Genomic DNA, 72,089 nt, shown 5'->3' on the forward strand with positions numbered 1-72,089 from the left:
CTTAACGTTTACTTTTTTTTTTTTATTCCACACAGAATTTCATAATCAAATAGTAAAATCAATTATGAAAGAAATGTTTACAGAGGTTTGACTCTAGAGAGAAGAAAAACATATCATTTGATTTGAAACTTTGTTCACTATTGAAGTTTTTAGCCTTTTCAAAGTATGTCATGAAATCAGAGATGAATCCGACTAAACACGATCAAAAAAATCTAATTTTTCACTTCTATATTATATTAGATGAATATAAATCACAAATATTTTATTAAATTATTGTGTCCGTATATTAGACGTATTTTAGATAGGACATTTATCCTACACTTATTTGATATATGTATTTTTCTATATCTAACTATATTTTAATAAAAAAATAAAAAATATTTTTTCAAACATATTTGAATATTTTCAAATATCATTATTTATCGACATTAATTTTTATTTGTATTCTTGAAATAAATTAAAAATAATTATATATTATTATTTTGTTACAACAAAAGTTATATTAAATATTTTATATAATTAAAAATATTAAAATATTTCTAAAAATAATTTATACTTTAATATAAATAAAAATATCAATATATTATTATAATTTATCTAAAAATATTATATATTTTATAAATATATTATCCTTATATGTTATATCTTAAAAAAAATAAAATTAGTATGTCCATATGTTAAGTATTATATCATATCTTGTATCTATGTGAGACTGTGAGTGTCTGTATTTCTTAGTTAGATAATATTCGATTAATATCCAATTTAGATTATAAAAAAATGCTACTTCTAGAGAAGAATGTTCTGTCCACGTTACCATCTATCCAAACACATTAGAATATAGCTTTATATGTCTCTAAGTCAGTCTAACTACCTCTAAATCTTTTTTTTACTTTACTCTATATAGTTCTTCCTTGTTTCTTTGAACATTACTGTTGAGAGAAAAAAAAAATGTTAGAATCTGTGGTGGAGTTCATAACTGAAGCAGCTTCAAGCACTTGTTTCATCTTCTGTTTCTGCAATTTGATCTTCATACTCATTATCCTTGTGGACTTGAAGCCAAGCCTCATAAGTTTTGATCAACAAAAAATTGATCAACTCCATCATCATATTCATCATCACCCCATCAACACAGGTACACAAGGAACAACAACTTCCAAGTTTCTACTCAGCAAAAACAAACCAACTCAACAAGATGAACCTGAAAATGCAGAAGAGAAGAAAACAGAATCTGAAGGTAATAATGATGATGGTTTTGGTAATATGGAAGAGGAAGAAGAGGTTGAAGGGAAGGATGATGAGCTGAGGAGAAAGGTGGAAGAGTTTATAGAGAGAGTTAACAAAGGTTGGAAAGCTGAATATTTTAGCACATAAATAATAATAATAATGTTTATTTGTTGTGGGAAATTTTCATTATTAATTAGGCCTAATTAAGGTTGGAGTATCATGAGAAATCTTATAGTATTACACTATTACTTACTAGTTTGTTCTTTAGTTTTTTTAAACATTTTTAATTAGAATGCTTATGTTATTTTATTTTATTGTATCATTATTAAAGGAAATTAAGATTTTAGAGGAAATTAAGTTGTTTAGGAGTGCCTTGAAGGTTTCTGTTGAACAAAAAATGAAGCCAATCGTGATGAAAATATTATGACTACATTTTATTTATGTGTTTGTTTTTAATGAAGAACTTGACTACTTGTCTACTTCAGATTCAGCACAGAAAAGGTAGCAAAAAAGAAAGGGAAAAAAAAACATATAAATAGCATATATGTTGTGGAGATTCAATTGTTATATATAAGTTTTAGCTTTCTTTTCTGGTTTCTCATAAAGATTGAGTAGTAGTTCCAAGACATTATTTAACTTTTTTCTTCAAACTTTATGAGTAGTCTAGAAAGGTTGTTGCATACTAATTGAAATGGTTAATTAATTTTACTATTTTTTTTTTAAAAAAGTTAAGCATCTTAAATTTACATCCATACTTAATATATTATATATACATACAATATAATTTATTAATTTACATCCATTCTTAAATTTATTAATATAGAAGAAAAGTGTTAGAATTATAGGACAGTTTTGCTCCTATAATAAATTCCTAAAAGAACAAATGATATCAGTATTTCACATGCACTTGTCCTGGTTGGAAATTGGCACCCAAGTTGTTACATATAATATATAATCCCTCTATTTTGTTTGCTGTTTTGAGGTTATCTGACAAGGAAAATCTGAATGAATGTGGTGGTCCAATGAAAAATTGATATTTTCAGATTTGTGTATGACTATCCATTTTTGTTAAATCAAAGGAAGAGATTTCTGGATACTAAAATACTGTGAAACTGCTGCATAACTACATAGGATAAGACCAAAAAACAAAAATCAAAATAAATAAGAAAAAAAAAAGGAAATTTTGATGTCCTTGCCAGAATAAAAATACATTTTGATACTCCATAAGGATAAATAATGTACACAAGACGGAATATACTCTGCTGATTGTTGCATGTCTAAAATAAGAAAAAATAAAAACAAAAATAAAAGATGAGGATATATATATGTATGTGTGTGTGTTAGTTGGAGTGCTAACGTTAAGCAAAATCTCAATCAGGTATAGTGGTTGGTAATTTGGTAAGTGAAAACTTGCAATGTCTGCATCATCATTCATCAGTCCCTCTTGCATTTTTTTTCTCATTGACAAAAGAGTAAAATGACAATTAAATTATCAAAAATTTTGATTTTAGACTAATTAGCCCTATAAAAAAAAAAAAAGTATTAATTAGGTCTTCCACGTTAGTAAATAATGGACATATATGTCTTTTTATCAATGAATAGTGCAAATCGAAATGAAATTACCTATGTATTTCCTTATCTATAGTGGTGGACCATATAAACATGAAAACGATATAATTTTAGACAGTGGAACATTTATTATCTTTCATTTATTATCTTTTGAGTTACTGTTCTCTATTTATTACGAATTCTACCAAAATAGGTAAAGTTTCACACCAAAAATTATGTATATAACGATATTTCATAAATAAACCTGTCACAGTGGTTAATAATACATATAAACACCACCATTAAACTTTACGTGATGAATTGATAGAAGAACATCACAGTGTCCACTGTTTGCTATTATAAAGGACCAAATTAATACTTTATTTTTTTTTTCAAGAACTAATTAATCCAATGTCAAAATATTTAAGAACCTAATTGTCACTTTATTCTCAATAAAATTATCATATCTTCCTTCTCCTTTCACTTTAGTACTTCATTCTCTGAAAAAAAGAAACAATAAATAAAAAATAAAATAAAACATTAAGAAACTTCCAAAAGAAAGTTAAGCCTAAAAGGCTGATAAGCCATTTTCTTCTTTCACAACAAATAGTATTGTGAAGTTACAAGAGTTCTGAAACACACATCCAATCACATCTTTTAACATCTAATTGCTACAAACAATGAGGCAAGTAAACATCAGAGATACATTATCAGGAGAGCACATACACATGACAAAAACCCTAATAAAACAGTTTCCTAACTGAACAACCTAGTAATCAAAAGAGTAAACTTTTTGAGTCAAAACCATTTGTGACACTCATCTGACTCATCGAGGTTCTGTATTTGCAAGTTAAATTGTCAGCGTCAGTCAAGCATGAGTGAGTTTGATTCTGCAGAATGCTAACCAATCCGCACTGAGCGATATGTTTTAGCATGGGACCTCCGCATTCGGATGGCTTGGGTTAGACTCCTTTTCGGGCAAAGGTTCTATATTGTCAGCAGATGAGTTCCGAGAGTCTGGAGCATTGTTAAAGGAAACAATGTTCTCTCCATGTCCATGAAATGCAGTAGGTGTCATAATAGGCTTCACTCCACCAAAACTGACTCGTATTTCCTCGTTAGAGACAACGGGAGTAACGTGTGATGGGGTGATGGTTGATATATGTTCCACCCTAGGCTTCTTTGATTTATGCTCGAGCTGGTGACCAGGAAGAAAACTGCCCACAACAACCTGATGCAGAAGATTAGTGAGAGAAAGTGTCAAGTTGCTCCTAATAAATTCAACAGTTCCAAACTAGTCAATTTTTTACGAATTTATTATGCCAAGTAGCATAATATTATCTCATTCTTTAAGTTATGAAACATCAGATTAGCAAGTACATAAAGATCTTGAATGAACATCCTTTTCGCAGCATGAGGTTTACCTGAACAGGGCCTGCAGCTATCAGCAAACCAGCGAGTCCTCCTCCCATTACTCGACCATCTGGACCTGCTAAAGAGACACTCATCCCGCCAGATCTGCTTCTTGTAACTCCATTCTCAGTAGGCATAAAGGAACCGGACAAGGAAAGAATCTCAAATCGCCCCTTTAAAAGAATCAAATAAGTGTGAGCTTATTTACACATGACACCAACTGTCAAGCTACAGACTTAAGGGTAAAGAAGGAAGATGACTGAGGCGCCAATTAACAATGCATCGAATCTCTGATTTAAAAAATTGGAGAATATATCACTCTCTATGTACTTCTTCAAAATTATTCAGATGGAAATTATGAATATATGGAAACAGGGAAGAAAGGTCAAACCTAGGATATGAGGAAAAGAAACTTAGTCATAAATCATAATCCCGTCTACTATTTTCGTTTATGTGATACAAGTTTAATATAGCATCCAATTGGTAATGTCCAAAATCTATGAGGGTACATGCTTTTTGGCCACATACCCAGCAACATACCCAGTATGGGTGCGTACTGGATACGGGAACGCTTTTGGGCACTATTAGGTGTGCACCTCACAAAATACCATTTTTGTTTTACACAAAAAGATGTTTTGGATAGAGGCATAGAGCTGGGTATGGTTCTTTTTTCTATTTAGTTCAAAATTACATAATTTTGAGTAAATTTTATCTATTTTTTAATTATTTTTATTCCAAAACTAGTTAGATATGCATTTTAAGACATCAAGTTGACTATTTAGACTATTTAAATATTTATTTTTTAATTTAAGATTAATTATTTAGATTATTTTAACGTTAAATTTGACATAAAAACATACTTTATTAGTTGAAAATCACTATTTACTGACATACTCGTACTCTTTTTTTAGAACTTTCGTATCATGTACAGGATACAAGTACCGTACCCGTATTCATGAAACTTAGGCTAAAATTGATGTAAATGATACCATCCGCTACCACACAAAGTACTGGAAGAGAAGCTGAATTACAAAAAAAAAAAAAAAAAAAAGAAAAGAAAAGATATTTCCACAGGCCCGACATAAAATCCAACATATTTCTCCACAAGAAAGCATCGATTGCAAATTATTTTAAAATTCAAAGAATGTACAGTATATCAGTATATGCATACATTTATCATTTATTCTCAATAACACTTACCATTCCTTTCTTTGTAAAGACGGTAAAAATTAAGCACATATATGAAGCTTTGAATTTTGGAGTGCATTTGAAAACTCATGAAGGATATCTAACAAGTAAAAGATACAACAGCAGACATACATGGCTGAATATTATTCATAACCAAATTCATTACCAGTACCTCTTCTGTGATTGATTAAATGTTATTTAAACATCTTTTCATTGTTTAAGACAACACAAACACATTTTCTTTTGGTGCTGATGATTGATGAAACAGGATTGCACTAACCTCATATGTTAAAGTACCCCCAGAAGATGTTGGTTGTCGAAGTGTAACATTTGAAATCGTGCCATTTGCAGAGAGAACACATATACCTCGTGATCCTTGTTGAGAAAAAGACATAATTTTCATAGTAACATCCTGAGACAGGCCATAGCAACATCACCAAAAAAAAAAAAAAAAGAAAAAAACACTACATGCAAACAATTATAACATAACCACCAAGCATCAGGGTTGCCCAAACAAAATCATAATTTGTTCCACTTATTTTTCTTTCAACAGTCCAGCCAATCCAGTAAGTTATCATCTCTATAATTAATGTTAACGAAAAAAATAATGTGATCAAAGGGAGCATCCAGGTAAAAGACAAGAGCAAGATAATCTTTCTAATTGAAAACTTTCTCTATAAAATTTGTGGCATTCAGGTTTCAAAGAAAATGAATGGCTGTGTTCTGTATATGGCATTCATGCACAAATCAATAAGAGTGAAACGATAAATTAACTAGTAACTGCCCTTCAGTATATAGAATTCAAGGGAGTTGAATAGAATACCTCGCCAGCATTTACAGTAAGTACATGTGGTGTAAAATTGGCACCAACTGAGTATTGGATTCCCTCACCTACAAAATGGCATATATGGTAAGATGACAGAGTCTGTAGAGAAACTTGTTATCTAATCTAATTCAAATAATAATAATCCTAATTTTGCTTGTATTATTAACTTTGCTTCACTAATCAAGTAAAAAAAAAAGAACCTAATCTACTATGTGGTACTTAGGGCATTCTAAACGTATGCTTAGCAACAATGTAGTAGATATCATAGCTATACACAAGCTACTATAGATGTACTCATGCTTTCGCTAAAATTTGTTAAATATTCAACTTTTCTATACTTAATGGCACTATGTACCTCCTTAAGAATGTACAAAGACAAAGAAGAAAACCTCATAAACATAATTAATGAACCGAGATTGACTACAAGTTCAGGTACAGCATTGTCACAGTCAATATAGGAATTGCTAACATGGGAGACAAAGAAGGCACAAAACCGCAGGTAGAAAGGGAAGAGAATAAGGGTCTATTTTGCTTCTTTCACTATTTTTATTTTCTATATTTTTCAGTTTTAGAATTTCATGAAGTAAACAAAGAAAATAGTGAAACCAAGAAAACCTTGTTCCCCAATTTCATCTTCTATTCTTACTATTTTCTTCACCAAAAGTGATTTGAAATATCGGATATGACGGCGCCATAACGGTATGGCGTGGCGGAATTTGGCCTCACCGCCATACAGAGGCTTTTCACGACAGGTGAAAAGGCGGCCGCAATTGCGGTGGCGCCAAGGCGGAACGCCATGAAAATGGCGTTAATGGCAGGTTTTTTCGGACTTTTAAAAAAATGTGAGGGCAGTTGGGTAAATTAGGAAACCCTAAGTGATACATGTAACGCTAATCAGCCTCTGTTATTCAAAAACTTCTCTTCCTCTCTTATTCACGTAAAAAACGTCTCTCCATCTCTGTTCTCTCTTCTCTGTGCTTCCCGTTGCCGCCGATCTTCGCCACTGCCCGTCGCCGTTCACCGCCACCACGTCGTTGCCGCTGGTTGTCACCGCCCGTCGCCCCTGGTTGTCGCCGCCGCTCATCACCACAGTTCCCTCTTTTTCTGGTTCGTAGTTACATACATTCTTTTTTTTTCCGTTCAGTTCACTGTCTCCTTCTCTTCCCTCATAAACCTCTCTTTCTCCAATTTTTTTTCCATTCAGTTCAGTTCACTATGTCAACTTCCAGACCAGCCCTTGATTCTAATGATACTGAATCAGATGATGATGAGGGGGCAGAGGGACACGATAATAATCGTGTTAATTTGGATGAAGTTGATGAGAGCTAGAATTTAGATGGTTTATTTCATCATTTGTTAGTTTAAAGACATGATGAGACAATGACTTTGGTCTTTCTTTTAAGTTTTTAGTTTTTATGTTCTATGTCTTATGTTTATTTGCTAAATTTGCTATTATATTTGCTGCATTAATTGGATGTCTTATAACTAGAAAAATGATTATATAGATTATATTTTATAGTTTATTATATTTGCAATTTTTCTGCATGTTTTTGTACATATATATGCATTTTTTTAGGTAATCCACCATTTCTCGCAACGCCATCCACCATTATTTTATGGTGGATTTTTGGCTCACAGCCATGAGCCGCCATCCGCAATAAAAAACTATGCACCAAACATAGGAATTGTAAATAGAAATCATTGAGACCCTAATGGATTAAGAAATTATTTCTTCCCCTTCATTTTGATATTTAAGATCCTCCAAAATTGAAGATACCTTAAATCCTAGCTCTAATTTATAAAGCCTCCCCAACCTATAGGTAATAGTTATGCAAGAAGCCTCACCCTCTCCTCCATCCAAACATGCCTTGTGTTCTTCCATGCACTTAACAAGATATTTCACTACATTAAATTGATATACAAATAAAACATTATCATTCTAAAGCCACTTTTAACATCCTGCAAGTATACACTCAATTGATTGAAAACTTTCCTGACTAAAATTCCAATAATGCAACCCATTTTTTTTTACTCATGCCAATTCAATTGACTAGAAGCATACTAAGTCACATAGGTTATGTACTATACTCAATCAGTTGAACATGCAGTAGTTTATTTAGGTCTAATTGTTTGCATGGCTAGGTTATGACATGTTTTTTCGTCCATGATAAAGGAAAATAAAGAGTACCATATGCTATCTGAAACAACAACAAAAAAATTTTCACTTTTCAACCACAAAAACAAAATATCCTCATCCATCTCACCACTTATATTTGTAGTTTCTAGATCTGAAAAGGAATCTAAGGGTCCACTCCTATCCCCCACCCTACCACCCAAGATAAACTCTATTATTACTGAAAATCAATTCCAAGAAACAAACTAGCAACTATTAACTACTAAAAACACAGATCACAAAAGGTAACTCCCAAACTCCAAACGATTACCTCCAAACTAATTAGATCTCAAAGGGTTGAAAACAAATTATGATATTCCTCAAAAAATGAGGTAAATGACAAGAGCCACTTCAGGTAAGAAAAATGCACTCATTTATTACTTTCATATACTCAATTCTCAACCACTACAAATGTAACAGTATAAAAGCCAAACTAAAAATTAAAGAACACAATAAGTAACCAATCTTAAGACATAAAAGATCCTTTAAACTCAAAGGTCAAAATTCAAAACAAGATCAAACTAAGTAAGAGCTATATATAATTTTACCTGGTCCTGGTCCTGGACTTTCAAAGTCAAACTTATATGATGACTTCTTGATGGACTCAACAGGCTTCCCTCTACCCCTTTTCCAGGCTGAGAACTCTCCCGTCAACGGAATTGATGCCGATATCGGCATCGGCGACAGCGCCCCTGCTGCTGCCACCGCCGTTGGCTTCCCATCCGGTCCATACTTCCTAGGCCTTCCTCTCTTCTTCTTCCCATCGGTCCCCGTTGCTGGCACCGGCGTGGAGGCACCGGAAAAATCTAAGGTCTCAACTCTGGGCGCCACGTGGAAGCTCTCTGGGGCACTAGCATCACCTACCACTGCATGCCCAGCACCAAAATTCTCTTTTTCTTCCATTTTTATGCTAATCAAAGGAAAACTAAGACACCCCAAAAGCTTAAAAACTTGCTTAAACCCTCAACATTGAAGATTCAAGCGTTTTCAAGCTCAAAACATATAAAAAATCAGGAAAAATAATTGTTCTTTAAGGGAAAGAAATGTCAAACTTCGGTAACAGTAATAGATTCGAATGCGAGGAAAAATTTACAATCTGAAGGGAAACTTCAGAAACGTAATCTTTTGTTGAAAAGGTGATGACCCAGAAGAGAAATTGGAGGCGCTTGAGCTTGGGGTTCCGAGAAAATCGCGATGATGTGAGCTCAAATCCTCACCATTGCAGAGAAAATCGAAAGCTTCGAGATTAACAGAATTTTATGAAAAAAAATTGTACAATTACAGAGAAAAATACAGACTCTGGCGCACAAATTCTCCAGAGTTGATACACGAATTTTAGGGTTTTGCAGGAAAAGGTGGAGTAAATAAATAAAGTAGAAAGGGGAAAAATTGGAAAAATTAAATAAATGTTTAAAATAAAGTAATTAAATATTGTAAATTTAATTATTAATTAATATTTTAATTGTTAAATTCAAAGTATAGATTTTGGTTAAGAAATTGTTTCACGTCCGTCTTGGAAATTTAATAAAGTTGATTTAATAAATGGCTGTGAATGCGGATGCTTAATTTGAATAGCATTAAAAAAATATGTAATATTTTTGAAAAGGAAAGAAAATGCCTTTTTTATATAAAACTAGCATTTATTTAATTAAAGGTATTTCTTTAAAGAAAAATTTCAAAGCTGTAAAGCTAGGGTTGGAGCCACTGCATTACCTCAACTACTGACAATTTCTTTGTCTTTTCAGTTTCAAAAGTTGACCAAGCAACTCAAATGGATGAATTTATACACAAATAATAATGTAGTAATTTGGAATACCCTCTTTGGTTTTGTGATTCTAATGTATTTGCCACTGTAAGCGCTGAAGCGCATGCTCTCTCCTCTCTTTTGCTTTTTTAATTTCCTCCCTCATTCTCTTGATACATGTTCTATCCTTTTTCACTTTATCTTCCTCATTCACAGCTTCTGTTGACCAAAAGCTCCAAACCTACTTTTTCCAATTTATAAGAATAATAATTAATAATTAATAATCAATATAATTAAAAATGGGCGCAATTCATGCTTACCAGAAAATTTGTTGAGACTCGGTAAGCCATGATGCCTGCCCCTATATTTAGGTGCTCTATTCTCCCTTTATGTAAAGTAACTGATATTATGGTAAAAATCAGCTACTTGCTCCAAATTTTGTATTATTTGGTGAGCTGAATTGTACACATCATATATACAATCTTGATTTGGAAAAGAAAATTATAAACAAAGACATGGTCAAAGCTCGAAACAGTGTCCCGCATGTTCTTGCTTTCATAATCCATTTAAGAATGCAAAATCCAAACACTATTTTCCATATATTATCAGAAGACGATGATTAAAAAAAATTCAGATGAGACTGCATAATCTCATATTAGTTGGTTTCACAACCTAGTTCTACGTCCACATCTTGTATACACACAATCAGGAAGCCAATTACAATTGACTCATGATTAATGATTTTAGAATAGATGATGAAACAAGACAACCAAAGAATCATTGTACAACAAAACCAAGACGTCTTTCTTCAAAGGAATATTCAATGTCACGGACCAATTCACCACCTCCAAAAGCAGGAGCTGGAGTCATGACCATCTTCATTGGAACTGAAACAGTGGAAGGTGTAGAAGGGACGGGAATTGGCATTGCCTTTGGTGTTCTATTCTCATCATCCACCACAATAGCAGCTGTCTTTGAGGGAGTAGAGAATGGCATATTGTTAAGTGAAATTGTTTTCTGCAACTTCTCACTCTGTATATTCAATTCATCCTTGGCATTTGCCATATTCGTATTTGATGATACTTTCGAAGTGATAGGCGAAAAAGGCAGTCGAGCAAGAGGTGGTGGTTCTATGTCATGAGTGCTCCCGGCACCAAATGAATACTTTTTTACAGGAACACCAGCAATATCTAGTCCTCTTCTAGCTACATAAACATGGGGAGAACAAAGAATATTAAAATAATAGTTCTAAATGCATATGTTTGTTCAACTTATGGAAGACAAAAACACCAACATGAAAGTTACATGTGTTGACTTGTCTTCTATGTTAATTAAAATAATGCACAAACCATTATTTGGTTCCACAAACAGTCTTAACTCTTACCAGGATAAAGGAAAACAGTAGAATTTAAAGAAATACCTGATGATAAACATGAAACACCATCATCCAAGTAATTCTGCTCAACTTGGCGTGCTTTATCAGTCTTTCTTGCAACACGAGAATTAGCTTTTGAATCAGGTTTTGGAGTTTGAATCATTGCTCCTCCGAGGGAAACTCTTCGACTAGCTGCCCCACCAGTTGACATCCTAGGTCCCTTCTTTACACTCTGGGGCTTCGAAGGGCTCGGTTTTGACCCATATAGTGCCTCCTGTTCCGCTATCATTTGTCCCTGAAGTTTCTTCAGATCCTGAAATAGAAAAATAAATTTAGATGTTTTGAAGAAATAACAAAGTATATATTTATTGTATATGGTTTTGAGTAAGATGCCCATACCCGCTGCTTGCGGCGTTCTTGCTCTTTCTTTTCCCGTAATATGTTGTACTCTTCCAGCATGGAGAGCAGGTGAATCTAGAAAGCAACACAAAAGCAGGAATCATTTTGCAGCAAATTTATTTGAGCAACCAAACCAAATATTCTTATAAAAAAATGGTAATGATAAAGTAGAAAGAGAACTTACACCATCATAGGTGAACTGAATGCCTTTTTCCTTTTCCCATGCTAAAGTTTTTGAAGTCAATGCATCTACCATTGCTATTTGCAAGAAAGAGAAGTTAGATTTTAGAACAGGCACAATAATCTTTTACGCAGGAAGCAGATGAGAATGTTTAGCAGAGAAATGTTGAATGATGAATGTGGTGGAATAAGAAAGGAAAAACAATATCATTAGACCCATAATTTAAACCAGTACTGTTAATTTTGGTATGCAGAATATTGATATCGGCTCATTTTGGCAGTGGCACCTCTCCGTACAAAAATTATGTCAAATTCACACAGAATTACGTAATGTAGTCCACTGAATCTATTTCAAGTGCAGGTTCCTTTTTCCAATTTTAAGCTTGTTGCTTTATATCGCTTAGTGATAATATAGTTACAAATCACCACAAATAAAGATACCATAAAGATCTATAAAATACCTGGGATTTTATTAACCAAGGCACGTGCTTTCTCAGCTCGCTTGAGTGTAAGATGAGCACCTCTCCCAGCATTGTATCGATTGTCATCCTGGAATATTAACAAAATGTCGTAAGCATGAACTGAAAAAAAAGTTGAAATGGAATAGTGGCAGGATGATGCAGGCAACTAACCCTGTTGTATTCCTCAAGCCAAGACTCCTCATCACAGGCTCCCAACCATTTCTCAACCTTTTCAAGTATTTCTTTTCGGCTTAAAGCTTCCTCTTTAACTTGAGCAATCTGAACCTCAATTTGTTCAAGCACACAAGCAGGGTCCACAGTTCCTGCAAAGAGACAGGCTTTATAAGTTTCCAAAGGAAATAGTATTTACATTTGTGTCCAGAAATTCCTTAGGATAAAGTAGTACTTACCGGACTCTATAGCTTCAACAGCATATTCAACAGCACTATCTATTTCTGGAACCAGATGAGTCTTTCGACATATCTCCTCTAGTTCTGTTCTCTTCTTCAAAACAAGCTCTTTCATTTTGCTTGATTTTAACTCTTCTAATCTTGATACTTCTGCTTCAACCTGCATGAAAATTATTACTTCGCCATGAACTCAACACATAGCCAAAACATGTAGCTTTACAAATATTTTAGTCAAGTAACTTATAACTCACACATTTGATGAAGTCCACAGACAAGGTGTTAGCTTCAGTTATTTCATGTTCTGAAGCAGCTATGTTACATGTAACATTCTGAAACATCTGTTGCTCTTCAATAGGTGTATCCATCAAGTTCCAGAGCTCCAACATTGATGTTGCAAGATCTTGGAGCTGTCAAATCAAAGCAACTTTGACTATCAACCAGAAAGGAAAGAACACAAAATTCAATTGACAAAGTGACAGAATAAGTCTTTACCTTCTGCATTCTCTGCAATTTTACTTCGCGTAGTTCTTGTATAGCAACAGCCAATCGTTGGATGGTATCATTACTTACACTGTTAGATCCTTCTGATTCGCCTAAGCTGGGATGGATTTCATTGATTGTCTGCTTAAAGTCTAGACCAAGCACTGAGCATAGAGAGTTCAACGTATACAGGTGCTCCTGGACCTTTTTGAGGCGACTACTCTGCATTCAAAAGAAGATACAAGCATCATTAGCTTTATAGTAATACAGTATCTAGAGAAGATGCTGTAAGTTGATCAAACGGTAAAATATGAACTAAAGCAAACATTACCTTTTCAATCTGAAGTGCCTGCAGCTGTTTGTGCAGATCTTCAAGTTTTCTCAAGGACAAATCAGTTTCATCTACAACAGCTGGAATATATTCTCTTGGTCCATAAATCTCCATTGAGATAACTTGAATTTGCTCGTGAACTTCTATAAATTGATTTCTACGCTCAGACTTCCTTTTACGCATCTCCTCCAACTGTGGCAGAATTCTTGCATGCTCTTCCTTTAAACTTCCAGCATTTTGATCAGACTAGAAAACAACAGAGATAAAAATCATATTATTAGTCTTAACCAATATATCACTATATCAGATAAGAGAGGATGCAAATTTCTTTTAAATGCTAATTTACCACTTTCAATTACGGTCAGATAAATCATGTCATTATGCACAGTTTCACTCAGAATCTCTTTGGCAAAGCCATCAGTCAAAACACAGCGATGCACTAAAACGACAATAAGAAAATTAGCAATTCATAAAACATCTCTAACCTGCCTAGTATGGACTGGTCGCTCCCCCATTGCTGAACAAATGGCCGCAAGTTCCGCCTCGCAATCAGCAATTGCCTGCCTTAATTGAGCTCTATTACGATTGGCATGATCAACCTTCCTTCTATATACTTCTAGGCACTCTTGTTCAAGCTCAAAAAGCATTCTATCTCTCTCAGTCTCATTCTCCCCGACTTCATCCCATATTATCTGGTAATTAAATAAGGAAACCCATGAGATTTTCTTCAAAGTCTCTCTGTATATTCTTCAATTCATCTGCTGGTTGGGGAGGATACCCCAGAAAAGATAACTGCAGAAAGCATGAATGAATGTTTTTACCTGAAGTTCATACAAGAGGGACCCACAAGTTGTTTCAGCTTGCAAAAGGGGATCACTTTGAGGTTGAGACATTTTGGAACACTTCTACCTGCCAAAACACACTCTCATAAGTCATAAATACTTGCAAAAGTTTAAGACACAAATCCGCGTTGTAAATTTGACTGCGAATTAATGGGTCACATTGACAGATATGGAAATCAAGTAAATACTTGCAGCAACAGGAAAGCAATTTCTAATTTTTACAAATAAATAACAGTTTTTTTCTCAAAGGAAAAGAAATGCTTTCAACTAACCGATCCTAACTGTAGAAAGGAAATTAGTATCAATTTTGACTGAGGTCCAAATGCAATAACTGTAGTCGCTAAGAGGTAGCCATCATTCCCGTACAAAAACAAGTAATTCGGAACCCTAAACCCACACCGATTAATACAATGATGGTTCCGAGGGAGCAAAACAGCTCAACACTAAGGAAGAAAAAAAAAATACTCCACTACCAACACTGCAGCAAAAATGGCAGATCCCTAGAACTTAAATTTCTGAATCCCACCGTATCAAATGTAGAAACGAACACCAGTAAATAAATCAAAAACAGATAATTGAATCCCGAAACTTTAATTTCAAACTTATTTTAAGAATAGAAAGGAAGAGGGGAAAAAACGCGACCGGGTTTGTTCTATTAATCTGATTCAGAGAAACGCTAATATCGATCTGAGCTGGAGAGAAACATGAAACTAGCTACATTTTTCAAAACCAAAATCGAACGTGTCCGAATTTTTTTTATTTTTACTTTATTTTAACATCTGAGGCATTTCGATCTCGCAGTGTTAGGGGTTTTTTTTTTTTTTTGGCTACTTCCACTTCCCCCTACCCTCCGAAACAGAACAGAATCTCAAATGTGAAATAAGTGAAAATCAGTGAATGGAGTGAGTGGAAACTAACCTGAACAACAACAAGAAGAACACAAGTCAAAAATGATTTGACTGAATTTTTTCGTGATTCGATTTTTCTTTTGTCCAAGAGGAAGAGGGAAAACGATTGGATATTTTGAGAGAGAGAGAGAGAGAGAGAGAGAGAGAGAGAGAGAGTCTTTTGTTGAAGTAAGGGTTTTTGATTTGAAGTTTGAATTTGATGAGAGCAGGAAGGGGGGAGGGAAAGTAGCCGTTATGATTTGGAGGGGACCGTTGACGAGCGCTTTTGGATCCATTTTGATTTCCATTTATTTATTGCTCTCTGTCTGTTATGTTACCTGCTTTGTCCAAAGTCCAAACAATTCCAAAGTAGAAAGATTTTAAAAAAAATAAGTAGAAAAATAATAAAATAATAAAATGAAGACTTAATCACCATAGATCTTGTAATTTTTATTGTTTGTGAATATTATTATCTTAATTTAAAAATAATTAAATATTTATCTTTTTACTTTATAACATCCTCATTCTAGATAAATTTATCCGAAATATTTAACTACATGGGTAAAAATTTATTAATTTAATTTTTTATAAAATTTAATTTTAATTTATTCATTAAAAAATAAAAATTTTCAAAAAAAAAATCTAATTCTAAGACGGGCTTGTTGTGTTGAGTTATGAGTCATGACTTTGTATGATTATAAAGAGAGATATATTAATGAAAAGAATTTGAATTTGAAATTCAAAAGGGTCCTGAATGTGAATTTTTGGATAGGAGATAGAGAGTGCTTAGTGCTTACATTTCGATTTCATTGCATTTATTCATTGTGTTTTAGTAAAGTAACGATGTTAAAGTGTTAAATACAATTACTATTCAAATATATATATATATATATATATATATATATATATATATATATAAAACAGATTAAAATTCTATATAAAGAATATAAATTTTTTTTATAGTTAATTTTTTTATTATTTTATTAATATTTAAAATGTGAGTCCTAATTTTTTTAATCTCTCTTTCATTCCATAAAAGAAAGATATGTAAACTTACATCTTTATAGTAAAGTATCGTTTTTGTTCCTAACGTTTGAGGTAAGTCGTATTTGTATCTCTAACGTTTAAATCGTCTTATTTGTATCCCTAACGTTTGTAAAAGTGATTCAATGTTTTTCTGCCGTCAATTATACATCATGAGCTTTAGTTTGAGTTTTGAAAATCTCTTTTTGAAGTTAGAATACAAATGTCTGAGACAGAACCAATGATCTACTCCAAAAAATAGCTCATTAAAAGTTGAAATTAATTCCTACAACATTTACATAATTCACTTTTCTAGGGACATAATTGAACCTAAACACAAATAGTGGGTACAATATTGAAATCAAACACATTCAAGTGAGACCAAATTTAGAATGAATACATCAAAGTAAGAATAATTGAAAAATATAATCTGATTTATTAGTATAATTGACGGCAGGATAACATTAACTCACTTTTATAAACGTTAGGGATACAAATAGGACGATTTAAATGTTAGGAACACAAATAGGACTTACCCCAAACGTTAGGGATAAAAACGATGCTTTACTCTATTTTTTAAAAAGTGTTACTTAACAATAAAAAAGTGTTATTTTAATTTTAGCAACACTTTTTGAAAACACCACTACTATGTTTTTTTTTTTTTTTTTTTTTGGTGAAGGATGAGGGTCAAAAACCCCAAAACAAGAAAACAAAACCAAACAGCAACAAAACTAAGTACCCCTCATTCTGAGGGTGCCAAAGCTATCTAGAATTAAAGTATATCTAATCTCAGGGGGAGGGTGGTCGAACACTTGCATTCCATACGGGAGCTCTTGCCCTTTTTTCGCTAGTAGATCTACGACATGGTTAGCTTCACGCAAGGTGTGCACCCATTTGACAATCTGGATTCGGCTGGAAAGGGTATTTATGTCATTGACTAGGGATCTACAGCGGTGGAGAATGCTGCACCCATCATTAATCAAGTTGATAGTCGCTAGCGAGTCAAATTCAACCATCAGCTTCTACACTTCACTTTCAATAGTGATTTGGAGCCCCCTAATTATGCCCCACAATTTGACATGCCTGATGGAGCATCTCCCCAAATCGGAGGTGAAAGCTTTACAGAAACAACCCATGTGATCACACAGGATTCTCCCACACGCACCATTATTGCTACTACCGAAGAAGGAGCCATCCACATTGAGTTTCATGAAGTTTTCATGAAGGAGAAACTATTTAATCAATTTACTTGAATCAGAGCTATTATTTTTTTAAACCAACTTGTTTGACGCCAATTTCATGAGCTCACGAGCCTGAGCTTTGATGGAAGCTATTGCCGTGGAGGGATGAGTGAAAGTGCCTTCAAACACTAGTTTATTTCTGCAATACCAGAGGAAAGCAATAGTCAACCCAAAAATCAGAGACCAATCATCTGCATAAGTTAGATTCGTGATGATCTAATACCTGATGTTTAGGCTAGTGAAGTCCATGTAATTGATAGGAGGAGCAATAAGTTTCCAAATCAGTCTTGCATAGTGGCAATCCCGTAAACATGCAACACATTTTTCTCATGCCACCCACACCTGACACACTTCGCATCCGTAGTAAGACGTCTTCTCATCCTCTCAGCATTTATTAGAATCGCCTCATTTGCCACAAGCCAAATGAAGGTCCAAATCCTCTAGTCCCTTCCAATTCCACATGAGCTTAAACAGTCGGTCAGGAGGAGAGTAGCTCTCTTCTAGTGCTAGGTAAGCTATCTTGAGAGTAAAGGTTCCGTCTGTCAAAGGATTCCAAGCGATCTGACTCAAGCCTTTCCACGGGAAGGGAGGGGCCATTGCCAGGATTTCTTTTTCACAATCTTCTCTGGTAGCCATTTGTTCAGCTTTCCATCATCCCAGCCACCTAAAACCAAGAGGGAATTATTTAGAGAGGACTCATAATTAAGAGTATTCGCTACCTGAGTTGAGAAAGGTCTTAGTGGTCTAAACTATGGAACCCAATTGTTGTCCCAAAAATTTATGTGATTGCCATTGCCAATGCACCAAATAGAGTTCTTTTCAACATCCTTCCAAGTTTCACATATTCTCTTCCACAAATTGGAGTAATTACTTCTCCGTCTAATGGTAGGGGATGTCATTGCCGCACTTGTACTTCGATCTAAGTACTCTAACCCAGAGATAGTCTTTCTTTTCCACAAGACCCCACCCAATCTTCATCATGTAGGAATGGTTTAGCTCCTTTGCATGATGGATTCCCAGACCTCCTGACACTTTTGGGTCTTTGACTCCTCTCCAATTTAGGAGGTAGATCTTCTTTGAACTATCTGTGTCTCCTCAAAGAAAGTTTCTACATTTACGATCAACCGTTTCACAGGTAGAGTTAGGTAAAAGAGCAGTCTGTATAGTATAGCTAGGAATAGAAGAAATGACAGATTTCACCAGAGTAGATCTCCTTGCCAGGGACAGAGAAGAGGCTTTTCAGCTGTTCAACCAACCATTCAGCTTGATAATGATATTTTTGTATGCATCTTTGGTCACCCTAGAATGAAGCAAAGGAACCCCCAAATACTTGCCCAGATAAGTTGTTCTTGAGAATTATAGCGCTTCAAAAATATCCTCCCTAACTGTGTTTCCTACATTTTTGGAGAAAAGAATCCTTGCCTTCTCATTGCTAATCTTCTACCCTAAGCTATTGCAGAAGGCTTCTAGGATTTTATTTATCACTTCCGCCTACTCCAAGCTAGCCTCTGCAAAAAGGATCAAATCATTGGCAAAACAGAGGTGAGAAAGATTAGGGTCATCTCTGCTTAGCCGAATAGGTTTCCAATACCCACGGTCTATTGCAGCGTAGATCAGCTGAGAAAGTCTCTCCATACATAGAACAAAGATATAAGGAGATAAAGGGTCCCCTTGACGGATACCTCTTGTGGGAGTAAACTCCTCAAGAGACTCCCCATTCTAGAGTACCCGCATTCTGGCTATCGTAATACAAGTGCATATCAACTCGATGAAGCGAGTGAGGAACCCTATATCAAGCAAGGTATCCTTGATAAAGACCATTTTAAACGGTCATAAGCTTTCTCGAGGTCAAGTTTAATAGTCATCCAGCCCTTGTTACCCTTTTTGTTATGCATAGAATTAATCATCTCCTGTGAAATAATAATATTGTCTGAGCTGTGCCTGATAGGCATGAAGCTGCATTGACCATTGAGTAGGCTTAACAAGCCCCTCCATCACTCTTCTAAGTCTCTTTGCAAGAATCTTAGTGATGAATTTATACGACACATTGCATAGGCTTATTGGCCTCATCTGCTTTAGGTTGACAGTGGATTTGACCTGTGGGTTCTGAAACATCTGATTCACCAATCTGCACGTCTAAACCCACAACCTCCCGGTTACTCTGGTAGAAAATAGCTTGAATGCCATCCCTTTCTAGCGCTTTGCGGGCGCCCATACTAAACACAGAATCGCTGACTTCCATAGGAGATATGATACTGTTGACCGAGTCAATATCAGCAGAACTAAGACTAGGGAAGGCCCTATGAAGAATGAAAGGGATATCAGGTAAGTCATCTGAATATAGTTTAGAATAAAAAGAGGTAGCCATTAACCCTAAACTATTTCTATCATGGACCCAATTCCCTTCACTGTCTTGAAGAGCTTCAATCTTGTTTTCACGCCTTCTGGAAAGCATGGTACCATAAAAGTATCTCATGTTGCAGTCCCTGAACTCTAGCTAGTTACACCTAGACTTCTGGAGCCATAACATTTCTTCATGAGATAAGATTTCCTCGTATTCTTTCCAAAGTCTACTATGAATTCTGATTACAAAATCATTGTTGCTAAGGTCTAGGCTCGATGCTATACCCTAAAGTCTTCTAAGGATTTTCTCCTTTCTCCTTTGAATATTGCCAAATACATTACATTTCCAATTCTTAAGGTAGCGTTTGTTTGCGAGACAGAGACCAAGAGACAGAGACAGATACCAAGAGACAGAGCCAGAAATAAGTATCAGTATTGTGTTTGTTGTAGAAGTGTACAAGACTGATTTATGTCTCAATATCTTGTTTGGTTTAAAATAAAAGTAGAGACTAAAAACTTAAAATTACAAAAATGCCTTTAATTTTAATTAACAACCCTAACCCCCAAATCCAATTTCATTTTTCCCAGCAAGCAACCCTAACCCCCTTTATCCTCTCCTCTACCCTTCTCCTCTCTTTTTCCGGTGAAGGAATCCTCTAGTCTTACTGGTATGCAAAATTGTTACTCAGGTTGTGAATTATTGTTCGAAATTGATTCCCTGGCGATGGCACCAAAAACGGATGCACAGAACCATGGTCTAAATATATCTTCACAACTTCGCATAACTAACCAGCAAGTGCACTAGGTCGTCCAAGTAATACCTTACGTGAGTAAGGGTTGAATCCCACGGAGATTGTTGGTATGAAGCAAGCTATGGTCACCTTGTAAATCTCAGTCAGGCGGATATAAAATAGTAATGGGGTTTTCGAAAATTATATAATAAAAGAAGGATAGAAATAATTATGTAAATCAGTGGTGAGAATTTCAGATAAGCGTATGGAGATGCATTCGTTCCTCTGAACCTCTGCTTTCCTGCTGTCTTCATCCAATCAGTCTTACTTCTTTCTATGGCTGGCTTTATGCAAGGGCATCACCGTTGTCAATGGCTACATCCCCTCCTCTTATGAAAATGGTCCAAATGCTCTGTCACAGCACGGCTAATCATCTGAGGTTCCCGATCATGCTGGAATAGGATTCACCCTCCTTTTGCGTCTGTCACTACGCCCAGCAATCGCGAGTTTGAAGCTCGTCACAGTCATTCAATCCCAGAATCCTACTCGGAATACCACAGACAAGGTTTAGACTTTCCGGATTCTCATGAATGCCGCCATCAATCTAGCTTACACCACGAAGATTCTGATTAAGAGATCTAAGAGATACTCATTCAATCTAAGGTAGAACGGAAGTGGTTGTCAGGCACGCGTTCATAGGGAATGATGATGATTGTCACGTTCATCATATTCAGGTTGAAGTGCGAATGAATATCTTAGAAGCGAAATAAGATGAATTGAATAGAAAACAGTAGTACTTTGCATTAATCTTTGAGGAACAGCAGAGCTCCACACCTTAATCTATGGAGTGTAGAAACTCTACCGTTGAAAATACATAAGTGAAAGGTCCAGGCATGGCCGAATGGCCAGCCCCTTTGATCTAAGAACCAGGCGTCCAAAGATCTAAAAATGATCAAAAGATGTCTAATACAATAGTAAAAAGTCCTATTTATAATAAACTAGCTACTAGGATTTACAGAAGTAAGTAATTGATGCATAAATCCACTTCCGGGGCCCACTTGGTGTGTGCTTGGGCTGAGCTTGAAGTCTACACGTGGAGAGGTCATTCTTGGAGTTGAACGCCAGCTTTTGTACCAGTTTGGGCATTGAACTCCATTTTGCAACTTGTTTCTGGCGCTGGACACCAGAATTGGGCAGAGAGCTGGCGTTGAATGCCAGTTTGCGTCGTCTAAACTTGGGCAAAGTATGGACTATTATATATTGTTGGAAATCCCTGGATGTCTACTTTCCAACGCAATTGGAAGCGCGCCATTTTAAGTTCTGTAACTCCAGAAAATCCATTTTGAGTGCAGGGAGGTCAGAATCCAACAGCATCAGCAGTCCTTCTTCAACCTCTGAATCTGATTTTTGCTCAAGTCCCTCAATTTCAGCCAGAAAATACCTGAAATCACAGAAAAACACACAAACTCATAGTAAAATCCAGAAATGTGAATTTAACATAAAAACTAATGAAAACATCCCTAAAAGTAACTAGATTCTACTAAAAACATACTAAAAACAATGCCAAAAAGCGTATAAATTATCCGCTCATCACTTACCCACCGCCGGTAGCACCTCCAAGGGTCCGAACGACGACGGCGCATCTCCAATTCTCCATCGGTTCACGTTCGTGGTGCTAGTTGCTCCCCAAGGTTTGTGATTTTGTTGCCGTTTGCGCGCCCGTGTTTTGCATCGCCACCGTCTCGGAGCTGTGTCTCTGGTCTTCGTTCTTTCTCTCTCAACGGACCTGGTATCTTTTGTCAATTCATCTTATTTACTTGTTAATTTTGTGAAGTTCAAAGTTGATAATTTCGTACAACACTTTTGAATCCCTCATTTTCTGATTTGTGAATCCCTCATTTCTGATTTGGCCTCATATGGATGAAAATATGTAAATCCCTCATTTTCTGATTTGATATTTGCCCTGGTTTGCTTAAAATTGCTTATTTGTGCTTCATCAATTGTTGAAAATTTTTGAAGTTCTGATAGCCAAGTTCTAATTTGCCCTCATTTACTTTATATTTCTGATTTCTATGTCATCTTTTTTTTAAGATTTGTGAATTTGTGATTGCTGATTGTTGATTTCATCATTTGTTAATTTTATAATTTTTTTTACCTTATTTGTGATTGTTAATTGCTGATTTGTGAATTTGTGATTGTTAATTTTATAAATTTATTTATGATAATTACTATATAGAAAAACAAAGAAGATGACTTGAAAACTATTTATCATAATTATGTTCTTATTATCACTCTTTTTCATTATCAGAATTAGTGCACACTGGTGTGTTATCTTGAATTGGAAATGTATTCTCTCAAACTGATTTGTCTGATTAACAAGATTAAGTATGATCCGGTGGTGTATTACTATTTGTTGATCGTTGTTTTGACTAGCTATTCAATTTGAAATCTGTAAGAAAATTTGTTTTGATTAGCTATTAAATAATTTATTTGGACTAGTTGATTGAATCTTGTGTTGTGTAACTACTTTTAATCGCTGTTTTAACTAGCTATTCAATCTGAAATCTGTAAAAAAATTTGTTTTGATTAGCTATTAAATAATTTTATTTGGACTAATTGATTGAATCTTGTGTTGTGTTACTATTTCTTGATCGCTGTTTTGATTTTTGCTTACTCTTAAATGTATAGCAGCCTGGTTAACAATTGCTTCTATAAGTAGAAGATCTACAAGTGGTTCCTATGACAGCGGCAATGTAACACACGAACGGTTTTGTTAGTGTGGTTTAAGAGCTCCGTTGCAAGTCTCAAATAGCATTGCCAACCCGGGTAGAAAGTATTATGCCTGTCCTGTAAGACGATGTGGATAGTTTAGATGGGCAGGTCCTAGTATTCAACATTCTGAAGTTGGAGATGATTGCTCTTGTCAACTGAATTCCAATTTAAAGTCGATCGAACGAGTTGAAAATCTGCATACTGATGTTTTGTTTCTGAAATTGTTAGCATTCCTTCAACTTGTTGTTTCTGTAGTCTGTATTGCCTTGGTCATAGTATTGTTGTTTAAGTTGTAGTTTGACCTTTGGATTGAAACAGGCATGCGACAAATTGTGTAATTTTTTTTAAAAAATAAAATGAATACATGTTTCAGTATGTGTATAAACTTATTTTTAGTCAAATTTGCACGTATGATGCATTTTATTATTGAAGAAAGTTGTTTTATGTTGTGATAATATTGCAACCTGTGAGTAATTTAATTTAAGTAATTTACTCGAAAGGGATCAAAAGATATTTAAGCATAAATGGGTTGGGTTTAGACACGATTCATGTCAAGTGAATTTACCTTATAGCATGTTTTGAAAGGAATGGGTACGTGCCATTCTTCTCAATTTGTAACTTAGTATATATTATTTCAAAATTTGTAACTAGTTGCTATTACAAATAAAAGGTTGCTATTACAATGTTTCCCTTCACAACAAGTCTTACAAATTAAAATGGTGCTATTACAACACTACTTAATCGATTATAATGTTCGTTACTCTGCTCCAACACAAATTAAGCTATTTCTACTCTATACGACTTGTTCGCCACTCTTCATACATCTCAGTTGCTATGTTGTCACGCCAGTGTGTCCACTCGTTTGTGTTTTCAACCACATCAATCATTCCGTCCTGTGCTTCATCTCCATCAGGCATAAATTCATCCAATATGCTACCTTGCTCCTCCGGATCTATATCCATACTCTTTCGAATAAAATTTTGCAGCAAACAATAAGCAATAATTATTTGAGTTTGTGTCTTTAGAGGGTACAAGTTAGGGTTTCTTAAGATTGACCACCTCTTCTTCAACAAACCAAAGCATCGCTCAATAATATTCCTGGCAGAAGAATGAATCCTATTAAAATATTCTTGGTAATTGCAAGGTGCACGTACTCCTTGGGCCCACTCTCTAACATAATATCGAATGCCTCTATACGGTGCTAGAAACCCCGGACCATTTGTGTAACCAGCATCAACTAAATAGTAATTACCTATAGACAAGTAATGCAAACAACGTAAGCTTAACTATCGTGAACTCCAGCTATATGTATAGGCTTAGATCCAAAGATGGCATAATTACCGTGGGGTATCTTAAGACTATTACGACGAGTTATTGTATCTCGAAGTATCCGTGAATCAGATGTTGATCCCTCCCATCCACTGAGTACATAAACAAAATCCATCTCCCGGTTACACACTCCTAAGACATTGTTGCAGATTTTACCCTTTCTTGTTCGATATCTTGCCTTTTCAGACTCGGGATTGTCACCTCTATATAAGTGCCATCTAATGCTTCCAAGCAACTCTATCATCCATAGAAAGTTATGATACTCAGATATAGAATCCTTCAGGTAAAAAAAATCATACACAATATTGAATAAGCTCTACCTTAAACCTTCTCCATGTGGGGTCAATACAATCCTCTTCAACTGGTGTAGCCTTGGAAAACAAAATGCTTTCAATACATATAACAGCCTTTAAAACTTTATTTAAATATTTACTAACTATTTCTCTGGACCTACAAAATCTAACCTGCAGACTACGATTTTTTTTGTGATGCGCTAAGATAATTAAAAAAGTATTTGTGTTCATTCTCAACTCCGAGATACAATTCCTATCACCCTCACCAACAATACGCTCTAAAGCCTCACGTCTAATTCTATTATTCATTCTTCCACCTAACGACAGTTGGCCACTACTTCTATCCCTAAAGTAAACAAATAACGTAAGCACAAAAAACAATATCAAATCTTCATGCTTGGATCTCATCTTTTCATAAAAACACACGCAGCACTTAATAATTTTCGACCGTTTTATTTCTTCCTAGTAAAGTCATTACAATAAACGCCGCATAAACATTCAAATAAATCTGACACTTCTTCATGCAAAATTTGCTATATCTTTTTAGAACTAAAAACAAGAATAAGAAATTGGAATCAAAAGACATGTAACTCTAGTTACTTCTCAATTTTAATTTAGTTTCAAGTGAAAATCTAAATAGGAAATACAATAGAAACACAATAAAAATGATAATATCGATTTTTTTCTCTCATTTCATATACTGAAAGTGACTTTTTCAGGTACTTTAAGCACATCAAACTCTTCCAAAAGGCAAAAAAGAAGATTTGGTAATTAAAATGTGAAGTGGTTCACACTTGACATAAATAACTGTGCCGTCATTATCACCTAAGCCATATCAAGCATATTTATATGATTTCATGTACATTCAACAATTTCACTTACCAGTTTAGAGAACAAACATTCTTCCCCTCAACTAGATATGTTAGGAATCGTAGCCTACCTAGCAATAGTTCTAATATATAAACCAAAATGTTGTTTGTGTATGTTAAATAAGTTTTTTATTTATGCACAACGAAAATATCACTCCTACTTTTGTGCTAGTCAGCACTAGTCAGCAATAGAGATGTTAATGGTTGGGTAATTGAGTTTGGTTTGATGTAGAAACTGCACCTATTGAGGTATAAAACTGCACTAATCCACAATTATTATTAGAAACCAAACATAGACCTGGAAACTTATTAAAATGGGTTCTAATTGGCTAATTAATTTCATTCTAATCAACACACGGTGCATTAAATAAATAAATATTATATCCAATAAAATGAAAGTAATGCATTTGAAGATGCACACACCATCTACACATGAATTGTGGCCTAAAAATGAACACATAGTCTTGATAGCTCTGTGTAGACATGGAACAATAGCAGTTGCAGACATGAAAAAATTGGAAAAAAAGTATAATCCAGAATGAAATCAACAAATAGATGTAGTTAGGCTAACGAATTGAGTAATGATCCAATTAGTGGCACTTAAAAGGAAGTAAACATCATATACTCATTAATTATAAAAGATAAAATAAATGGATTAGTTAGGTCACGAACAAATCCACACCAGGCAAAGAATTTCTTTAACTTCAATGCTACTACTTCACACCATTAACAAAATAATGACAAACCAAGCAAAGAGGTTCTGAGTACAAATACACCTTTCAAACACAAACAAATTTGATTTAAGCATTACACAAATAATGGTTAAATCCACAAATCAAACTGATTATCAGAAGAAGAGAAAAGTCCCAATGCTAGGTCACAAAAAAATCCACAGATTATAGCATGACAGAAAAGATGAAAGGAATCAGTAAATTAAACAACATTTGTATAGAACTAACTTGAGTCAGAGCAATTCGGACGAGGAGTTGATGGTTGAGGTCGACAGCAGCCGGGGAGAGGCGACAACTACCTTCCTCCATTTTTCCTGTGAAGGAGAAAAAGAGGAGATGAGAAGATGGGGGCTACAAAGATGAACTTGCAAGAGGAAAATCACTTACCTAGCGGTGGCGAGGCCAACGGCGACGCGGTGGCTGTTCTTGAAGAAGAATGCTTGAGCGGCTACAGTGGCTGTTCTGAAGAAGAATGAGAAGATGGAGTCACGAGAGTTGATCAAGAAGCCCTGATTTACATTAAGGGTAATTTTGGAATTATTGAATTAGAATGGGGTAATTTAGGTACAAATTATAATTAAAATTTCTGTCCTTGTCTTTAAATTTTTCTGTCTCCAGTGTTCCTATTTTTTGGAGTTACTGAAATACTAAAATTTTGAAGACGGTGACAGAAATTTAAGTACCAGACTCTAACTCAACAAATGCTACCTAAGAGAACTTTGGAAGGCCTCCATATTACTCCTCCAAGGATCCTTCAGATTTTTTATATTTATATTAAAAAAAATCAATCTACTTATACCAGTGGATAACATATTATGTTTATCCATCTCTAAAAATATTAGTCTATATAGAGTAAATAGTCATTTCTGACCATAAAAGATTTCAAACGATATAAAACTAACTATGAAAAATTGAAACTAAAGTTATACCTATACAAGATAAGTTTTTCTTGACAAAAATGACCAATTGTTAAATTTTTATTGATAATTCCGCAAATACCCCTCTCATTTCCTCTTTCTTCTTCATCTTCCTTCTATAACCACCACTACTTCGCTACAAAATCCACCATCCCAACAGATCTACTCTTCTACTCCTTTGAATCGAATTCATTTTTCTTTATTTCATCTTCTGCTGCATTTCAAACAAGAAACCTTCCTTCTCTTTTGCCGAGAAGTAGAGGAGAAGATCAAATAGAGGAAAATGAATTCGATTCAGAGGAGTACATTTGTTGGGATGGTAGATTTTGCTGCGGAAGTGGTGGTGGTTATAGAAGGAATACGAAGAAGGAAGAGGAAAGGAGAGGAGTATTTACAGAATTATTAGCAAAACTTATCTTGTATGGGTATAACTTTAGTTTCAAATTTTTATGATCAATTTTATCAGCGTCTGAATCTTTCATGATCAGAAATAACTATTTACTCTGTATAGACTAATATTTTTAGAGATGGATAAATATAATGTGTTATCCACTAATATAAGTAGATTGAATGTATTTCTTAATATAAATATAAAAAAATTTGAGAGTTGGATTTTATGATGAAATTTGATGAGTACACAAAATCTAATCTTTAGATTTTGGGAGATTCTACCGTGCTGAAGGAAACATTTTTCCTCATGTGCTGAAGAGGCGTGGCATTAGAGAAGAGGTGACGCGTGTTAGTGTTATTCCCATACTCGTAGACAAGCTCTGTGTTAAAGTAAAATTGGTACAATATGTCAACATCATGAATATTAATAATATTAGTTTAATTTACTTTTAATGATGATAATTTATTTGTTGGGCTTTATTGATTTTGAAAAGTTTTGGCAGTTTTGGGTTTTTTGTGAATATTATCCAACAGATAGGATCATAGAAATTGCTCCATAAAATAGTAAATTAAAATAATAATAATAACAACAATAATATCCTTTCAAATTAATAATAATAATAATAATAATAATAATAATAATAATAATAATAATAATAATAATTTAATTTTTATTTAAAACTATACTTTTGTTATATATATTCTCATATTTAACTTATATAATAATAAATATATTTTTACCTTCAAAACAAACATAAATCCAAAAATTTAGTAAAAGATAAGTTAAAAATTAAAATATTATATATTTAGTAATATATATAATCATAATTAATATTTTTTAATTAAAAGATACTAATAAGTGCTTGTTACATAAAAAAATTATCTTAGTTCTTATATATATATATTTTTATTTTGGATTCAATAAAATATAAAAAATTATCTATTTTTTTATTAGTTTACTTTATTGAATATTATTGTAACAATAAGTTATATTTTTATACTTCATATCATAAACAAATATGCTATAAAATAATATAAATAAATTATTCTAATAACTTTGTTATATGCATTTAAAATATATTTTTAAATAAATTATATAAATATAATTATTTTAATGAAGTTACTTAATACGTTATAATTTTAATATCATGAAAAAAATAAATAAAGTTTAAAATAATTTACTTTCATGCATGTACTATAATATATAAAGATTTTTTATTTATTATAAATATTAAAGTATTTTTATATGATAATAGGTGTGAAAATTAAGAGAAAAAATATTTAAAAAAAAGAAAAAAAAGTTTAAATTTTAAAAATTTTAGAAATTTATTTAATAAAAAAATGATTGAAAATAATATTTATCTCAATTTAAGGATTATTACTTGCTTTTGAGTTTAATAATTTAATTATTTATCTAAGATAATTACTTACTCTATTTTTTAAATAAAATTATATAATATATAATAACTTTAAATACTTAAAATTGTTAACTTTGTTCAAAAAATTTATACTTGCTCTCTTTTAAATTCATCCCTGCTTCAAAAGAAAAAAATTATTCAAAACTAATGAATAATGTTATTTTTATTATGTTTCTTTTTATTTTTGAGTTTATAATTTTTTATAAAATTAGATGAAAATCTATTGAACAATTAAAATTTTTTCTGGAACATTTTGGTTTCGTTAAATATTGTTTTTTTTTAAAATACGTTTCATCTAATTTAACAAAACCAAAATTTTTCAGCACAAATTTTAATTATCCAATAGACTTTCATCTACTAATTTCATGAAAAAATATAAACTTAAAAATAAAAAAATATAATAAAAATAATACTAGTAATTAATTTTGAATATTTTTTTAAAACTAAAAATATTTTTATTTTTTATTATTATACAAGTTATATATATATAAATTTCGGCAAAAAAAGAAAGATTTGGGTAGTGATATCCTAACTCTTCCTTGTTATCAGGCATTATTATTATTATTATTATAGAAGGATATTATTGCTGTTGTTATTATTATTTTAATTTATTATTTCATGGACCAATTTCTACTTGCTAGATAATATTCACAAAAATTTTAAAGCTGAACGCCTTGCAAAACCAATAAAACCCAACAAATAAATTATCATGGTTAAAACTTCAAAGCAAATTAGTCTAATGTAATTAACATTCATAATGTTGACATATTTTACTCACTCTACTTTTTGACACAGAAGTTGTCTACCAATGTAGAAGCGCGTCACCCGTGCTCTAGTGCCGCGTCTCTTCAGCACATCAGAAAAATTTTTTCCTTCGACAAAAATTTTTTTCCTCCGACACACTACATTAGCATTACCGTTAGATTTTTTTGTATAAATACAAATTTGACCTAGAGAATTTTTTGTATAAACAATACTCTTCTCCAATATTAAAAATAAAAAGTAATATATGTTTCTCGGAAAGGCTTACAACTTTGATAACTTAAGATGATAAGCCTTGGTGACAAAACCATTAAACCACTAAAACTCACTACCAAAAATATCAGATAAAATAATGCGAACTGATGTTAAAAAAATATGATGTGGTATATTAAAAATCAAAACTTGGTAATTACATACGTAGCCATATCAGGTGTACTAATGGCCTTTGAGGGTTAAGGAATAAGCAAATAGCTTATCAGCCGAACCCAAATACAAATAAATTAATTTCTCTACGGAAAAGTCTAGGGGACCAGCAACTTTGTTAAATTCTAGCCAGCATGTAACCAGCAAAGAAAAGTGAACCATTGGATGAAATCTCACACCAATCTCACACTATTAAAACCATCATTGATGGCTATTTGATGGCTACAAATCACAAAAGTTGCTGGCCCTCTAGCATTCCTCTATCTCTACAATGTTAATATTTTCTTCTATGAAAATATACAAGTAATACAACTTAACTATTTTTGTCTCTCCCCAAGAAACTTTCATTTCCTACCGAGTCACTCAACCAATCACGATGCACTTGAACCTTCATATTCTCGCCTAATGATCTCCATCACGAGCTCATTCCAGGTATCCACAGCAGACCACAGGGCCTGGCATGCACCAATCCAAGCAATCCTGCGGTGGCAGCCTTCCATCCCGTCCACGCTTTGTGATCTTATTTGGATCAGTGCTCCTGTATGGACCAGGATGGCCATCATGCCTGTACTGAAAAACTTCAGTGATATCCATTAACTTCAACCTTGATGCATTTGTTGCATTCTGCATAGCACGGTTGAAACCATTAACCTGTTGTGCATGCATGACATTTGTGAATTCGTTCTCCCCCAGTTCGCCCGGACCAAGAGGCTTCACCTTCCCCGTGCACGATCCACCCGTGTTCCCAGGCACCACCCTCGTAGTGATCCGGCGAGTAAGAGCACACAATTGTATGCCCCTTGTATTTTGGATGCGCAAGAATGGAAGTAAGAATCGTTTCAGCAGATATATCGTATGCTTGAATACTGTTAATCTTCATTTTGTCCTGATGAGATTTGGGCGGCGACCACAACTGCCCGCCCACAATCTCGTTGTTCAAAATGTACACAGACTTCTTGGCAAACCAATGACCGGAAGAAAGAACAACCACATCAAACATTGGGAGGAATTCCATCAACTTCTCATCCGGAGCATCAAGATGGAGCTTATCCACACCAGCCTCGGCATAATCAAATGGCTCAGGATAATGTTTGAGAAGCCACGAAGACCACATCCGTGCAATCTTTACAGATGTGGACCTGAAATAATATCGTTGCATGTTACGATTTCCCCGACTCTTCGGTACCTCTACCAGAAAGTATCATTTTATAAGTTAGCCTTCTCACTATGCAAAATGAATGCACATTATCATGCACCCTGCAAAAACAAGCACGCATATAATGTATGTATGCAAGTATAAAGTAAATTCTATGCAAGGAAATCATTGAATTTGATCATGAACATAGCATGGTGCAGCTGCAGCTGCAGCTCAAATGCCACACGAAGACAATTCTTGACCTAGTAGCCAGAATGATACTTAAAATTAAGCACCCGTAATATGTGATAGATAACTGACTTCCTCAGATAATCCAGATCAATTAATATCCGTAAACTATGTTCAAAGGCTGATAGTAACATCACATCAGCTCAGCAGTTATATGACGGAATTGGTTCAGATCATCAAAATCAAATCAGGAGTTTATTCTGTTCACTAATGGTTCTTGATCAAGATGAGCACAGCACATGAAACTACTAGAGAGGATTTTCGGGGGACCACTACTCTCTTAATCTTTCCTCACTCCATTCCATGGCTGATTTACCCCACTGTGTTTTCCCTCCTATTTATACTAAATCCTAACTAATCAAATTCCCCATCACAAGGCCAAGTTCATCCCTTCGGTTTCTTTAAAGGATTATTGAGGTTCTTCCTTGAAACAGAATTCCTTTTTCTATTCCATGTCTTTAATTTGCTGTCTTACGAAGTGGACAAACTACAGTTTGTTATGTGTTTCTCGGGCTCGGCCAACCTTATGGATAATATTATAAATCTAATATACTAATATCAAAAGCAACCATGATAAAATAGAATGACAAATTCGCAAAACATTGAATTTCCCTGTTATCTAGGAATCATTTTATTTTCCATTCAACGCAGATACACAAATTAAAAAGAAATAACCTGCCAGAGAGAATCACAGCAATGATTCCATCTGGTTTCTTGCAACTGAATCTCCAATGAATGCCAAGGTCTTCCCTCTCATCAACTCCAAAAATTTCTTTGGATCAAAATCTTGGGAGGTCACACTGAGATGGCTTCCAGTGCCAATTCTCATAATCCTTGTCAGGCCTCCCATTAGCCTGACACTTTTGCATCTGTGTAATTACTGGGCATGTATCATTTCTATATAATGGTCCCAATGGAATGGATCGTGTATCCAGCTTCCATGGTACAAATCGCACTCTACAAAATCCAATCAGAAAAACCAATTAAACATCACCAAAGATATACATAGTATTTCGAACCAAAATGATTTTGGAAAAAAAAGGCTATATGACAGTCACAGTTTTTGGTAATAAGATACAAATACTAGTTTTATTATCCTATCTCAACCTAAAAGATATCTAATAATTTTCACAAATCTATTGATTAACTCATAATTTATAACATAAACAAAGATCAAACTGAAAGAGCGCTTACTATGAAATCATACTAGCATCAAGTTATACAAGTAAAAGCAAGGAATCTAATTTCAAGCCTTCATTATAGGAGTCACAGAAATATATAAATAGTAAGATTGCTACAGCCATCTTATTATACAGGGAAAAGAAAAAAAATGATTTTCTGGCTATACTATTTCAATCTCTTTCTCCCTACCGAAGCCTATACTCTATGATAGAAAAACTTTAATGTTTGAGGCAGTATGTAGTACATATGTTGAATACTAAATCCATATTCTCCTCATTAAGTTAAGTGGACACATAATAAACAAGTATTACACATAAATCACTTCATAAGCATGTTCCAAGTCATAATAATAAAATTAAACTAATAATGAAATTAATGCTCCAATGTGTTCCCAAAAGTGGCGAAGAAAAAAAAAACAATTTTATGTTGTAATTGATTATATAAATCAAAGAGTAATACAATAAAACAATATGATTATCACAACTGCAACCTGGATTAGCTGAACCAGCAGAAGATGCGCTATCATGCTTCTCTATTGCCTCTGGAACTGTCTTTGATGTGGAATTACTAGATGACATGGGTTCCTCATCAGCTGCACCGGACTGACTGATAAAATCCACAGAGGCCGGTTCCTCATTTTTAACAATACTTGTATCATTACCAGCCACTGGCAAAGTTGCCGTCGAAACCATATCAACCTGTGAATCGAATTTAGAAGGCAATCTACTATTGACTGCATCCTTACTTCCATCAAATGAAGTTGAAGATTCTTGCAAATCAGAACCCGCTCTATCAGTAGATTCTATTTCATTCACCTCCTTGTTAACCGGAGATTGCTCTGATGTCTGCTCACTCAACCCTGCTTGTGAGTTTGAGTTACTATCAGTTTGTTCTATACTGCTACCATTAGATTGATCAGACGAAACCATGGGAGAATCTAGATCCAAAGATTATTTATTATCAACAAGATCTGAACTTCTATTCAATTGAGCATCCTTAGAATTTTCATTTTTTGAAGGTACTGACACATCTATCTTTGCTGTATTATCTACACCATAAAAATGACTATGAACAGTGAATCCAATAGGGTATGATACAAGTCCTCAAGAAGCATAAATTAAGAAAACTGCAAGTACTCCTACTAAAACTGCAATCCACGAAATCGGCTTTCGATTCGAAGAAATTATGGAAGAACCTTTAGATGTAGTACTCCAAGCCATGCCCTTCATCAAACACCTCCAAGCTCTATCCTAAACACTGAAGCATGAAAGCTTTCAAGAAGACCATAGACAAAATACCTAAATTTTAATCATGAAACACAATGTTCAAGTGATGGGAATCACATAGGAGATTCAGGTAACTACTAAATACTGCTTGATAATGAGATCAAACCTCATGTGCAGCTCTGCCATATTAACCAACACACAAATGGTAACAAATTCTGACTAAACATGCAACAAGATAAGATAATTTTTCCTTTTTTAAAAAATGTCCAATTTTTCCCACAAAATTGGAATTTCCATAATGAAATTAAAAGGGAAAAAAAAGTAATTTTGATTAATGGTGAAGAAAAAGCAGGAACCTTTATGATGGTGGCGAGATTCAATGTGATGGGAATTTGGAAGCAGGAAATTAATGCTGCAAAGTGACGCGCAATTTGGTAGAATTCTAAAGAATTGCGACCCTGTTTGATTTGATTAGGATGCGTGTGCGGTTGAGCTTGGAATGGAATGGAACGAAACCAGATTTGAGAAAAGAGAAAAGAGAAAAGAGAAAAGAAAGCGACACAGGCTTGTGATAAATTCCATTTTTATGGTTATCTTGTGTTGAATTTAGGGCCGGTTTAAACATTTTTTTTAAATTTATCCAATGAAATAGCATGGTTTTATAATTTCTCTTTTAATTGTGTTTAAGAGTGAAAATATGCTTTTGAGGTTTTGAAATAGCTAAATTTAATTCACCTTGATTCCATTAGATGCCTTAATATGTTTGTTAAGTGATTTTAGATTTAGGAGACCAAGATTGGATCAAGGGAATGAGGGAAAAGCATGTAAAAATGGAGAACTTAGGAAGAAATGAAGGAATCACAAAAGCTGTCAAGCCGACCTCTTTGCACTTAATCGACCATAACTTGAGCTACAGAAGTCCAAATGATGCGGTTTCAGTTGCGTTGGAAATCTAACATCTGGGGCTTCGAAACGATATAAGATTTGCCATAGTTGCTATAGGTATGAGGACGCGTGCGCGCACTGTACGCGCACGCGTCGTTGCTGCCATATGATCCACTTAAAGCAATTAGTGGCCAGCGAATTCTAAAGCCTTGTGGGCCCAATCCAACTCATTTCTGATGCTATTTGACCCAAGGATTGAAGGGGAATGAGGGATCTAGTCATTAGTTTGGTTTTATTTTAGTTTTCACATGCTTTTAGTTAGTTTCTAGAGAGAGAAGCTCTCTCTTCTCTCTAGAATTAGGAGTAGGTTAGATCTAGATTAGGAATTCTTAGATCTAGGTTAATTTCATGCTTTGATTTACTTTTTCTTATGTAATTATTCTTCTTCTACCTTTCCTCTTCCTAGTTTTGCATTTAATTCATGTTATTCTCTACTTTTATATTGATGCATTTTTGTTCTTCTATTTTCATTTCAATGCAATTTATGATTCATGTCTCTTTATTGTTCATTTGATTTGTTGTATTTAATTCCTTGTAATTGAGTAGTGTAGATTTACTTTCCTTGCAATTTTACTATGCTTTTCTTTTATGCCTTCCAAGTGTTTGATAAAATGCTTGGTTGGATTTTAGAGTAGATTTTAGTACTCTTGGCTTGGGAAGGTAACTTAGGAACTCTTGAGTTACTAATGTCCAAGTGATTGACGATTGGGAGCCATTAACGCTAGATCTCACTAATTGATTTGGTGGAGAACTAGGACTTATGGTCTTGGATTGACATAGCTCAGTTGACTTTTCTTTATTAGTTAGAGGATGACTTAGTGGGGTTGATCCTTGCCAATTCTCATGTTGTGGTTAGTGATTAGGATAGAGATCCTTGACCACCAACCTTTGCCAAGACCTTTTTAGTTGTTAGTTTATTTTCATTGCCATTTATATTTCATGTCTCTTATCCCAAAAATCCCAAAATACAACCCATAACCAATAACAAGACACTTTGTTGCAATTCCTAGGGAGAACGACCTGAGGTTCAATACTTCGGTTTATAAATTTAGGGGTTTGTTACTTGTGACAAACACAATTTTTGTATGAAAGGACTATTGTTGGTTTAGAAACTATATTGCAACGAGATTTCATTTGAGAATTCTAAACCACACAAAAGTCCATTCATCAAAATGGCGCCGTTGCCGGGGAATTGCAATGGTGTTATGTTATTCGTTATTGTATATATGTAAATATTGTGAATAGCTTATTTTTTGGATTGTTTGCTAGTCTTTGCTAGTTTAGGACTTTGTTTCATTATTTTGCTATTAGCTTTTGAATTTTATTTTCTCTTTTCACCATGAATTCTCACTTTGGCTATGAGTGTGATTACAACTATGTTGTAGGAAATGGGAGCTACAATGAAGATATGCATCAAGGATGGGATAACCAAAGGTGGGAGGAGCCATATGCATATGATCAATCTTCATGGCAACAACCTCCACCTATGCACTATGAAGAAGAGCCATTTTATGATGCATACCAATCCAATGGTTATGGTGAGTCCCCTTGTGACTTCCAAGAACCACCACCATACACCTATGAGCCATACCCTCAACATAGCCACCTACCACACTCACAAGCCTCTTTTCACCAACCACCTTCATATGACCCTCATCCATATCCACCATTACAACAACCATATGAGCCATATGAACCACATATAGAGCCACCACCACTCCAACATCAACATTTTCAAGATGAACCACCTCCAATGTACAAAAATTTTTAACCACAAGATGAATATTCCTTTCCACCACAACCTCCCATGGAAGAATACTCATGTCCATCGATCCAAGAGCCATATGATCTTACTCATGATATCCACGAGGAACAAGAGTCAAGGGATCGTCTCAAGGAAGCATTGGATCAATTTCAAGCAACCATGGAGTATGTTGTGCAACAAGTGAAAAGAATGGAAAATATTGAACCACCACAACTCTACCAAGAAGAATCACCTTCCTACTATGAATCCTTCCCCCAAATTGATGAACCCTTCCATCCACCCCAACCTCCAATGGATGACATCCTTGAAGTTCTTGTTCAAGGACAAGAGGAGATGAAAAGGAATGTGCAACAATTCATGGCCGCCTTAGACAAGGTGGTAAGCCGGTTAGCATCCCAATGCTTGAATACTCAAGGAACTCCCATGGCTACATGTGGAGAAACAAATGAAGAGCATAACATGAAGGAGATATTGGTGGAGAATGAGGGAAGTTACTTTGTATTGGAACAATTGGAGGAAGCTACAATTGTTGAAGAAGAGAAAGAAGTGGTTGAAGACTTAGGAGATGCGGAACCACCTTGGGAACATAGAGTTGAAGAAAACCCCACCAAGATGATTGAAATTGATGCTAGGGAGGAAAGTTCACACCTTCCAAGGCATATTCCATATGAAGACTTGGATGGGATAGAGCAAGAATTGAGTTCCCTTAGTGAGGAAGATCAAGCATCAAGTCTTAGTGGTAAAGAATCCTTTGAGCATGAAGAACCTTCTCCCGTTGAATTTGAAAGCGTTGTGGAGGTAAATCTCTCTCATCCTCCCATTTATGATTTGAGTAAGGAAAAAGGCTTAGGTAGTATTGTTGAACAAAGGATTACATTTGAGAAATATTGTAAAGAGGTGGAAGTCCTTAGAAAAAGGAGGAGGAAAATTGAATACGCTTTGTCAAGACCCTTGGAATCACTTTTACCTAGGTTGCCATCTACACCTTTATTTGAGTGGGTGAAACTCATTTCTATTAGCTTTATTATCCCATTTGAATATGGTTTGCTTGAAACGGATGGCCAACTTAGAATGCTTTGTGGGATGAAGCGTAAAAGAAAGATGTTTTGTGGTTGGCGTTGCAAGTCAAGGCTCATTATGGTTGATGCATCAAACATGAGATACAAAGGTTGGAATAATGCTCAATTAGATGGTTCTAGGAGGATTGTTGGTCACTTTATTAAGAATTCACCTCACTTGCCACCTGGATGGACTAATAATGATGATCAACTTCAAGACGGGTATGAAAATAAAGTGTGGGATCCCGGATCGCACAAGGAGGATCAACTTTGGGAGCCCCAAGCTTGTGAAGAACTCCATCAACACTTGGTGCAACAAATAAAGAATCTTGGGGCACAATGGAGAACCAAGCATTGGTGGATGTTCCAAGATAGCTTCAAGCACAAGCCACCTTGAGAGGAGCTCCCCATAAGTCCAACTTAAGGACAATAAACAAAAGTGCTCGGTGGGAGACACCCACCATGGTAACTTCTTTTCATTTTCTCTTTTTGTACATATTGGTAATTAGTTTAAATTTATGTTTTGGTTGATTTGTTGAGTATAATTGGTAGTTTAGTATGTTAAATAAGGTTTTATGGTGTTTTGGTAGCTGTTTGGAGGTTTGGAATGCTTGGATTGGTGCAAAAACATAAAAAGAAAATTTGAAAAACAGAGCACCTTTTACGCGTACGCGCACTGCGTGCGTACGCGTGCATCAAGCGTTTTCGACCATCCACGCGCACGCGCTATGTACGCGTACGCGTGGATTGCAAAATTTCATTCCTCCATACATTGACCCGAGAGTTGTGCGAACGCTGTGCGCGCATTGTGCCTTTCGCACAAACCAACACGCGCGTACGCGCACATGACGCGTACGCGTCATTCTTGAAATAAGCCATCGACACGGACGCGCTATGTACGCGTACGCGTCGCGTCCATTGCGCCACCATTCGCGCGCGCGCGCCATGCACGCGTACGCGTGGATATCCTTCCTTCAACACATCTCTTTTCTTCTCCTCTTTCCATTTCTTTCCTCCTCCTTTCTTCTTCCCTTCTTCTACCCCTCATCCAACACTCCCAAACACCATTGATAACTATTTATTTTAGTTAACTAATTAGTTAGTTAGTTAGTTGATTAGTTAGTTTTAGTTAGTTTTCATTTCATTTTCTCTTTTTCATTGTAAGTGTTGGATTGTTATTCTTGTTTACCATTAATTGCTGCTGAGTATTAAAAAGGGATGTTATCTTAACATCATTATGTTTATAATCTTTGTTGGATTCTATGATTGAGGTTATATTTTGCTACTTGGTTTTAAGTTCTTCATGCTTCACTTTTGTGAATACCAAGTACATGACATTGCCTTCAAGCTCTTAAATCCTTTTGAATTGCATGATTTGGCCATTATGTGATTTTAACCTTATCTTTTGACTAGGCAATTTCTTGATGGATGATGTTGAGTATTTACCTTAATGCATTGTGTTTCATGATTATATGCATCCACATGCTTTTATCTTGAATGCTTTCATGCTTTTTTAATGCTTGTTTTACCTTACAAGTTTACTTAAAGCATCTCAAGCACACTAGGATTAGTGAAGTACATGCTTCTTTAGTGGCATAGCTTTTATGCTAATGTGTGTTCTAAACCGCGCGCAATTTAGAATTTACACACTTATTTGTCATTAATGTCACACTAATGCACTCACTCAATTCTAGTGATTAGTACCTCATTCCAACAATGTATGCTTCCTTGCTTATGTATTTTCTCATCTTATGGTGTTATTTTTTACTTTTCATGATTGATGCACCACAAGCAATAACGGAAGCGGAAGAAAGAACACGCAGCAAACCGATTGACCTACCAGCTGAAGGTAGCAATCCGGAGAGTCGCCGTACCCCCTTGCTCATCTTTGGATGCACCGAGGACGGTGCAAACTTTTAAGTGTGGGGAGGTCGTCTGACCGATCGGCGATTTTGGGTGACAAGTTTCTAATTCCAACACTTTTGCATTTCATTTTAGGTTTTTAGGATTTTTACTTGCATTTTCTTATTTTTGCATATATATATACATAATAAGCTTAGTCAAAATAATGAAAATTTTTCAAGATTTCTATCTATAGGGCACCGATTGATTTGAGTGAAAACTTTTCATAAAACTTGCTTGAATTATATATATTGTGGAACATGGTTTTGAGCTAAGAACACAAGCCAGCAAGATTTGAGCCTAATTGTGTGGTTACATTTTATAACCACTTATTTTTCCTTCTTGTGTGCATTATTCTCTTTCTATGATTGTAATCCATGATTTGTTTGATTCTTTATATCCATTATTTGGTGTATTCATGCATTTATATAATTGAGGCTATCATTTCATTAGCTCACTTATCCAAATAGTCCTACCTTTTATCTTCCATTGTTAGCCAATTTGAGCCTACGCTTAACCTACTTTGTTCTTAATTTTAGCACATTACAAGCCTTAAAGAGGAAAATAATAAAAGTCCTCTATTTGGATCTTTGATTAGCTTAGGCTAGTGTGTGTATCATTCAAGTGTGGGAACCTTGGGACATTGGGTGAATAAAAGGGTAGTTTTGTATTTTTGTTGTAAATATTGGGAATTGGGTACATGCTCATGTATTAATCAAATGTAAAACCTTATGCATTGATGTTCTTGTATATAGAAAGAAGAAAATGAGAAAAACAAAAGAAAAAAAGAAAAAAGAAAAAATATAGAAAAAGAAAGAAAAAAAAGAAGAAAAGAAAGAAATAAAAAGGGGACAAAATGCCCCAAAGCAAAGTAAAGTTCAATAAAGATCAATACATATGAGTTGTGAAATGAAAAGAAAATGCATGAGTATGTTAAAAAGTGAAAAATGGGTAGTTAGGTTAGCTTTGAAATTGTATAGGATGTCATAGGTTAGGTGGGAAGTTTAAGCTTATCAAAGATTCAAATTTCAAGCTCACTTAACCATATATGCATCCTACCTTGACCCTAGCCCCATTACAACCAATGAAAGACCTCATGATACTTGTATGCATGCATTGAATAAATGTTGATTGTTAGAAGAAAAACAAATCTTGGAAAGCATGAATAGAGGAGAATTGAGTGAATCAACCCTAAACACTTGAGTGAATAGAGTGCAAACACATCCAGTGAGGGTTTGATGCTCAATTACATATTTTCACCTATAATCATCACTTTTCTTGCAAGTTTGTAAAAATATTTAATAGCTCAATTCAATTGTGGTTTGGTATGGTTGTTAATACCTTTGGCCCTTGTGCATATATGCTTCTTGGACATTGATTTATTTTGACCAAGCAATTGCATTCATGTAGATAGTTGCATATAGTTTAGGTTGCATTTAGTTAGATTTCATTGAATAAATGTTGATACCCCTTGTTTCTCTCTTGGTTTAAGCATGAGGACATGCTTAGTTTAAGTGTGGGGAGGTTGATAAACCCCATTTGTAGGGTTTATCTTGTGTTGAATTTAGGGGGGTTTTATCATCTTTTCCCATATTTATCCAATGAAATAGCATGTTTTTATAACTTCTCCTTTAATTGTGTTTAAGAGTGAAAACATGCTTTTGAGGTCTTGAAATAGCTAAATTTAATTCACCTTGATTCCATTAGATGCCTTAATATGTTTTTTAAGTGATTTCAGATTTAGGAAGCAAAGATTGGATCAAGGGAATGAAGAAAAAGCATGTAAAAATGGAGAACTTATGAAGAAATGAAGGAATCACAAAAGCTGTCAAGCCGACCTTTCCGCACTTAATCAACCATAACTTGAGCTACAGAGGTCCAAATGATGCGGTTCCAGTTGCGTTGGAAAGCTAACATCCGGGGCTTCAAAACGATATAAGATTTGCCATAGTTGCTACACGTATGAGGATGCGTATGCGGACTGTACGTGCACGCGTTGTTGCTGCCATATGATCCACTTAAAGCAATTAGTGGCCAGCGAATTCTAAAGCCTTGTGGGCCCAATCTAACTCATTTTTGATGCTATTTGACCCAATGATTGAAGGGGGATGAGGGATCTAGTCATTAGTTTAGTTTTATTTTAGTTTTCACATGCTTTTAGTTAGTTTCTAGAGAGAGAAGCTCTCTCTTCTCTCTAGAATTAGGAGTAGGTTAGATCTAGATTAGGAATTCTTAGATCTAGGTTAATTTCATGCTTTGATTTACTTTTCCTTATGTAATTTTTTTTCTTCTACCTTTCCTCTTCCTAGTTTTGCATTTAATTCATGTTATTCTCTACTTTTATATTGATGCATTTTTGTTCTTCTATTTTCATTTCAATGCAATTTATGATTCATGTCTCTTTATTGTTCATTTGATTTGTTGTGTTTAATTCCTTGCAATTGAGTAGTGTAGATTTACTTTCCTTGCAATTTTACTATACTTTCTTTTTATGCCTTCCAAGTATTTGATAAAATGCTTGGTTGGATTTTAGAGTAGATTTTAGTACTCTTGGCTTGGGAAGGTAACTTAGGAACTCTTGAGTTACTAATGTCCAAGTGACTGACGATTGGGAGCCATTAACGCTAGATTTCACTAATTGATTTGGTGGAGAACTAGGACTTATGGTCTTGGATTGACATAGCTCACTTGACTTTCCATTATTAGTTAGAGGATGACTTAGTGGGGTTGATCCTTGCCAATTCTCATGTTGTGGTTAGTGATTAGGATAGAGATCCTTGACCACCAACTTTTGCCAAGACCTTTTTAGTTGTTAGTTTATTTTCATTGCCATTTATATTTCATGTCTCTTATCCCAAAAACCCCAAAATACAACCCATAACCAATAACAAGACACTTTGTTGCAATTCTTAGGGAGAACAACCCGAGGTTTAATACTTCGGTTTATAAATTTAGGGGTTTGTTACTTATGACAAACACAATTTTTGTATGAAAGGACTATTGTTGGTTTAGAAACTATATTGCAATGAGATTTCATTTGAGAATTTTAAACCACACAAAAGTCCATTCATCAGCTCACCTTAAACTCAAATCCATGATTCACAATCAAGCTTTGTCACTTGTGTAAACTTACTAATTTTCTTATCTTTTTCTTCTCCCCTCTTCTTTTATTTTTTTTGGCCGACTAAATATATTTTTTTAATTTGATTTTTTTTTAAATTTGAGACGATCAAAGAAAGAACAAGGAATAGTTGTTGAGTAGTGCCAATGATATAGCCATTGTCCTGACTCCTGATGTCCCGTCCTGATGTCCCATTTGCACCATGTTAATTTTGGGGAATCAATATTCAAAATTATTTTATGAAAAATGGATGGAAATTCTGATTTATTTTCTTAATTATTTTTTTAACTTTAAAAAATATTGTATTTTTTATTTTAATATTTTTAAAAAATAATATATATATATATATATATATATATATGGCCACGTCTCTGGTGGTCGTGTCTTTGGTGACTATGCATTGACTGGACAATAAAAATATTGACAAGTGGACTGTGTGTATAGAATGTTAAACTGGGTTTAGAGATTAAACATGATAATTCTTTTTTACTTATCCCATAAATATTATTGAAAATAGATGGTGTGAGGGGTATGAATGTCTTTGGTATCTTCTTTGATAATAGCGGCTAGAGAACAACAGCCTACAAACAATGAGGGAAGAGAATTGATGGAGGAGTGGGGAGGAGAGCATCACGGAGGAAGTAGATCTATGGGGCAGCAGTGATGACGTTTGGCCAAAGAGAAGGGGGTTCCAACATGAGATGGCGGCGGAACTCTATGAACAACCTCATCCAGGCTACACTAGGCAAGGAGCATATTTGAAATCTATGGCAGCAGAGAAATATGGCGGTCAGAGAGGAAGATGGAAGCTAGACGGGGAACTCGGGGATCATGCTCCAAGTAGTGGCGGATGAAATCGATAGAAAACTGTAAAGGCGATTGTTCAAGGAAGAAGAAGAACCGGGTCAGCATTTTGGGCTGCAGATGTTGTTTCGGGTTGCTGAATTGGGTTCTATCAAAAAAGCTTATTTACGTATGTTATCTAATTGACTGTGATTAACAATTTCAAAACAATAGTCAATAGCATGACCAACAAAAAAAAAAAATAGTCAATAGAGCTCCATATGTTTACGTGTCAGTCACAGATTGGTTCAATGAAATTAGTCATTATAGCCACCAAACATTTATTGCCACCATAGACCGCACCTATATATATATATATATATATATATATATATACTCTTTTAAGTGTTAAAAAGATAATTAAAAGGATGCATTAAAACTCTTAATTATTATTCTTATTTTATATAATACATATAAGAAGATTGCTTTTTTTATATGTATAATAATTTATATAATCCCATAGCTTATAATAGAGTTTAACCCCAAAATAGTTCCTGAGATTCATGAAATACATCGATTTAGTCATTGACTTCCCAATTGCACTATTTATGTTCTCGAGATTGAAAAAAATGCACCTAGTTGGTTTCTCTCGAATTTTCCGTTCTGCAGTTAGGGTTAAAAAGGAGATCAGGGACCAAATTGGGTTATACACTTTCAATTGCCACATGTAATCGTTAGACACTCCAGCGTGGCAATCATTTGCCAAGTCACTACCGCCGGGAAGCCAGATGAATGGAAAATTTGAAAGGAACCAACTAGGTACATTTTTTCCAATCTCGAGGACATAAATAGTACAATTGGGAAGTTAGGGACTAAATCAGTGCATTTCATAAATCTCAGGGACTACTTTGGGGTTTAACTCCTTATACTAAGCACCTACACATGCTACAGAAATTACACTTTGGTTAGCTAAAATTTTTAATTTTTAAAATTATTTTATAAAATTAATTTTTAAAAGATAATTTTTAAAAATTATAGTATTTATATTTGGTAAATTAAATTAAAAATAATTTTTAATAAATATAGGTAGTGTGATAAATTTTATATTTTAAAAATATTATAATAAATATTAATATAAGAATTAAATTTAAATAAGTACAAACTAATAAGTTTAAAAAGTTCTTTCTTAGATATTTTTAAAATTATCTTTAACTTTTAAAAAATACAAACACCTCTTTCAAAAATTTTATCAAATCAAATATATGTACTAAGATTTAAGGGGAGACATGTTCAAGGATGAGGAGGGTAATTTGGTTCAGAAAAATTTTTTTTGCAATAGAGGGGGACAGAGAGATAAAAAATATTATAACATGGTTGATAGGAAGAGGCCTCACAAGCCGGAGACAAGGACGAATTGTGAAGCGAGAATGTGTATATATTGAGATAAGTAAAGCTCGTTGTAGAGGGTCAAGAAAGTCATTTTGAACCACAACCATGAGATGACGCATCCTGTAACGGTTCATCAAATTTCAAGTTTTCGTTCCATGATGGACACTGCAAAAGCCCAAATAGATGGGTTTCAAGGATGTGGCATCTCAACGGTGAAGACAATGCGGTATATGGCTGGAGTATCTGGAGGTATTCATTGATAGATTTTTTGAAGAAGGATATGCTTACAACTACGTTGATAAGAGGCGCCGTGCAAAGATAGTTGATGGAGACGTGAGTGCTGCTATAGTGTACTTGGAGGGTAAAGTTGATGCAGACCCGACTTCGATGGCAAGGTATAATGTGACGGATGCCGAAATGCTAGTGAATTTGTTCTAGACCGACAGTGGCAACATAATAGATTACCAATACTTTGGAGACGTACTTACATTCGACTCAACTTACAGGAAGAACAAATATAAAATGCCACTTGTGATTTTCTCATGATGTAATAACCATAAGCAAACATGTATTTTTGGGTTTGGTTTGGTCTTAGATGAGAGTATTGCGTCATATACATGGCTGTTGGAGAATTTCTTAGAAGTCATGTGCAGTAGGTAGCCGTCTATTGTTGTTACAGACTGTGATGATTCAATTCGAGAAGCTGTACGAGCACTTTTTCTGAATGCGACGCATAGGTTATATTTTTGGCACTTTGAGAAGAATGTCACATCAAACGTGAAAGATGAAAACTTATGCCGGCTTTTTAATCGGTGAATTTATGCTGATATGAGCGTTCAAGAGTTCGAGGCGGAGTGGGCCCAGGCCGCAGCCGATTATGACTTGTAGGACGTACTGTGGTGGAACCAAGTGTATGGGAAGAAGGAGATGTGGGCAAACGCTTTTCTGTGTGAGAAGTTTTGTGCTGGGTATCGGATAACATCACGGTGCGAAGGGATAAATTCGGTGTGCAAGAATTTTCTTGAATAAAAATATAGTATGTTGGAGCTTGTTCAGAATCTAGAACTTCTTGTGTGGGAGTATAGGAACAATGAATTGCTGGCATAGTTCAGGTCTATATATAGTGAACCGGTTTTGACAATCTCGTTGGACTCCCTTGAGCGTCACACAGCTTCTTTTTACACTAGAGCTGTATTTGGGGATATTAAAAAGAAGACTGAGAGTGTATCTTCAATTAATTTTGTTGGGGTGAGGAGGTCGTTGACCACGAAGGTGTACACAATTGAGGAGTACGATCATCCTGGCTATCATGTTATGATTTTATGTGATAAGAATATGGGTAAATTGGAATGTTGTTGTAATTTTTGGAAAATTCAGGGGTTTCCATGCAAGCATATATTTTTTGGGATGAAGCATGAATACTTGGTGGCAATACCTAGTAGTGTAGTGTTGAAACATTGGACCAAAGAAGCAAAATCATTAGAGGCATATGTTGAGAAAATAGATGGCGGTGGTTGATGTTAGCCAATCGTTGGTCCGGAATTTCTTCTCAATAAAAGAATCTCTTCGTTGCAAGTATAGTTCCAAACCAATAATGGATTCTCCATCAAAGTTTAGTTTTGGTTGTCACAAGTTCAACCCAATAAAAATAACCGAGAGTATTACTCTCGGGTCGTTCTCCTTAGGAATTACAATCGAGTGCTCAATTATTGGTTATGAGATCAAGTGGGTTGAGGATAAAAAATACAAGAAATTAAATGGCAAGAAAATATAATAATCAACTAAAGATAGCAAATACTAAAAAGGCATTTATGGCAAGGATTGAGAATCAAGGTCTTCTATCCTAGTCATTAATTATAACACAATAATTACCAAGAGTTAAGCTTATTACGTTATCCCCGTATTGAGAGAAAGTCAAATAGGTCTAGTTAATCCCAGTCTATAAGTAGTATCAATGGAAATAAGATTAACTAACAACTCTAGATCACCAATCCGAATTGGGTATCAATGACTCAAGACTACCAAGCTTCTCTTTCCAAGTCAAGAATGCTAAAAATCTACTTTAAAACTAAGCCAAGCATTTTATCAAATATTTGGTGTGCATAAAAATAAGAGCATAATAAATTGCATGAATAATAAAATCTAAAGCTACCAAATGCAAGAAAATAATAATGACAACTTAATTAAGCATCAATAAACAAAGAAACATCATATTGTACTAATAGAAATTAAAATAAACAAGAGTTCATAAATATAAAAGTGACATAAAAGGAAAATTAACAATGTAAACTAAGAGAACAAAGATGTAAGAATAAGAAATTGCAATGAAAACTAAATCAAGACAAGAAAAAAAACCTAATCTAAGAAAAAATTGACTAATCTACCCTAATTTATAGAGAGAAGCCCTCTTCTCTCTTTAGAAAATAACCTAAAGCATGGTTCCGAAGCTACACTAATTACTCTCCCTTGTTCCATCTTGAATTTGGCTTCAAATACTTTAGAAATGAGTTGAATTTGGGCCTGAGTGAGCTCAGAAATCGCCAGCCACGATTTCTTTAAGTGAGTCACATGCCGAGTGTCACGTGTACGCGTGAGGCACGCGTACGCGTCACTTGACGAAATTTCTCGTCATGCGTAAACCTGAAATGGAATTAAAGGAAATTAAATTTAGCAATTTAAGAGCCTAAAAAGTATGTTTTTACTCTTGAGCACAATTTAGGAGAAATTCACAAAACCATGCTATTTTATTGAATAAATATGAAATAAGTTGATAAAATTCACTAAATTCAACACATGATAAACCCCAAAATTGGAGTTTATCAATCTCTCCATACTTAAACCAAGCATGTCCTTATGCTAAACTCAAGAAAGATACAAGAAAGGGTATCAACATTTATTCAATGCAAGTAACTATGTATATGCAACCTATCTAAATGCATGCAACTACTTGGTCAAAATAAGTCAATTCCCAAGAATACCTATATGAACATAAGGGCTAAGGTAATAATAATCAAATCAAATCCACAATTGAATTGAGTTCTAGAAAAGTATTTATAAACTTGCAAGATAAGAGATGATCATAGGTGAAAATATGTAATTGAGCAATCGAACCCCTCATCGGATGTGTATACATGCTAGTCGCTCTAGTGTTTAGGGTTGATTCACTCAATCCTCCTAGATTTGTTTTTTATCTAACAATCAACAGTTATTTAATGTATGGATACAAATATCATGAGGGCTTTTCATGGGTTTTAATGGGGCTAGGGTCAAGGTAATGATGCATATGGTCAAGTGAGCTTGAAATTTGAATTTTTGACTAACTTAAGCTCTCACCTAATACATATAACAACCTATTTAACTCTAATGCAAAACCTAACTACCCATTATTCACTTTTTTTCACACACTCATGCATTCCCTTTTTAATCACAACACATATGCATTGTTATTATTACTTTACTTTGGGACATTTTGTCTCCTTTTTATTACTTTCTTTTTCTCTTTTTCTTTTTTTCTTATTTTTAATTTTCTTTTTTTCCACAATAAAATATATACAAAAGTATCAATGCATATAGTTTTAAAAATTTAATGCATGAGTATGTACCTGATTCTGTCCAAGCCATGCGGTGGTACAGTCCAAGCACCATTGATGCATGGTCAAATTTTGGGGGTCACGCGTACGCGGGACATACTCCTTTTTTTTAAACATAAGCTAAAATCTAAAATTAACAAAATCTTTAAACATGCAATGCAAAATGAAAAGCCAATTCAAGACAAGATTATTAACTATTCAAATATGCAACCTAAAACAAAAATTTACCCAAACAACTAACATCTAAGAGCAATAGATACAAGAATGATATAGAGAAGGAAAGTATCTAACAATGGAAACTCAATTTATTCATCAACTATATACAAAAGAGAAAAGTGGAAAGAGTTTACCATGGTGGGTTTTCTCCCACCTAGCACTTTTGTTTATTGTTCTTAAGTTGGACATTTTGGAGAGCTCTAATCAAGGTGGCTTGTGCTTGAATTCATCCCCGAACCTCCACTAATGCTTGGACTTCCATTGATTGTCAGAATTTCCAACCAAATGCATAAAAATTTGATGAAGTTCCACACAAATCAAGAGCTCCCAAAATTGATCCTCATCTTTTGATCCGGGATCCCAAACCTTGTTTACACACCCATCTTCAAGTTGATCATTACAATTCCAAGTGGGTGACAAGCAATTCGAATTCTTACTCGAGCACACAAACATCTTCCTAGACCCAAGCAATCTAGCTCTACACCAACCTTTGTATTTAGACTTTGAAGCTTTTACCTTAATAAGCCTTGATTTATAATGCCAACCACTAATTATCTCCCTTTTACTCTTCAACCCACAAAGCATCCTAAATTAACCATCCGTTTCTAGCAAACCATATTCAAGTGGAACAAGAAAGCTAAGAGATATAAATTTTACCCACTTGAATGATGTAATAGATGATGATGACCGAAGGAGAGATGCTTCCAATGGTCTTGACAAGGCAATTTCCACTCCCATCTGTCCTCTTTGAAGGGCTTCTACCACTTGACAAGATTCTTCATGCTCTACCTCTTGCCAAGCTTCCTTAAGTTTAAATTTTTCTTCACCAACTTCTTCTATCTCTTTCCCATCATACCTCAGAGGTTGAGTGAAATCTACCTCAACATCAAATTCAAATTTAATGGGGGAGGATTCATCAAGCTCAAAAAGATCATATGTTGATGCAGAATCATCATCAATAGAAGGACTTGTTGCTTGCCCCATTTCTTCCAATTCTTCATTCACAATATACCTTGGAGGTTGTGCACTATCCTCCTCAACATCACTTTCAAACTCCACAGAAGAAGGCTCTACAACTTTAGATTTCTCTTTGCATTCAACATCTCCTAAATCTGCAACCACTTCTTCCGGTTCAATTATCTCAACTTTCTCCTCTTGTTATAATTCTTGCTTCAATTCATTCTCTTCTCTTTGAAGCTCTAAGTTCTCCTTCTCATTGTGCTCCTCAGTTAATCCTCCACATTTGTCAATGGGAGTGTCTTGATTGCATAAGCACAATGAGATTAAGTGCTTCATCACTTTGGCTATAGTAGCCATCTTTTGGAGGTCTTCTTCTCGCCTTTGGAGAATGGAAAGAAGCTCTCTTTGTTCTTGTATTAAAGGTTTGAGAACTTCATCCAATGAAGGCGGTGGTGGAAGAGAGGATTCATTGTTTTGGAGAAAGGTGTCAAGTTGGAAGGTGGTTTCTCATGGTGAGGGTATTGACGTGGTGTATGTGAAATTTGTGGTTCTTGGGAGTATTGATGTTGGAATGGTGGTGGCTCTAGGTATGATTCATATGGCTCATATGATTGTTGATATGGTAGGTACATGTTAGGATCATATGGAGATGTTTGGTGGTATGGTGTGGCTTGTGAGTAAGGTTGACAATAATGTTGAGGAGTTGATTCATAATTGTGTACATTATGGGGTAGATTGTAACCATAAGAGACTGGAGGAGGTTGTTTCCATGAAGGTTGAGTATAAGCATGTGGCTCCTCCCTAACTTGATTTTCATTCCCATAACGTGATCCTTCGTTGAAGCTTTCATTCCCTACAACATAGTTGTAACCAAACTTATAGCCAAAGGGATGAGAATTCATAGTGAAAAAAAAAAAAACAAAAACAAAGACTATTAATAAATAAAGAGACAAAATCCTAACTAGTGACTCAAATAAGCAAACAAACAAAGAGCAAACTATTCACAATATTAAAATATATAAAATAACCAATAACAAGCACATATTGCAATTCCCCGACAACGGCACCAAAAACTTAATGTTAGCTAATCGTCGGTTCGGAATTTCTTCTCAACAAAAGAATCTCTTCGTTGCAAGTATAGTTCCAAACCAACAATGGATTCTCCATCAAAGTTTAGTTTTGGTTGTCACAAGTTCAACCCAAGAAAAATAACCGAGAGTTGGTGCACAAAAAGAAATTTCACACAGCTTAACCGGCAAGTGCACCGGGTCATCCAAGTAATACCTCAGGTGAGTGAGGGTCGATCCCACGAGAATCGTCGGACTGAACAAGCAATGGTTGTCAGGTTGGACTTAGTTAGGCGAATAAAAAAAGGGGTTAGTGGTTGAAACACATAAAACAATAAATAGGCAAGTAAAGAAAGCAATAAACAAATTTGGTGTGAAAATAGAATGAGAAAATAGTTAAGGTTTCAGAGATATTTACTTTCTGGATTAAAAGTTCTTACCAACTATTTTAACAGTGCATGATTCGTTCCATGGCAAACTGTAAATGTCTAAACCCTAATCTCTTAGTGATTTAGCCTCCTCTAACCTTCATCAACCGGTACTCTCGTGGTCACTTAACTCAGATTAGAGGGTTAAGTTCGAAAAATAGTTTATGGCCACAAAAACCCTAATTACCCAAAGCTAACAGGATTTTATGTCACATATCCCAATTAGTTCATGCAATTAGAGATTTAGGAGGAATTTGTTTTCAAGCGAGATAACTCTCTCGAGAATCACAAGAACTCATGTAGAATAAGGGTCATACTCTCGTTCCACCCAAATTTATTAGATTAAGAATGAAAACAATCCTTAGAATCGAATCAAGACATTAATTAAAATAGAAGAATAATAGTTCTAATTCATAGAAATAAATAGATCTCCTAACCTTAACCAAGAAGTTTAGTTGCTCATGACTTATAGAGAAAACATGGTTCTGAATAGTGCGGTAACTGAATGAATGATCCCGCTAAAAGGTGGATCTTATTCCTTAAATACTAACCTAATTTAAAATAGAAATAAAATAAAATAATAAATCCTAAACCTAAAAGATATTGTTTGTAATTAAAAATTACAAAAGAAAATAAAATAAAACTAAGAAGTGCTAAATCCACTTGAGAGGCCCAAAGAGAGGGTGTTTCGGACTATTTGCTGGCGTTTAATGCTAGAGATGGGCGTTAAACGCCCTAAGGGGAGTTGCAGTGATGAGTGGATAATTTATACCCTTTTTGGCATTGTTTTTACATAATTTTTAGTATGTTTTAGTTACTTTTTATTATATTTTTATTAGTTTTAATTCAAAAATCATATTTTTGGACTTTACTATGAGTTTGTGTATTTTTCTGTGATTTCAGATATTTTCTGGCTGAAATTGAGGGACCTGAGCAAAAATCAAATTCAGAGGCTGAAAAATGACTGCAGATGCTGTTGGATTCTGACCTCCCTGCACTCGAAGTGGATTTTCTGAAGCTATAGAAACCCAATTGGCACGCTCTCAATTGCGTTAAAAGGTAGACATCCTGGGCTTTCCAGAAATATATAATAGTCCATACTTTCTCTGAGATTTGATGGCCCAAACTGGCATTCAAAGTCAGCCTAAAACATCTTGGTGTAAAACGCCCAAACTGGCACCAGAATTGGAGTTAAACGCTCAAACTGGCACCAAAGTTGGCGTTTAACTCCAGAAACAGCCTAAGCACGAAAAAGCTTCAATGCTCAGTCCAAGCACACACCAAGTGTGCCCCAGAAGTGGATTTCTGCACGATCTGCACTTAGTTATTCATTTTCTGTAAACCCTAGTTACTAGTTTAGTATAAAAACTACTTTTAGTGATTTATTTTATATCTTTGGGATCATTTTTGATCTTTTTGATCATTTTGGAACTTGTATGTTCACGTTTGGAGGCTGGTCTCACGGCCATGCCTAGACCTTTTTCACTTATGTATTTTCTACGATGGAGTTTCTACACCCCATAGATTAAGGTGTGGAGCTCTGCTGTTCTTCATGAATTAATGCAATTACTACTGTTTTCCTTTCAATTCACGCCTACTTCTTCTCAAAGATATACTCTCGTACTTAATTCAGTTAAGTCAGAATGAAGGGGTGACCCGTGACAATCACCCAATCTTCGTTACTCGATTAGCCAAGATCGCATGCCTGACAACCACAAAGTGGTCTACATGATGTTCAACGTAGTCATTGGACGACAGCCGAAGTATATTCTCTTGGGTTCACAATCAATGATCCACATTGTCTCTACTGACAACAGATCATCTGAATCTGAGATTATAACCTTCGTGGTATATGCTAGAACCATCGGCAGCATTCCTGAGATCCGGAAAGTCTAAACCTTGTCTGTGGTATTCCGAGTAGGATCTGGGAAGGAATGACTGTGACGAGCTTTAAACTTGCGAATGTTGGGCGTAATGACAGTGTGCAAAAGGACAATGGTCCTATTCCGACGCTAGCGGGAACCGACAGATGATTAGTCTTGCGGTGACAGCGCATATGCATTTGTTTTCATCCGAGAGGATCATACAGCTTGTCATGGAAGGAGGTAACACATGGTTGGAAGAAGGCAGTAGGAAAGCAAAGGTTCTGAAGTAACAAAGCATCTCCATACGCTTATCTGAAATTTCCACCAGTGAATTACATAAGTAACTTTATTTCTATTATATTTTATTTATATTTTAATTATCAAAACCTCATAACCATTTGAATCCGCCTGACTGAGATTTACAAGGATGACCATAGCTTGCTTCAAGTCGACAATCTCTGTGGGATCGACCCTTACTCACGTAAGGTATTACTTGGACGACCTAGTGCACTTGCTGGTTAGTTATGCGGAGTTGTGAAGAAGTGTTGAGACCACATCACGCGCACCAAGTTTTTGGCGCCATTGCGGGGAACAAACAATTCGCGTACCAAGTTTTTTGGCGCCGTTGCCGGGGATTGTTCGAGTTTGGACAACTGATGGTTCATCTTGTTGCTTAGATTAGGTAATTTTATTTTATTTTTAAGCTTTTTATTTTCGAAAAATTAAAAAAAAAATTATAGTTTTCGAAAAAAAAATATTTGTTCTTCAGAATTTTTAAGAAGGAATTCTAGAGTTTCAGATGATATGTGAGGCCTGGCTGGCTGCTAAGCCATGTCTAAATTTTTTGGACTGAGGCTTTCACTTATCATTGCAGGAGCTTTTTGATTCCCATCAATTTGGCTGTTATATGTAATGCTCTGCTGAAGTTTGGCTGGCCATTTGGCCATGTCTAATCTTTTGGACCGAAGCTTTTACATAAAGCTTGGCTGGCTATTTAGCCATGTCTAAATTTTTGGACCGAAGCTTTAGACTAACGTTGCATGTTTCCTGGAATTCTTATTAAAAATTTTGTTTCTCTTTATTTTCTATTTTCCAAAATATTTTTGAAAAATTACAAAAAAATTAATAAAATCATAAAAACAAAAAATTTTGTCTTTCTTGTTTGAGTCTTGTGTCAAGTTTTAAGTTTGGTGTCAATTGCATCTTTTTAATTTTCTTTAATTTTCGAAAATACATGCATTGAGTTCTTCATGATCTTCAAGTTGTTCTTGATGATTTTCATTATTTGATCTTTACATTTTCTTGTTTTGTGTCTTTTCTTATTTTTCATATGCATTCTTGAATTATTAGTGTCTATAGAATAAAAATTTTTAAGTTTTGTGTCTTGCATGTTTTTCTTTTCTTAAAAATTTTCAAAAATATGTTCTTAGTATTCATCATGATCTTCAAAGTGTTCTTGGTGTTCATCTTGGCATTCAAAGTATTCTTGCATGCATTTTTAGTTTTGATCTTAAATTTTTATGTTTTGTGTTATTTTATTGTTTTTCCTCTCCTCATTAAAAATTCAAAAATAAAAAAATATCCTTTCCTTATTTTACTCATAAATTTTGAAATTTTGGTTTGATTTCGTCAAAAGTTTTAAAATTTAGTTGTTTCTTGTTAGTCAAGTCAAAATTTCAATTTAAAATTTCTATCTTTTCAAATCTTTTTCAAAAAAATCAAATCTTTTTCAATTTTCTTTCATGTTTTTCGAAAATTTTCAAAATTGATTTTCAAAATCTTTCTCTTGTTTTTATTTCATATTTTCAAAATTAATGCTAACATTTAATGTTTAGATTAAAAAATTTTCATGTTGTTACTTGCCTATTAATAAAGGATCAATCTTTAAATTCTAGAATCATATCTTTTAGTTTCTTGTTAGTCAAGTAATCAACTTTAATTTCAAAAATCAAATCTTTTTAATTTCCTTTTCAAATGCTTTTCAAAATGGATTTCAATCATATCTTTTTCAAAACTTAATTTCAAAATCTTTTTTCTAACTTCTTATCTTTTCAAAATTGATTTTCACATCCTTTTAAATTAACTACTTGACTTTTTGTTTGATTTTAAAAGTTTTCTATTTTAATCATATCTTTTTCAAAACCACCTAACTACTTTTCTCTCTCCAATTTTTGAAAATCACTAACCACTTTTTCAAAAATCTTTTTAATTAATTAATTTATTTAGTTTTCAAATTTTATTTTAATTTAAAATTCGAATTCTTCTCTGTCTCATCTCTTTCTATTTATTTATTTATTTATTTACTAACACCTCTCTTCTTCTTAAAAAAATTCGAACCCTCTCCCTCTCTCTGTGTTCGAATTCTTCTTCTTCTCCCTTCTTCATTCTACTCTTCTATTATTCTACTCACATAAAGGAATCTCTATACTGTGACATAGAAGATTTCTATTCTTTTCTGTTCTCTTCTTTTTCATATGAGCAGGAGCAAGGATAAGAACATTCTTGTTGAAACTGATCTGGAACCTGAAAGGACTCTAAAGAGGAAGCTAAGAGAAGCTAAAGCACAACACTCTGAAGAGGACCTGACAGAATTTTTCGAAAAAGAAGAAGAGATGGCCGAACCCAACAATAATGGTGGAGATGTAAGGAAGATGCTTGGTGACTTTATTGCACCCTCTTCTGACTTCTGTGGAAGGAGCATCTCAATTCTTGCAATTGGAGCAAACAACTTTGAGCTTAAGCCTCAATTAGTTTCTCTGATGCAGCAGAATTGTAAGTTTCATGGACTTCTATTTGAAGATTCTCATCAGTTCTTAGCTGAATTCTTGCAAATCTGTGACACTGTTAAGACCAATGGGGTTAATCCTGAGGTCTACAGACTTATGCTTTTCCCTTTGCTGTAAGAGACAGAGCTAGGACATGGTTGGACTCACAACCTAAAGATAGCCTGAACTCTTGGAAAAAGTTAGTCAATGCTTTCTTGGCCAAATTCTTTCCACCTCAAAAGTTGAGCAAGCTTAGAGTGGAAGTCCAAACCTTCAGACAGAAGGAAGGTGAATCCCTTTATGAAGCTTGGGAAAGATACAAGCAATTGATTAGAAGGTGTCCTTCTGACATGTTTTCAGAATGGAGCATCATATGTATATTCTATGATGATCTGTCTGAGTTGTCCAAGATGCTAATTTCCAAGCGATGCGTACGCGTGACTGATGCATACACGTGACCAGGAGCGTCGACCACTGACGCGTATGCGTGACTGATGTATACGTGCGACCTTGTGCAGAGCCCACCGACGCGTACGTATGGCTGATGCGTATGCGTGACGAGCGTCACGTGCTGCAATTAAAAGAATATGTTGGGGTCAATTTCTGCACTGATTTTGGCCCAGTTTCAAGCCCAAAAATGCAGACTAGAGGTTGGGATGGAGCTGAGGCTAAGGACACTTCACATTAGCTTAGTTTTTGAGTTTTGAATTCTAGTGAGAGAAACTCTGACTTTTCTCTAGGGTTTTTGGTATTCTTAGTTTTACTTTCACTTGGATCTTGAGAGAAATTGCTGTTACTTTTATTTTCTAGTCATTTTTCTTATAGTTTTTTCTCTAATTCCTTTAGTACTCTTCTTAATGTTAAATCCAGTTAATTAATGACTAATTAACCCATAAATTAAAATTTATTCTAGAAAATTAGAAATGTGATTTTTATGGCTTAATATAATAGAAAAAATTAAAACGAGAATTTTGACACCAATTTTTAAGAAATCGGCCCAAAATTGGACCGAACGGGTCAAACTGGGCCAACTGGACCCATATTGGGCCCTTGGCCAACTAAACTCAAACTAAAACCCTAAAATAACACTCTCTCTCCTCCCTTAAACTCCAAAGACGCTGAAATGAAATGAGGAAGGGGGAAGAACACTCTTCCAAAGTTCTTACCCTTGCTTGATCTTCAAATCACCATAACTTTTGATCCGGAGCTCCGATTGCCGCACCGTTTGTGGCCACGCGTTCACCGCGATGAGCTCTACAAAAACCAAAACTTTATTTTTGAGGTAAGCTACGATTTTTCCTCTGAAATTCCAGCCTTAAATTCGAAATTTTGGGTGAAAAATGTTGAGATTTGTGAGCTTTTGATGTTATAGGATCCAACTAGCTTGAAGGAGAGGCTTAATCTTGTCTCCTTAATTCTTGGGTGTGATAAGATTCTCAACTCTAGTGGAATTTATTGGTTTATGATGTTTGGGTATTGAGTGGGTATGTTTGAATGTGATATTGTGGTTTAGAAAGTGTATATATGTGTGTTGGAGCTTGATTGAGGTTTTAGAAAGCTTGAAAAAGGGCTTTGGTGTGCTAAAAATCTATTCTTGGAGGTGTTGAAGCTTTGAGAGATTGTGAATAAGTGATTTGGAAGTGTTCCGGGTTGAGCGGAGAAGCGGCCAAGGTATGGTTTCGGTTTCCTGTATCTAAAATGTATTGTGGTGTGAAAACTTAGGCTAGAGGCCCTAAGATAGGATTTGAAATATTGATGTTGTTGATTGGTTGAGATGAAATGTGTGGTTATGTATGTGATTAATGAATTTTGATATTTTGATGGCATGATACATGAGAGATATGCATGTTGTGATATATGCTTAATGATTGGTTGAGATTGAATTGTGGGTGAAACCATGTTGATAGTGAGGATGATATTGATTGTATGCATTGATGGTTGATGGAAAGGGTATTGTTGGAAATTGGGATGAGGAAGGATATACGACATGATATTGTATTTAAAATTGAATTATTTGATTAAGATTGGTTAAAAAGGTAGATTGGTAGATTGTGAATTTGATAAAAATGTTAACCTATGAGTTGAGGAGGCTTGAGGTTGATTTTTGGTAAGTTTTGGTTGGTTTTGAAAAAGGTTGAAATTGAATTGCTTTGAAAATGGAACTTTGTGGGTTTGTATGAAAATGTAGTTTTTGGTATACTTTGACGGAGCATAACTTGGTCTCTGGATCCCCAATTTGTGTCAAAGTTGTTTAGAAATAAAATTGGATCCGAGATATTTATGCCGTTTGAAGAACAGATGGAAAATGATTTGAAACGAAAAAGTTATACCTGTCGGAAGTTTGGGGTTTGAAACTGGAATTCTGCAGCTTTTTAAATTAGTAAAATTTTTTGCAAGTCGTGCTCCGACGCGCACGCGTGACTGACGCGCACGTGTCAATCTTAGATTTTTACCCTCCCACGCGTGCGCCTGGCCGACGCGTACGCGTCGATGTATGGATGCAAATGCCTAGTAGAAAATCCAGAGAGTTGCGCTGGTATTGTGCTAGTTTTGTGCGAGGAGCACAAAACGCACTCATGCGTACGCGTGGCTGATGCGCACGCATCACTTGATCTCTCTGCTTGCCATGTGTACACATGGGCGACGCTCATGGGTCACTCTACTTTTTCAGCCTTCCACGCGTGCGCATGGGCGACGCACATGCGTGACCCCATTTTCGTCAAAAACTGATTTTTGGGTTTTCAAAGCCAAATTTCAGACTTCTAAGCCTCCGTTCTCACCCCTTATGTCCTAAATTTTTTTGGTATGCATAGTGATGGGAAGAAGCTAGGAAATATGGTAACTTGTGGATGAAGTAAGGGAAGGACTAATGATGAATGATGATTAAGGATAATTGTATGAGATACGGAGGATGATGGTCGAAGTGCTTTATATGCCATGAGCCAAAGGGCTGGGATTGTTAATAAATTGGCTGGTTATGGATCGTATTATAAGCTGAATAGCTGAGTTATTGCTGAATTTTGGCTGAACTATTATTGAATTATGGTTGAGTATGATTGCATAAATGCTTATTTAATGAAATGTGAATGTTGCACTTCCACTATCTGAGATATGAGTTTTCCTGGGTGAAAGCAGTGGCTAGCCACCACGCGCTCTAGGTGGAGACTCAATAGTCTACTGACCTTATGTCGTAAGTGTGGCCGGACACTGTGAAAGTTTCGGATGAGCTCACCCCCGTGGATAAACACCAGTGTGGGTGTTGTGAATATGTATTGATGATTATGATTGAGAATAACTTGAGTTGGGGATGCACGACAGAGGGACAGTCTGATGGTTAGCCACCAGGACTTGTTGGGTTGGCTTTATAACCGACAGATGAGATTCATCAGCCATTAGGACAGGCATACATCATATGCATTATATGTGAATTGTTTGGAATGCCTAATTGACTGCATAATACTTGCTAATTGTCTAATTGCCGCATCTGCTTCCTATTTGTGCATTTCCTTATTGATATAATTGTGTTTGCGATATTAAATTACTGATGGCGGTTGGGAGGTTCGAAGGATTTGGAAAGGGGAGTGTTAGTTAGACTGAAGATCTTTATCTAGTTGCCTGTTTCATTTATGGTTTAGTCTGTTTATAAGCTTTGATTATCTGTTGGAAGTTCTAGGATTGCCTTCGGCTCTCCCAGGACATTACATGTTAGATATGTGGGTACTGTTACCATTCTAAGAACCTCCTGTTCTCACCCATGCGGATTTTGTAGTTTTCAGATGTAGGTCGTGAGGCTCCTCGCTGAGGCATGCTGGAGACTTTTGGATTAGCGAAGATCCTTAGTTCTTAGGACTTTATTTTGGTTTTATGTACTTACTTAGATACTTATTATCTCCACTATATACATATATACTATTTTGACTCCTCTTAGAGGTTGTTTTGGAGAACAGGTTCTGTAGCTTGTCTTTTGGGTTTCTTTTGGGTTCCTTACTTTATATATACATATGTATACTTCTATGCTCGGACCGGTTATCTTCGCAAATCGGGTCTTGAGTTTTGATATTCATATCTTTGGCACTCTCTTGTTTATATGTTCGCGTTAGTTTATCCTTTATCTGTTTTGTTACGTTATCGATCGGAGTGTTGCGCTTTTCAATTTGACGATTTTGTTTTACCCCTTTTTCTTCAAAGGCTCCTAGTTATAAACATTTTCACACTACTATATATACTAAATTTTATTTTTAGAGGTCGTAATACCTCGCCACCTCTGTTTTATGACTTAAGCATAAGGCTCTATGTGGTAGGGTGTTACACTTAATTTCGTTACTTGAATTCATGTTTAGATCTTGTTACCATTGAATTATGTTAATGCATTGAGTTATTTCCATATTTATTGTTATTGCTTATTTTGTTCTTGTTAATTATTTTCAGTGGTAATTTGAATTGAGTTATTTTCCTAGTTTTTATCATGTCTTTTATCTTTGCTCACCAAGTATTTGAGGAAATGTCATCCATGATAATGGAGTAGATTTCCTTGCTTGGTTTGGGGTTGAGTAATTGGAGCCACTTGGATTGTTATATTCAAGTGTTGATTGGTAATCGAAGGTTGCTAATTAGCTTGAACCTCACCAACTCTAGTCCTTCTCTATGAAGTGACTAGGACAAGTGAGCTAAAGTTAATTGTTTCACTTGACTTTCCTTCAATCGTTAGAGGATAACTAAGTGAGAGCAACGAGCTTTTACCATCACACTTGGGGAAAGGCAATGAGGATAGAAATTCTGATTCTCACCCCTAACCAAGACCTTTTATATTGATTATTTCACAACTCTTACTAGTTATTTATTGCTCTAATTTCTAGTTATTGATTTTTCTTGTTTTAAACTTCGAAAATCTCCAGGAAATCCTAACCAATAAATTGCATCTTGTGTCAACTCCTAGGGAAATGACTCGGGATTCTACTCCCAGTTATTGAATTTGATTGTGACACACTTTTTAACTATGATTAGCGAAAATCTCGTCGGTTAAGACTATACTTGCGACTTTGATTTGGAAAAATATTTTTGGTAATCTTGACCGACATTTATCTGCCTATCCTTTGAAGCTCAGAAATATTAGCATGCTTCAGAACTAGAACTCGAATGATATTATAGATTCTCTTGTTTAGGTTCTAATTGATTCTTGAACACAGCTCTTTCTTTCCTTTGGTGCTTCGCACCTTGAGTCTAGCTGTGACTCTAAGTATTTTGTCTTCAAGTTTAACTTGAAACAAGAACACCATAAGCACTTAATTGGGGAACTCCTTGAGTTCGAATTTTTCTTTCTTTTTTTCTCCTAGACAGTGGTGCTTAGAGCCTTAGGCATACTCTGTAACAGCAATGAGTCACAACTTTAAGTGTTCAGTCTCAAGGATTACTTGACACTTTCACACCATAAGCATATGGTTAGGGAACTCCACTCTTTTGAGCTTTAGATTAGTTTTGACCCTCCTAACCATTGATGCTCGAAGCCTTGGACCTTTTCTTTTGATTTTTCTTTTCTTTTTAATTCTGTTTGCTATTTGTTTTGCTTCAAGAATCAATCTTTTTCTTATTTCAGAGAATCAATAATACTTCTCTAAGTTTTTGTTCCTCAAGAACCAATATTCTCAACTCCAATATCAAATATACACAGTTAATTCATACATTCAGAATGAGATATAGTGCCACCACATCAAAGTAACTAGAACACGTAATATATAACTCAACGTCTCATGCAATATACTACTTCTTTTTCTTTTGATAATTCTTTAAGCTTGGTGTAGAATACATGAGGCTTCCTTCTTTAAATTAAACATAAAATACTAAAATAAATAACTAAACTAGAAAGCAAGAAAATTCTACTAGTGATCATGCAAACTTAGAAAAGAAAATAGAAAATAGAATGAAATAATGAAAAACAGAAATAAGATAAAGGAAGGGAGAGTGAAACTCAACCACCTCAGTGATGGTGGCTGTTGCTTCCCCTGGGAATCCTCTAGAGCGCTTAAGCTCCTCTATATCACACCCCTACCTCCTCTGCTCTTCCATCATCTGATAGAGGAGTATAGCGTGATCTTGGTGCTCCAGCCTCAGCTGATCAACTGATGATGTCAGCTCCCCTATAGATGTGGTCAACTGATCCCAGTAGTCACGGGGAGGGAAGTAAATTCCCTGAGGCATCTCCGGAAGATCCTATGGAGGCGGTGGAACTGGCTCCTGTTATGGTCTATGCCCGAGCTCTCTAGCGTGCTTTATACCCTTCTTTGTGATTGGTCTCTCAATGCTAATTGGGGTATTTACGTCAATGTGAGCTCCAGCTGCTGCACATAGGAAGTAGATAAGATGAGGAAAAGTCAGTCTCGCAGTGGTCGAGGACTTGTCAGCTATCCTGTAGAACTCCTGAGGGATCACCTCGTGCACCTCCACCTTATTGCCGAGCATGATACAATGAATCATCACCGCTCGCTCGACTGTAACCCCATGATGAACTGATTTCTGATGGTAAATAATTTCACAAATAAATTTTCGTTGTAAGTATAGTTTCTAAACCAACAGAGAATCCTTTCATACAAAAGTTTTGGTTTTCACTAAAGCAAACCCAATAAAATTGATAACCAAAGTATTTAAACCTCGGGTCGTCTCTCAAGGAATTGCAGGGAGGTGTATTTATTATTGGTTATGGAAGATTATCTTTTTGGAGTTTTTGAATAATGAACAGGAAAAGTAAATTGCAAGGATTAAAGTAATAACTAATAAAGCTCTTAGCAAGGTATGAGAACTGAAAATCCTATCCTAGTTATCCTTATCAATTGTGATGAGAATTGTTCATTACTCCCACTTAGTTAACCCTTACTAAATAAAGGAAATTCAAGTGGACTAATAAATGGGATTCCTCAAGTTCTAGTCAACTCCTGAGGAAAGACTAGCTTTAGAGGGATCCAAATCAACCAGCAAATTCTAATTATCAATCAACAAAGGAGTTTGATAACTCAAGTGTCACCAATTGATCAATTCAAGCTAAGAATGTAAAAATCTAAATTAAAATCATAAATCTGAAATACCTCAAATTGCATTAAATGTAAAATCAAATCTAACATTGGAAGGTTCATAAACCAAATTGGGAAAATAAGTAATTAACAAGTGAAATAGATAAACCAAAATACTAGAATAAATAAAAGTAGAAGAGAAGCTAAATTAAAGGAATATTGAACCTGGAATGGAAAAGAAGTAATCCTAAAACTAAGAGAAATCCTAAATCCTAAAACCTAGAGAGAGGAGAGAGCCTCTCTCTCCGGAAACTACATCTAAAATCTAAAATTGTGAATAATGAATGAATGATGAATGAATCATTGATTCCTCCATTCTGCAGCCTCTATTCTATGTTCTCGAGCTTGGATTTGGGCCGAAAAGGAGCCCAGAAATTGCCCCCAGCGTTTTCTGCAACTTTCTGCATGTAGCATTTGTCACGTGTGCGCGTAGGTCATGCATGCGCGTCATTTGGCGATTTTCCATTTCACGCGTACTCATCAGTCACGCGTACGCGTCGCTCGTTTTCTGCGCTAGGCATGCGTCCGCGTCGTCCATGCGCGCGCGTCGCGGCCAGTTTCTCAAAAACTACATTTTCTCGCATTCCTTCCACTTTTGCATGTTTCCTTTCTGTCCTCTAAGCCATTCCTGCCCTATAAAGCCTGAAAATACTTAACACATAAATCACGGCATCGAATGGTAATAAAGGATAATTAAAATTAACACTTTAATGGTCCAGGAAACATGTTTTCAACTATATCACAGAATAAGGAAGGGTTTGTAAAACCATGCAAATCATATGAATAAGTGAGCAAAGACTTGATAAAAACCACTCAATTGAGCACAAAATAAATCATAAAATAGTGGTTTATCAACCTCCCCACATTTAAACATTAGCATGTCCTCATGCTCAAGTTAAGAGAAACTGATGAGATATTTCGGAGGAAAAATAAATTTCTCCCAAAACACCCTCAACTAACCGGCAAGTGTACCGGGTCGTATCAAGTAATAAAAACTCACGGGAGTGAGGTCGATCCCACAGGGATTGAAGGATTGAGCAATTTTAGTTTAGTAGTTGATTTAGTCAAGCGAATCAAGATTTGGTTGGGTGATTTGTGACTTGCAGAATGTAATTTGCATTGAAGTAAAGAGAACATGAAATAAATTGCTGAAACTTAAAGAACAAGAAATTAAATGGCAGAAACTTAAAGTGCAAGAAATGTAAATTGCGGAATCTTAAAGTGCAAGGAATATAAATTGCTTGAAATGTAAAGGGAATTGGGGAATGGATTTGCAGAATTTAAATAAGGAAAAACTAAATTGCATCAAACAGAAGAGGGAAAGGGAATTGGGATTGAACCGGATCTTGAAGCAGTAAAGTAAATGAACAGAAAAAGCAATAAACAGGGAATTGAAATGAGAAATTCAGATCTCAGGACCCAGAGACTAGAAAACTAAGTCTAGATCTCAATGCCTTCCTAGATCCAACTAGAACAATTGCAAGGGAATTGTAAATTGCAAAGAAAAGAGATGAAGAACAATGAACCGGAAATGGAATTCAATTAACAGTAAAGAAAGCAGAGAGATCCAAGATTGAGATTGAAACAGAATTTCTTCAATTCTCCAATCCAAGATCCAAGGCAAATGTAAAATGAAATTGAAAGCAATGAAAACAAGAAATTCAAGTTCATTCAAGTTCAAAAGCTCTCCGAAAACTATTCTGAAAATTCTAAAAGCAAAGCTCCCCGAATAACTTGAATTCTATCCTATTTATACACTTTCCAAAAATGATCTTCAAGCCTTGAGTTGGGCCTTTGTTCTTGGTGGAATTGGGTTGAAAGAGGCCTTGGTTGATTGCTCTTGAAGTTTGAAGAAGAACCGAAGTGAACCAATTGAACCGGTTTTGAAGTTAGCCATAGTTGGACCTAACGTTAGGGCCAAAGTTAGGGGTCTAACTTTGACCCTAACTTTTCATAGCAGCAAGCATAATTCTCTGGTTTGGACGTTGGTGCCAACGTTAGGGGTCTAACTTTGACCCTAACGTTGGCCTTGCTTAGTGCTAGTGGCGCCAACGTTAGCCTCCAAGTTAGGGGGCTAACGTTGGCGCAAACGTTGGTGCCCCTCCCTTTGTGATTCATGTGCCAACGTTAGCCTCCAAGTTAGGGGGCTAACGTTGGCGCAAACGTTGGCCCTTCCCCCTTTGTGATTCATGTGCCAACGTTAGCCTCCAAGTTAGGGGGCTAACGTTGGCGCAAACGTTGGTGGCCCAGGGAGGAAGTTTCTCTTGCCAACGTTAGCCTCCAAGTTAGGGGGCTAACGTTGGCTCAAACGTGGGGAGCCCAGGGAGTACTTCATGCCCAACGTTAGCCTCCAAGTTAGGGGGCTAACGTTGGGGCTAACTTCATGCCTCCAAGTTCAATTTCACTTATTCCTTTCTTCACTTCTAGCCATTCCTCTTTGCTTCAACTTTTTTCCAAGCTTTCTTCACCTATCATAAATCAACCAAACTCATCAAAGCTATGCTCAAAATCATGAGATATTCAATCTTTCATAATATGCAACAAATATAGCACAAAACCTCATGAAATGGCATGAATTCATATATGGTTGGTTCAATCAAGGGAAACATGAAAATCTACTCAATTAGCTTGCTTGTAGCTCAAGAAAGTGCATAATTCTAATGAAAACTAAAGAAAAATACTAGCTAAAATAGGCTAAGATGACTTGTCATCACAACACCAAACTTAAAGCTTGCTTGTCCCCAAGCAAGAAATGAATTATTAAGAAGAAAGAATGAAATGGAAGAGGAAGTTCATGCTAGCAGAGTCTTATTGATAGTTCATGGGGTTTTGTGTGGATATGCAAATACTCACTTCTTATTGACTCCTAGGCCTAGAAAGTCTCCTTCAAGCTTCAAGTGACATACTGCTATGACCTCTCATTATTCCTTTATCCTTGGCTATTACTTTATTCAAAAGCTTTATTTGAGTGTCATGTGTAGCAAGTTCATTTTCTTTTCTTTATACTTGACACATTATTCACTATAGACACTTGGCTCATATTCCTTCTTAAAACATTGATGCCCAGCACCTCTATGGGCTACTAAATGCCTTGTAGTTAGGTTGCTCTTGATAGTGGACTTTCAGCTGATGATCCCGGGTTAGTTAACCCAAGTCACCAAGTGTTAAAGCACTCCTAAGAGCTTACTAATCCAAGCAGATCCTAGTACAAAGACATCACAGGCATATATTTTAAGGTTCAAGCTATTGGTGTCCAGCTTTGTTTCTTTTTGTTTTTCTTTTGTTTTGCCACTTTTTGGCTCCCTTTGTTCTTTCCTTCTTTTTAGTTTTCCTTTCTAACCAAGAAATTTAATTCAATTGAGATTCCTAGACAGTAAGCCACTCTTTACTTAGAAGGAGATATCCTAGCTCTTTATTCACTAAAAGTGAGCTATTATACAATCACACACATACCACCACTTACTTTTATTCCACTTCTATCTAACAGAGACCATTTCACTTCACATTCAAACTGTTCTTTTATTGAATTTAAAGATGCAGGGGACAATACATACTTCTTGTCAAGTGAAGATAAACACACAAGCACACACATAAACTAGCCTATTTATTTTAAAAGAAACAAACATAATGCAAAGACTTTTAAATGACAACTCAAAAATGCAAAGATAACTTAGAACAGATAGAATGCATGATTTTTTTCTTTGAACAAGGAGCAAGTCCACCTTTCATTTGTCATGCCTCTTCTTTCTCCTTTCATACACTTGGCTGCTAGTGTTCCCACCATCCTTGTTTGGTGTCTGTTGATCTTGCCAAAAGCCAGCATTATTCATAGCCTCCTCCACTCTATCTTCAAGTCTCATAGCCCTGTTTACTTCTACCTCACTTCTCATTTTGAAAAATTCATCAAAAGTTGGGAATGCCGGATCCATGTTATGCATATGTTCTCCAATATAGTTTAGTTTGATTTGGCTATTGACATTGTAATCGGCTTGCACTTCATACCTTGCTTCTTGGAGTGTTGTGAACTCCTTGAAAGCCTTCAAACTTTCAGCTTGCATTTGTTCCAACTTCCCAAAAGATTCATGAGATTGAAAGGCATGTTCTTCTTGCATCGCAAGAAATCTTGACTCGAATTCATTTTGTTTGTTTATTATTCTTAGCTCTCTTTCTTCTTGTGCTTGTTGGTTTTGCATGTACAGAGAATGATATTCCTCTTGCCTTGCTTGGATTCTTGTGTATTATTGAGATAACCTCCCTATTGCTTCTTGCATTTGAGTCATATCCATATTGCCATGTGGGAAAAAGTGTGGCTGCTCCTCCTCCTCTTGTGGCTCTTCTTCTATGTGTGGCTCATCTTCTTCCATTGGCTCTTCTCTTTCCCTTCCTCCATGTGGTCTTCGGCCTTGATGTGCTTCAAGGGGCATCATCATTCGTTCAATAGTTATGGGCATGCCTTGGCTCAACCACATTGGATTCTCCTCTTCCAATGGAACTTTAGCCTTTGCACACAACTTCCAAATGGTGCTCGGATAGTACAACCAAGATCCGGCCGAATTCTTTTCAGCTATCTTTTGAATGTCTCTTGCAAGGATTTCATGAACTCTTATTTCTCCACCCACCATGATACAATGCAGCATTAAGGCTCTCTCCCTGTTAACTTCTGAGGTGTTCACTGTCCCCAGAATTGACCTTTTCATCAACTCATACCATCCTTTTGCTTCCGGAATGAGGTTACATCTCTTCAAGAACTTGTATCTGTTCTTGTTGTCTCCTTCCCATTCTGAGTTTTCAAAACAAATGTCTCTTGCAATCTCCTCATAATCTTGCTCCTCAGTCAATCTTTGTTGGTATCCCGGTTCATCAAAGCGGACTGACTTTAGTTTTAAGACTTTCTTGATTGCTTCCGGACTAAAGTCTACTTCCACCCCACGCACATAGCTCTTGTACGTTGGGGGTTCACGCATGTCAATCCTTGGGACATTTGCATAGAACTCTCTTATGATATTGGTGTTAACTCGGGTGGCTGGTGATGTAAGTTCCTCCCATCTCCTCTTCCGGATCTTGTTCTTTATTTCTTGACATCCATCATCCGGCAACATGAATGGAATTTCAGGATAGATTTTTTTCTCGTTCATCCATTGAATTTGCATTTGATGAGACCAAGACTTGAACTTCCATTGGTCATATTCATATGTTTCTTCCTCTACTATTGGATCTTTTCCTTTTCGTCGTTTGGTTCTTGAGGAGGATGCCATGATCACTTGGTTGGTTGAGAGGGGATGTGAAGAATGTTGGAGAGTTTGATGTGTGTTTGGAGGAAAAAGAGATGAGGTCCGGACTTGCTATGACAAGAAGTTATGAAGAGGGGTTTAAGTGGTTGGAGTTTAAAGTAGAAGAAAGGTTGCACAAGGCTTGTTATGTTGAGGAGTGATTCGGTTATGTGCATGGCTTGAAGGTGGTATGCTTTTAAATGAGCAATAAAGGGCTAGGATGCAATTAGACACTATGGGAATCAAGGGTGTGCATGTGAGGATGAATGAAGACAAGATTTGCTCCTTCCTTTGCCTTTGCCGTGATCATTCTCAAGGAGTGGCAGATTTCTTCCTTGAAGCATGTGATAGGATTTTGTCCTTATGCTATGCTTTCCTTTGTCTTGTCTTTTTCATTGAAGATTCTTTGACCTCCTAGTCATCACAACAAGACAACCTATATTAGTCTTACCCAACCGTAGCACTATTGTTCTTTTTAGTAAAAATATGTGAACCATCACTTCTTATCTCATGTGAACCGTGACACTCTTTTTGGAGGACACCAAACTTAGTGTTTGGTAATGTATAAAGAAAATGAGTTTCTTCCTCCAATTGGTGAAATTCAAAAGTTACATGTTCATAAGAATTGTTTTCATCATACTTTCTTTTTTTTTTCTTTTTCTTTTTCTTTTCTTTTTTTTTTCATGAAGGATTAATTGCATCCTTGAATCGGTGCATCAAGGTTTGATGAACACCAAACTTATTTCTTGTCAAAGGGTCAATCACAATTAATGCCTTCATTTTCGAAAAAAAAAATTTCTATTTATAAGGTTTTGGAAAATAACACATGTATGATTATTGATGCATGAGTTTCAAATTTTCATGAAGCTATGTGGACACCAAACTTAGTGTTCGGCCATATGCTCTTTTTAAGTGCAAGAAATGTAAATTGCGAAATCTTAAAGTGCAAGGAATATAAATTGCTTGAAATGTAAAGGGAATTGGGGAATGGATTTGCAGAATTTAAACAAGGAAAAACTAAATTGCATCAAACAGAAGAGGGAAAGGGAATTGGGATTGAACCGGATCTTGAAGCAGTAAAGTAAATGAACAGAAAAAGCAATAAATAGGGAATTGAAATGAGAAATTCAGATCTCAGGACCCAGAGACTAGAAAACTAAGTCTAGATCTCAATGCCTTCCTAGATCCAACTAGAACAATTGCAAGGGAATTGTAAATTGCAAAGAAAAGAGATGAAGAACAATGAACCGGAAATGGAATTCAATTAACAGTAAAGAAAGCAGAGAGATCCAAGATTGAGATTGAAACAGAATTTCTTCAATTCTCCAATCCAAGATCCAAGGCAAATGTAAAATGAAATTGAAAGCAATGAAAACAAGAAATTCAAGTTCATTCAAGTTCAAAAGCTCTCCGAAAACTATTCTGAAAATTCTAAAAGCAAAGCTCCCCGAATAACTTGAATTCTATCCTATTTATACACTTTCCAAAAATGATCTTCAAGCCTTGAGTTGGGCCTTTGTTCTTGGTGGAATTGGGTTGAAAGAGGCCTTGGTTGATTGCTCTTGAAGTTTGAAGAAGAACCGAAGTGAACCAATTGAACCGGTTTTGAAGTTAGCCATAGTTGGACCTAACGTTAGGGCCAAAGTTAGGGGTCTAACTTTGACCCTAGCTTTTCATAGCAGCAAGCATAATTCTCTGGTTTGGACGTTGGTGCCAACGTTAGGGGTCTAACTTTGACCCTAACGTTGGCCTTGCTTAGTGCTAGTGGCGCCAACGTTAGCCTCCAAGTTAGGGGGCTAACGTTGGTGCAAACGTTGGTGCCCCTCCCTTTGTGATTCATGTGCCAACGTTAGCCTCCAAGTTAGGGGGCTAACGTTGGCGCAAACGTTGGCCCTTCCCCCTTTGTGATTCATGTGCCAACGTTAGCCTCCAAGTTAGGGGGCTAACGTTGGCGCAAATGTTGGTGGCCCAGGGAGGAAGTTTCTCTTGCCAACGTTAGCCTCCAAGTTAGGGGGCTAACGTTGGCTCAAACATGGGGAGCCCAGGGAGTACTTCATGCCCAACGTTAGCCTCCAAGTTAGAGGGCTAACGTTGGGGCTAACTTCATGCCTCCAAGTTCAATTTCACTTATTCCTTTCTTCACTTCTAGCCATTCCTCTTTGCTTCAACTTTTTTCCAAGCTTTCTTCACCTATCATAAATCAACCAAACTCATCAAAGCTATGCTCAAAATCATGAGATATTCAATCTTTCATAATATGCAACAAATATAGCACAAAACCTCATGAAATGGCATGAATTCATATATGGTTGGTTCAATCAAGGGAAACATGAAAATCTACTCAATTAGCTTGCTTGTAGCTCAAGAAAGTGCATAATTCTAATGAAAACTAAAGAAAAATACTAGCTAAAATAGGCTAAGATGACTTGTCATCACAAACTAAAATAGAGTGAAGGCAGAATGGTAGAATCTATGCAATGCAATCTATCTAAATGCAAGCTACCTAAATGAATCATGCAATTCTAATTACTATCCACCTATATACATAAAGCTTACATGTGGTCAAATTTTCAAGGAATTATTTATGCACAACCAAGGGCTAAATCATATTAAAACACATTCACAATTGAGTTGAGTTGATGAAAAGAGTTCACAAACTTGAAAGACAAATAATGATCAAACATGGGTATATGGAGATGAGCTATTGAATCATCACTGGATTTGTATATGCACTCTAATCACTTAGTGTTTGGGGTTAATCACTCTACTCTTCTCTAGTCATGCTTTCTAAGACTTTGTTCTTCATCTAACCAATCAACAAATATTTAATGTACAAATACAAACATCATGAGGTCTTTTCAAGGTTGTAATGGGGTTAAGGCAAAGGTGAGGGTATATATATATGGCTAAGTGAGCTATGAATTGAATCTTTGATTAGTTTAAGATCTCATATAACATATACATACTCTATACAACTCTAAAATTATGCCTAGCTACCTATAATTCCCACTTTTTCATTTCACTTTCATGTACCAAATCATTTTTAATTTTATTACATATGTATTGATCTTTTACTAAATTTAATACTGGGACAATTTTGTCCCCTTATTTATTTATTTAATTATAGGGATTTTTTTATTTTTTATTTTTTTTGAATAAACATAACATATATCAATGCACGTGGTATTTTAATTATTTTGGTTTCACATGAGCATGCACTCCAAATTCCAAATAATTTGTCAATTCAATATTTTCCTATCAACCCAAGTTGCCACGGTTCCCCACACTTAATTGATACACAATCTCTATCTTAAGCTAACCAAAGATTCAAATTGGGATAAATAAATTTGTTTTTCTTCTTAAGGCCAGTGATGTGATAAAATACATAA

General features: G+C 35.3%; 4 protein-coding genes and 2 pseudogenes across 13 annotated transcripts; 2 read left to right on the plus strand and 4 right to left on the minus strand.

Moving 5' to 3' along the window:
- Positions 1 to 847: 847 nt before the first annotated feature.
- Positions 848 to 1,651, plus strand: LOC107617517 (uncharacterized). Its single transcript, XM_088500313.1, has one exon. The coding sequence runs from the start codon at positions 949 to 951 to the stop codon at positions 1,369 to 1,371; it is 423 nt and encodes a 140-aa protein (XP_088356439.1). The 5' UTR covers positions 848 to 948; the 3' UTR covers positions 1,372 to 1,651.
- Positions 1,652 to 3,321: 1,670 nt separating this feature from the next.
- LOC107617515 (AT-hook motif nuclear-localized protein 6) lies at positions 3,322 to 9,794 on the minus strand. Its single transcript, XM_016319286.3, has 5 exons — positions 8,921 to 9,794; positions 6,197 to 6,264; positions 5,654 to 5,785; positions 4,197 to 4,358; positions 3,322 to 4,003 (listed from the first exon to the last, which is right to left on the minus strand). The coding sequence occupies exons 1-5, from the start codon at positions 9,273 to 9,275 to the stop codon at positions 3,701 to 3,703; spliced, it is 1,020 nt and encodes a 339-aa protein (XP_016174772.1). The 5' UTR covers positions 9,276 to 9,794; the 3' UTR covers positions 3,322 to 3,700.
- Positions 9,795 to 10,638: 844 nt separating this feature from the next.
- LOC107617514 (65-kDa microtubule-associated protein 3) lies at positions 10,639 to 15,700 on the minus strand. The gene is made up of 13 exons (XM_016319284.3): positions 15,513 to 15,700; positions 14,574 to 14,661; positions 14,238 to 14,444; positions 13,753 to 13,998; positions 13,434 to 13,643; positions 13,193 to 13,348; positions 12,942 to 13,101; positions 12,703 to 12,854; positions 12,532 to 12,619; positions 12,075 to 12,148; positions 11,891 to 11,965; positions 11,537 to 11,804; positions 10,639 to 11,321 (listed from the first exon to the last, which is right to left on the minus strand). The coding sequence occupies exons 2-13, from the start codon at positions 14,643 to 14,645 to the stop codon at positions 10,894 to 10,896; spliced, it is 2,136 nt and encodes a 711-aa protein (XP_016174770.1). The 5' UTR covers positions 14,646 to 14,661; positions 15,513 to 15,700; the 3' UTR covers positions 10,639 to 10,893.
- A 14,965-nt stretch (positions 15,701 to 30,665) lies between these two features.
- On the minus strand, positions 30,666 to 35,075 carry LOC107618741 (uncharacterized). 10 transcript variants are annotated; one of them, XR_015899926.1, is made up of 5 exons: positions 34,872 to 35,011; positions 34,485 to 34,546; positions 33,780 to 34,337; positions 32,783 to 33,064; positions 30,666 to 31,980 (listed from the first exon to the last, which is right to left on the minus strand). XR_015899926.1 is itself a non-coding variant. In XM_088499930.1 (3 exons), exons 2-3 carry the CDS (start codon positions 34,216 to 34,218, stop codon positions 32,985 to 32,987), a joined length of 519 nt encoding a protein of 172 aa, XP_088356056.1. In that variant the 5' UTR covers positions 34,219 to 34,337; positions 34,872 to 35,075; the 3' UTR covers positions 30,666 to 32,984. The 10 variants fall into 10 exon arrangements, 2 of the variants coding, with proteins under 2 accessions (XP_088356056.1, XP_088356055.1); XR_015899929.1 differs by having other exon boundaries at positions 34,485 to 34,587; positions 34,872 to 35,008; XR_015899930.1 differs by lacking the exon at positions 34,485 to 34,546 and having other exon boundaries at positions 30,666 to 31,862; positions 34,872 to 35,075.
- Positions 30,885 to 31,924, minus strand: LOC107615746 (protein YLS7-like; annotated as a pseudogene).
- An 8,932-nt stretch (positions 35,076 to 44,007) lies between the features above and the next one.
- Positions 44,008 to 46,996, plus strand: LOC148545992 (protein FAR1-RELATED SEQUENCE 5-like; annotated as a pseudogene).
- The last annotated feature ends 25,093 nt before the right edge of the window (positions 46,997 to 72,089 follow it).

Source organism: Arachis ipaensis, chromosome B9 (genome assembly GCF_059453495.1).
Source record: "Arachis ipaensis isolate K30076 ecotype BB chromosome B9, ASM5945349v1, whole genome shotgun sequence".
NCBI lineage: Eukaryota > Viridiplantae > Streptophyta > Magnoliopsida > Fabales > Fabaceae > Arachis > Arachis ipaensis.

Coding starts and splice junctions, on each gene's coding strand:
- LOC107617517 (XM_088500313.1), top strand. CDS start 949: ATGTTAGAATCTGTGGTGGAGTTCATAACTGAAGCAGCTTCAAGCACT.
- LOC107617515 (XM_016319286.3), bottom strand. CDS start 9,275: ATGGAAGAAAAAGAGAATTTTGGTGCTGGGCATGCAGTGGTAGGTGAT. Junction 6,265..8,920: donor AAGTCCAGGACCAGGACCAG/GTAAAATTATAT, acceptor GCCATTTTGTAG/GTGAGGGAATCCAATACTCA. Junction 4,359..5,653: donor GGGGTACTTTAACATATGAG/GTTAGTGCAATC, acceptor ATTCTTTTAAAG/GGGCGATTTGAGATTCTTTC.
- LOC107617514 (XM_016319284.3), bottom strand. CDS start 14,645: ATGTCTCAACCTCAAAGTGATCCCCTTTTGCAAGCTGAAACAACTTGT. Junction 13,349..13,433: donor AATTGCAGAGAATGCAGAAG/GTAAAGACTTAT, acceptor TTGATTTGACAG/CTCCAAGATCTTGCAACATC. Junction 11,805..11,890: donor AAGAACGCCGCAAGCAGCGG/GTATGGGCATCT, acceptor TTTCTATTTCAG/GATCTGAAGAAACTTCAGGG.
- LOC107618741 (XM_088499930.1), bottom strand. CDS start 34,218: ATGGTTTCGTCTGATCAATCTAATGGTAGCAGTATAGAACAAACTGAT. Junction 33,065..33,779: donor TGCTGGTTCAGCTAATCCAG/GTTGCAGTTGTG, acceptor TGGATTTTGTAG/AGTGCGATTTGTACCATGGA.